The 69087-nt window shown below is 34.1% G+C and overlaps 3 protein-coding genes and 1 non-coding gene across 4 annotated transcripts in view; 1 reads left to right on the top strand and 3 right to left on the bottom strand.

Annotated features, from left to right (window-relative positions):
- Positions 1-20196: 20196 nt before the first annotated feature.
- On the bottom strand, positions 20197-24452 carry LOC104897824 (leucine-rich repeat receptor-like serine/threonine-protein kinase BAM1). Its single transcript, XM_010684771.4, has 2 exons — positions 21587-24452; positions 20197-20964 (listed from the first exon to the last, which is right to left on the bottom strand). The coding sequence occupies exons 1-2, from the start codon at positions 24183-24185 to the stop codon at positions 20534-20536; spliced, it is 3030 nt and encodes a 1009-aa protein (XP_010683073.2). The 5' UTR covers positions 24186-24452; the 3' UTR covers positions 20197-20533.
- A 27664-nt stretch (positions 24453-52116) lies between these two features.
- Positions 52117-57958, bottom strand: LOC104897823 (transcription factor bHLH18). Its single transcript, XM_010684770.4, has 4 exons — positions 57874-57958; positions 57407-57790; positions 55011-55373; positions 52117-52526 (listed from the first exon to the last, which is right to left on the bottom strand). Exons 1-4 carry the CDS (start codon positions 57907-57909, stop codon positions 52437-52439), a joined length of 873 nt encoding a protein of 290 aa, XP_010683072.3. The 5' UTR covers positions 57910-57958; the 3' UTR covers positions 52117-52436.
- Positions 57959-61433: 3475 nt separating this feature from the next.
- On the top strand, positions 61434-61535 carry LOC125499184 (small nucleolar RNA R71). Its single transcript, XR_007275901.1, has one exon. It is a non-coding gene; the product is annotated as a small nucleolar RNA R71 (small nucleolar RNA).
- Positions 61536-67131: 5596 nt separating this feature from the next.
- Positions 67132-69087, bottom strand: part of LOC104897821 (transcription factor bHLH25) — an 11235-nt gene continuing 9279 nt past the window's right edge. The window contains exons 3-5 of the mRNA XM_019250508.3: positions 68299-68628; positions 67495-67878; positions 67132-67381 (exon numbers count right to left, since the gene is read on the bottom strand). Coding sequence (XP_019106053.2) covers positions 67316-67381; positions 67495-67878; positions 68299-68628 — 780 coding nt within the window. The 3' untranslated portion in view covers positions 67132-67315. The remainder of the gene's footprint in view (positions 67382-67494; positions 67879-68298; positions 68629-69087) is intronic.

The raw sequence follows: 69087 nt of genomic DNA, 5'->3' as shown, positions 1-69087 counted from the left end.
TAAGGGAAATTGTCTTTAATAAACTAGATCGTATCTTCTAAAAAAAGTGCACGTGTCAAATCAAATTTTCATTAATGATATTATTTTATTTGTTAATATTATTTTACATGTAAAGATATATTTTTTATAAAATATTATTTTTCTTTCCATAAAATAAATACCATCAAATATAACTTTTTTTAATTACTCAGAAAATCATCACACTATTTTGGTAGATAAAAATAACTAAAAATAATTTGTAGAAAATAATTTTACCAATAGCACTTAACATTAGCCAAGTTAGTTAATTTTACATAAATAACGACATAATTGGGCTGACCACCATAAATTATGGTTTGGGTGCACCCACACCACAAACTTTGAGTAGCAGCCAAAAGACCACAAACTATTGGGTGTAGTGCGCATCATAAAAATATAAAAAAAAGTGACAATAGAGGTACCTTTTCTTACCGGTGACTAGTAGTCAAGCTCAAGCTTTCTCTCTCTAAAACTCCTATTTTTCACGAAGAGATGTGAAAACTGTTAGCTCTTAGAAGGTTCAAGGGTACCGTGAAAATGTATCTCCAGCGTCATTTATGACACGCACCGAACCTAAATTAAACTAATAGGTCGTGGTGTTTTGACTATTAGTAAAATAAATAAAGTTTGGGTTGTTGTTGCACCGTACCTAACCAACACTCATCAAACACCGATCTCCTCTCTCACGCTGTCGCTTGCTCGATGTCCTCTCTCACGTCACCGCTCGCTCGCCGTCCTCTCTTACACATGGACTTGGATGTGCTTGGGTTTCATTCATCTTACCAATTGAGTTTTTTTTTATACTAGTGCATGGTAATGCTAGTTTATCCTAAACTGTCTATTTTTCTTCTTAAGTTTTCATTCACATCCAATACGACGCCTTGTAAGGTGGTAATGAGTGCTAATGAAAATTGGTTCCCCTTGGAAAAAAAAACATACGTTTAGGGGTGAGATTCCTTTCTCATGAAGGAAAAAAACACAACTTGAGGGTTGAAATTGACTCTCCATGGAGATTTTAAAGGTCCTTCTCTTGTAACATTACACTTAAAATTTATTCTCATTACCATTTTGACGACTACAAACGGACCGTGAAGAAAATCTCTGTCTCAATCGGAAACTTGATATTAGCCAACAAGTCCGAATGGTACGAAGAAATTCATTCTCATTCAAATTCAAATTAGAACTATTTTAATTCCCACAATTTATAGCAACCCGATTAGTCTAGAAAAACACACATGACACATATATGCCTAATATCCAGATAAGGTTTAAGATGCATTTACATAGTACATCCCTATGCAATTATCCATACCCTATGGGCTACGGCAGTGCGTCCAAGTTCCAACCTCATGTAGCTATGAATTTGCGATAATACACAAACTTAGGAATATCTTTGGTTACTTACTACTTAGTGAGTGGCTCACACATGTGTTAGACTTGTATCTTGTACGCATATGAAAAAACTTTCGTGCATGCAAATATTAATTGCATAAATAACAAGAATAAGATTCCCTGTACGATGAATTACCAGTGCGTTTTCTTGCGGTTTTTTGGTCGTGATAGCTTGGAGAACCAACAAACTGAAGGGATGTTCTGTTGTGTAGTCAGAATTATAAAACATTAATACTACTCGTAGTACTATATGCTATAAATTTCTAAGGCTATTTTCTTGGTCTCCAATCATAATGACAGAACAGTGTATAATCCACTGTATACAAATATGAGTAAAAATTTTGTTAGAACTTGCGAAACCCGTGAATTTTTTGCGCATGATTGAAGGAGCAATCTTTTCAAATTGCCGATTTCTTTCCATCTCATTACATGTCTTTCTTTATCACTTCCCATCTATCACTCATGTTTTTTTTTTGCCTTTTAGCAATCCCACCCACTTGGCTCTTTCATCTTGCGTCCTACCCCACTTTACAGCCAAGAAATAATTCTGTAAATTTTTTTTATAGACCTCCATTTTGTTATGAATTACTTCCTCCGTTTCTTTTTAAGTGACACATTTGCATAGTATTTACTATTCACAGTTTAAATTTTAATTAGCTTTGGTGATTTACATTTTAGGAAAAACATAGTCATGTGAGATCTTGTTAGATTCGTCTGAATGTGAATTTTTTTAATATCAACTTTTTATAATTTTTACTTATTACTAATTGAAGATATTAATGGCTAAAATAATGCATTGGCAAACGTGAAAACAAAAAATGACTCACTTAAAAAGAAACAGAGGAAGTATTTAGTATAATTGTACAATAATTGACTTTAATAAAGAACATCTATTAGATCTCAACTCAAAAAGAAAACAAATAAGTAGATCCTAAATCAGTATTACTTCTTCTATGAAAAAGTTGGCACAATTACATATCCACACTTAAAATCATGAGACTTTTTAAGAGTATTCAAGAAAATGTTCTTCATGTACCGTAGACACAATGATATATTATTCTGATTTTTTTATATATATTTTTGTTCATCTTTTTCAAAGTTATGATAATTTTGTCAAGTTGATCAGGATCCGATTTCTTGATCTTGAGTTAAAATATTGAATAAAAATAAGTTTTGATCAACTAAATACAAATCTTTATCACAATCAAATCCTTTATATGATGAAAGCATTAGCCAAAAACTTTACAAAGTGAATTTATATTCATAGAGAGAAATGTATTAGCACGAGTTTAGTAAAAAGCGTCAATTAAAATCAAAATGGCAAGGTAAGTTCACTATAAAATATGTACAAGATTTTGATGACTACATGATTTACTCGGTAAGATATATATCTAATGTCGAATATATATTTATTTTACCGCGGACTTATTAGGAGCTGAAATTTTTTCACCCCTTCATTAAAAGTCAGGGCTACAATGAGATTAGAGAGATCCCTATGATATGGCCTCAACCCAATGTCTAATACCTAGAAAACGATTGTTGTACTATATTAAAATTTTTAAACCATCGTAATAATTTTGGGGCCAAATTGATCCTATTTGTAGTGTATTCCAAAAATAAAATGTTGTTGAGCAATAAATAGTGGACAAGTTTGGTCACTCCCAAATTACTAGAGTTATTGAACCAAGAAAATTTTAACCTAATGGTAAAGGTTTGGTCACATGGTTTTGAGTTCAAGGTCATGATATTGGAATCCATGATGGCTATTTGGAGTGAATTTTCCCTTATCAGCATCCCCTTCACTCCCGATGAGTTTGATATCTAAAAAAAATTATAGATCAATTTGATTGTGCTAGTTGTTTTAATTATTGTTATTACGGTATGCGACTTTATGTCTATTCTCTAGTGACAATAACATTTTCTATTTGGTAGGTAAGAATTGTCACTCCTATTTTTTGAGATTTTTATTTTGTTTGTAAATTTAGGAATGAATTCTAATCCATTTTTGTAAGATTATAGCTATGACAAGTAGATGATAATGTGATTGAACAAAAAAAATTGTTCTTTTCTTCTTGTTGTTGCTTATCAAAACTTATAATAAGTTATCTGAAACTATTAGACTTTATCTAAACTTATCTGAACATATTATTAGCATAACTTATATGTGATTGCATGTGTCAAACTTTATTATTTTGCTTGATTATCTACCTGACATAGGAAGGTTGGCGGATAAGTTCGATAAGGAAGCGCGACAAAAAGCCTGAAATGATTTGCACTAATCGGGCCGATGGAGTCCGATTGCTTATTGTGATACCTTTTCGGAAGCGGAACGGCCCAACGAGTCAAACTCACCGCTATGCTGTGATCTATAGGCTTTTTAAGCCATCCGAGTTCGTTTAAGTCTCGAAATCAGCCTTTTAATTATTTCCGAATTTTATTATTTCCTTAATTTCGTATCAGGGTTTTGTTTTACGTATTTAAACATTATTAGGTCAATGTTTGGAGGCAGTTTTTGACTTTTAATAATATCACAGAGTTCATACTCTTTTTTGGTGGATTCCGGAGTTTTTACAGATTTATCGCTTGTAAATCTGTATGTTCTTGATCGAGATTAGCGTTTGCTTTTCTCCATGATTTCCGACTGCGTCACTAACACTAATTAATTGAATATAATTTTTCTTACAAAAATAAAAAAAAATAAGGCGGAATAATACAGACCTAATGTCTCGCGAACTCTTCCGTTAACCTCTACCTTTAAACATAAACTCGCGCAAGATCGATCTCTTGCTTAGGCGCAGGAGGAGGCCATACATACATTTGAATCTAGCATGCTTTACAGACATACTTTACATAATAATAAGTTACGAAAAAGACATGACAATATTTTGTGACCCCTCAAATTTGCTCTTATTTGGCAACATTCATGTATAGACCACGGAATACTACTAGCAATAGAGAGTATAGTCTATATACAATAATTGAAGTTTGGGATGAAACCAAGGATGCGACTGTTTTGATTGGAAGAAAATTGAGGAGAGAGAGAGTGTGATAGATAGAAATATAGAATGATTGATCGTTAGTGGGATGATATTTGTAACGCATGTAAATACTTACTCCATGCTTTAATTTGGCTTTATTTCAAACTTTTGCTCATCACTAAAATTATACTTACGCCCTTCCAAATGAGAGTAATTGCAATATGGTCGGAGGAATTGGGGTTGACTCAAGTGGTGAGCTTTTCCATCTTTCCTAACAACGTCTTTTAAACTTTTGCTCATCGTTAGGGGGATGTGGGCCTTGTGTGAGGGCAGCTTAGAAAAATTCTTCTATCAATTTTTTTAAAAAATTGCAATACTGTTGAAAGGCGTAAATTTTAAACATTGCAGATAAACTCGTTATCAAATAAAGTAATGGTGCAAGTTTGTAACTAATTTGACGATTTTCAAAAGGTAATGTATTGCGACTAATTTAGATTTTAGAATATAATGGAGAAAATATATGAGTATGGCTAAACAATAAATTACTTATTGCCAAATAAGATAGAGGGAATAAGATAGCTACCCAAAACACAATTTATCTAGATATATTTCTCTATTTTTTCTACTAAGCATTTTGTCATTTAGTCTTTCTCAATTCTCATTATATATTACCTACAAAAAGATGATGGAAAATTTTGAGCACCTTTTGTTACACTTTACAGCCTTGTAGTATTTGTTTTGGTTGATTGTGCATTTTGTCCATCACCCCACTTACATAAAATTGGATTTGTCAAAGGTTTGCACATGAGATAGGACCCTTCTTTTGGCTTCTTTTTAAGCCTTTAATCCATCATCCCCACATGTCTCTTTCCTCTTGACAAAGGCATGCTTAAATCTCTATCATCGGATAGGTTACGCTTTAATCTTTTGCTGGTTAATAGTTATAATTAGCGGATCCTGAAGTTTATAAGTCTACTCTACTATTAAGATCATTGCAATCACTTGATTTCATAAATATTTTAATATATTTATGAATTCATTTGTCATAATTTTTTTTGAAAAAAGCTAAATGCAGCCCTAAGGGCTGTATATAAGAAGCTAAAAATGGAAAAAAAAAACAAGCATTAACTGATCATTTATTACATAGATTAATGCAAATTTTTGTCACAAATTTACAACTAAATTCCATTTTAAGCAATGTAAAAATGTCTTATATGTAGCCGTTAGGGCTGCATATAGCATAACCCATTTTTTTTTATATCAATGAAGTTTTATCTCCAATTTGTACGGTATGAACTAAACATATCTTTAACTTTATAATGTTATGTCATTTAGGAGTATGTATAATTAATAGTAATGAACCCATTATTCTTATCTCAGAAGGAACTCAAAATTAAGTTATTGATAAAATATATTGAAAGGTCGCGATTTTAAGGGTCGTTTTATTCATTATTTTTGGCTTTAATTAAGAAATGGAATTGGTTCCCTTTCTTCTTGTTTGGTTCAGCATCTCATCAATCGATTTGTATTATTTGATGGTAATGGATCCTCCCCTTCAATTACCAAAATTCGTTACTTAACGGTAATGCTTACCATACATTTATTTCCATTTCTTAGCTTGAAATAAACAGTCAATAAAAATAACCATTGTTGTTACCATTCCCCTCCTTTATTTATTATATTAATTTCCTTTTTATTTCATATCTTAAACCACACGATTTCGAATGTTAATTAGACTTATGTTTTTGATTACTTTCTAAATTTTAGTAGATAATCTCATCCAACGGATTGATAAGTTTTTCTTGTTTCTTAGTTTAAGCCTTTAAAGCTTTTGAGGGAGCTAATGAATTTTCGAACTACAATATATATGTAAATATTTTTTTTTGGGGTCCCATTGTGGGTCTCGTGATCCCATGGTAAGATGAAGGACCTTGCCAGACTGTAACCTCTCGCTGATTAACCCGGCCTGGGTTTGCGGGTAAATACTTTGAGAGTTGGGGATGATATGGTAAGGGAAACCTCCCTCTCAAAATGCCCTTGGTGAGGATTGAACCCCAACCATTAGGTTGGAAGGTTCTTTGCATGCCACTAGACCAAGTTTAGATTGGTTAGAATATATGTATACATGCTTTGTGCCTGATACTCATAAAATATCCAATGTACTTGTTACATTCAGCTACTCATTAACCAATAAGATAATTTCAAATCATTTTTTATTAAATTTAATTTATCAAAATCCCCTTAACTTTTTTTTTGAAATTCTGGAAAAAAAATTGTGCTACAGTCTAAAATCAATTTCCTTAATTAGAAAAAGAGAGAAGGATTTAGCTTTAGATGAAGTTTGACTTCTTAACTTGAGCTGCACAACCTAACAAGCACTAAAACTTATCTGCCACATTGAATTACAATATACAAATCAGACCTATATTTCATAAGCTAAGGTAATTATTTGCGCTAATCAATCATTGAATCGATACTAGGGTGGTTATGTACCAAACTATAGGCGGCAAATTATGGTTAATGAACTTAAAAGGACAAGAGGAGGTACTTACTGGGACTTGCTAGTTGCTAGGGTGGTTAATCACTAATTCTAGCAAACCGTAGGTGGCAAATTATAGTCTCTTTACCAAAAGAAAGACTTTGGGAAAATGATTAAATTAAATGCCCATATGATCCTGTAGTTAAATTGCAAAAACAAAATCGTAAAAAAAGATGACAAGATCCCTTAAAGAAAAAATTCATCTTATTAGTATAACAATTTTTGAGATTTTTGTAAAATTAGATTGGATCAACAGATAATTCGCTAATGATCAAATTTGAGTTCATTCAAAAAGATATCTAAAGGCGGCTCCTCAATTTGCCAATTGAATTTATAGCGTGTCAACTCATTTGAGCTTCTCCTCAAAGGAGAAGCCTAAAATACCAATTCAAGAGAATATTGAGTCACAAAGCAATGTTACTCTTCCAGGAATCCCGACACAAGAATCCCATGAGACAGAAGGTCTTTGGGATTTGTCCCGTTGCGAGTTCATAATCTCGATGTTACCCCGATTGTGAAATCAGTCCACTCCTTCCATTGCTTTCATCAGGTCTCTGGCGATCGTCATCCTTCAATAGAAGAGCTTCACTACATGCAATTATCTAACAACACAGAGCTCCAGATCGAGCTGAGTAGTGTTATCCAAGTTTAAGTTTTTTATGTTATTGAAATTGTTATGTAAGAGCGAGTGACGCTTGGTTTAGTTTTTGTTTTTGTTTGGTTGTATTAGTGTTAGGTTGTACTTCCGTTTTTACTTAATGTAAAGTTTCTCCGTTGTAAAAAAAAAGAGTTGTGGTTATTGGGTTTGCAATGTGTATGCATAAAATTTATTATTTTTAGTTATGATCATGCTCGCATCGATGAGATCAATTTTTTTATTTTTAAATAAGGTAATAAGGAGAAACCTTGACAAGTTGGGGAAATTAAGGGGATTCAACTTGTCAAGGATGAAAATTGATCCTAAGACCTCCTGTAACCGGGAGCGAAGCTCTAACCATTGGGCTATTCCTCAATCTCATGGATGAGATCAATTAAATGAGAGACATCGTGACAATGACAAATAATTTTGTATATATACAAACTATTTTCAACTTCTTAGCAATATATATACTTTATGTTAATCATGTGAAAGAAAGATTAAAATAATGAGAGACACAAATGATATAAAAAAATCGAGAGTGAGAAATAACAATGAAATGTAATACTCCCTCCGTTCCAAAATATAGTTTCTATTTTCATTCTGGGTGTCCCAAAATATAATTCTCGTTTCTATATTTAGTTTCACATTTTTCCGTACTTTGTCTAGAAAAATTGTGTCCGCGTCATTTATTTGCTTCTTGAATTTTTTCTCTTTGTTTATTCAACCTAAGTGTTGTGATTAATGTTCTTTTACCAATTATTCTCCAATCTCTCTCTTAAAATCATCATTTCCCATACACTATATATTTAAATAAACAAAAAAATCTTTACTATCTCTCTTAGATTCTACTTACTTTCATTCTCGTAAAAAAATAGAAACGAGAACTATATTTTGGGACGGAGGGCGTTGAACAAAATGGAAGATAGAGTAAGAATATATAATAATGAGGTGTTCATAAATATCTGATCCCATAAATCGGATATTCGATCCGATTTTTTATATTTCGGATTGGATACGAATAGGAAATTTACATTTTCGGATATCTAAAAATATACGAAATATTGGAATATTTTCGGATATCTGATCCGAAATATATGTCATCAAGAAAAGATATCCGGTGATCTGATTCGAGACTTATTTTATAAACCTTTTCTTTATAATATTTAATTTATCAGTTTTCGGATATTCGATCCAAAATTTAATTCAATTATCCAATTTTTCGAAACAAGTTCGGATCACATTTTTCTAGATTTGAAATTTCAGATGAGGTTATCCGAGATGAAGACCCAACAATATGTTCAAAATCTCATTTTATTGCACGTGTGTCACGTGCATGGCAAATGGCAAACATCTTTTTCCAAAAGGGTAGTTGTAGATTTGTAGTGAACTAATGATGCAGTCCGTAATTCCACCCTCCGCAACAAAGTTTCTCTTGTTTTTTTTTTCAGCCTTTGCACCTATATAAGACAATGATTATTTATTGTTCAACCATCCATATCAATTAACATTCAAACACTTTAGTCATGTTTTTTTTTCAATTAAACTGAATTAAACTAATAATAATAATAATAATAATAATAATAATAATAATAATAATAATAATAATAATTTATGCCCTTAAGTTTTTGTATACATCAATATTAAACAAATTCATCTAGGTACAAGGCCAGGAGCCCATAAATGGAGCTTAGTTCAATTAGAAGGATTTACATTCTCCGCCGTAGAAGAAAGTTTATTAGAAAAAATAAAAAAAAGGTAAGAACCAGAAATATATAAATCTTTAGAGTTAGAGGAAAGTTAGAGGACGTGTGAAAATCATATTATATTTTAAGATATTATTTAATTCTTTCATACAAATTTACATGTTTGACGTGTTTGATAACAAGTATAAGCAAATGCACTAATATCTTGTAAAGTAAAACCACTTATATATACTATCAAACAATGAACAAAAGATTAACCTTTTTAATGTATAGTCAAAGTTAAATTGAGCATATATATTTCTATTTGAACAATTTCAAACTTTTTACATTGAACTTTTCACAATGCAAGTGCAATTCTTGAAGAGTTGATGTCTTGATGAGATATGCATGTGGACCTCAGTGGGCCAATTGGATACGCCAGCCGAGAGGATTATTGAGAGCTCAATTTTGGCTATAGCTCGTGATCAGGTGGATTACCAAATTTATGGGTACGAGATATAAGACCTCATTAAATTTCCTTGTTCTTATCTTAACAACAAATCCAATAAAGTAATGTGCAAAACAAACTCAATGATTTAAACAGTCATAAAGATTTTGAGACAAGGGAAAGTATTGTCACGACTATTAGATATGATGGATCAATGGTAAAAAAATTCATGATATCGGATAAATGAGACAAAAGGGTACTTGAGGGCATGAGGCTACTCAATGCTAAAGGATTTTCTTTGAAAGTTAATCAACTTGAGCTATATCACCTATGTACTTGAGTGGTAGCATTACTATTTTGCTTTCTCAGTCTATTATGGATGTATAGTGTGGTTCTCAATTTTCTACATACCTCAAAACATCGACATAACGAATCAAATGTTAAAGGATATCCTTGGATTGAACATAATGGGTTACGATTTTAGAGGAGTAATAGAAGTCAAACAACCTTAACAAAAGAAAAACAAAGGTAAGTTGAGTTGGTTGCAACATCGCAAGGGAGATGACATAGTATTGTTGTGAGCCTGTGAATTGTAATGAGAAAGGAGGGAATAAGAAGCTATAAGATATGGAAATTTGCACATGGTCTTTGAAAAAATATGATTAATCAGTTGATCTCCTCTTCTCTTCTCATAAATTTTCTCATACAAATATCAAGAAGTTAGGAAAGAAGATGTGGTTGAATGGGAGGGGGGAAGAAGGTGCTCTAGTTTAGAGTATCGATGGGTATGACTTATGAGTAGGGTTTGGGTTTTGGCCAGTCTCTGGAGCTAAACCCTATATTTTCTATTGGGTGTGGACCCGAATCTTAAGGGTTTAGAAAAGTTGGACCCGGACCAGATCCTTAGAGTCGGCATGACCAAGGGTCCAGATCTAGTATCTAACCTATTTCCTTTATTTTTGCCAAGTTTTTAATACTATTTTGTATTTCTTGATGTGATCGTGCTCATGATCTGTAGGGTATAGGGTTTGGGCCTATGGCTTATGATCCAAATGGCAAAAGTTGGAATTTGAGGACGAATACGAAGGTTTTTCTCTAAAACACAAAAGGCAAAAATAATATTAAAAAATTTAGGATCCAAGTGTAGGGTCCAGGTCTATATTATTAAGACATAGACCCTTAGGGTCTAGAAAAAGTTGTACCCAAACCTTAAAATTAAGATGGGGTCCAATATGATCCAGTTAGGATCATGGACATGATGTCCATCCCTAGTTTAGCGGAATTAAGGAGCGTGTAAAGATGGATATATGTGATGGTAGACGCAGAGGAGAGAATTAAGATCTAATAAGGAAATTAATTCATCTCCGTGTATCAAGAAATTAGTAAAAGAACCAGGTTTATGTCCATAAACTGATAAGCTTACATCACAAAATTGATAAAAAAAATATGGGTTTTCTACAGGGTACCCCTGAGAAATTGATTTTTCTATGTTGTACCACCTATTTTTAAAACTCCTACATAGTACCCCAGGTACAATTAGTAACTATATGATGCCTTTGTCGCTATCTAGACGTTAAATGTTCCGTTAGTTTTTAAAGCCACCAAACCGCCATGATAACCACCTCCAAAACCCAAAACCGTCACAACCATCATCCATAAAATACTAAACCACTCATATCACACCTTAAACCACCATCAAACCACCACTAAACCTCAATACCACAACCACCATCCCTAAATCACGACAACCATCTCCAAAACCAAAATAAATCACTACAACCACCAAAATTTGTTGGGTTGCCCAAGCGGTGGGCTGGGCTTTTTTCGGATGGTGGGGTTTTTCGATGGTGATTGGTGGTTTTCTAGGGGTCGAAAAGAGGGTTGTTAGAGAGGTGGGTTGGGTTTCGGGTGGATGGGACCGAGTTTTCAAGGTTAGGCGAGATAGCAGGAGGTCATTGTGGTGGTTTGAGGGTGTTGGGTTAGGCGAGAGGGTTGTCGGAGAGGTGGGTTGGGTTTTTCGGGTGGGCGAGATGTGAGGAGGTGACATTGGTGGTTTGACAGTTGTTAGAACACAAGGTGACACTCAAGAAGGGGGGGTTGAATTGAGTGACGAAATTTGATCGATTTTCGCAAAACTTTTGTTATCGCACAGTTCCAGACACTGTGTGAAACACTCGAAAATTTATGTTTTGAGTTTTTGCGAAAATTAAAACTAAAACTATATTAATCAATACTCAAACTCAAGATATAACGTGGTTCAATCTCACATCTGAGATCTACGTCCACAAGAAACAAAAACTCTTTTATTTCTTTAAATCCTAAAATATCAACCTCTTGATACAATAAGATTTCCCTCACTACTAACTCTAGTAGCGACCCCCAACACTTAACTCTAAGTGTTGACACTCTCTATAATGGTGAAATTACAGAAAGAACACGACCCTCAATTGTGTGCTTCTTAGTCAAGCAATTTAGAGGACAATTACACTCGTATATTCGTTACTTGAATCTGACTCAAACAGTGCTATACTCTGTGCGAAGGAAATAGTTTTCAGCTCTTAATATCTCCGATTTTTCTCTTGAAAACTTGAGATCTAAAAGTGAATTATAAATCCCTTTTATAAGACTTGGTTTGGACGAAAATCCTTCAAAAATATCTTTATCTTTTAATCCTTAATTTAAGGGATAAAACTCTCTTTTTAGAAAAACAATCTTTATCTTTTTCTATCTTTATCTTTAATCTCAAAAAGATAAGTTTTTTCTTATTAGATTTTCTTTTCAACTAAAATTCTGTTTTTATCAAAAAATATTTTCCAAATCCATTTTGAAAACCAAATTACGTTGTTTACTAAAATTCTTTTCTAAAACTCGTTTTCATAAAATTATTTTCATAAAACACGTTTGTAAAAATATTTTTCTAAAACCACGTTTTTTTATAAAATTCTTTTTCTAAAACATTTTTTATGAAAATCTTTTATCTTATTCTATAAACTAATTTCCTTTTTATATAGACATATAATATTAATACAATTATTTATTTTCTTAACTCTAAGAAAATAATAATTATACTAATTTTATATTTCTATATTTAGCACATAGTATATCACCTAATTCATATTTAGCACATAGTATATCACCTAATTCAAGCCTATTACAGTTTTACACAAAGTAACTATTCTAAGGAACATATAAACTTGACTTCAATCTTGATTCTTCTTTTCTTCAAAGTCTTCATTTATTAATTCCTTTCTTCATGCATCTGTTTCAACTGTTACATACTTTCATACTAAAATATATTATATTAATTTTCATCATCAAAACATAATATGTGCATAAACCATAACATGTACATGCACAACAAATTCCCCCTTTTTGATGATGACAAACCATAATATAATATTGTTAGATAATCACTTGTTCCCCCTCAAAGTATGCATCATTAATCACAACATAATATCATTCACATACGTTTTCATAAGTAACTTCGTAACCAAGATAATTTTCATTCAATAGTCTAAGTATTATACTCACCTTCCCCCTTTTGACATTATTAAAAAGGAGAACATCAACATGTTTAGCAAGTCAAAGTGAGATATAGTCCGTAAAATAATTCAAGTAGCTCAAGCAATAAATACTAAGGATGCTGGTGCTATGTCATAATCCAACTCACAATCCGAAGTCATTAAGCAAAAATATAATCCAACTCACAATCCGAATTTATGAAGCAAGAAATAATCATGAAGGATCATTGTTAATAGCTAAGAATGTAAGATGGAGATAGATAATGCAAGCTTAAAGATTTGAAATGGCAATTGGTCAACAAGTGCTTAAACCCTTTTTCATTTTCAACTTCGCAAATAAACATATAGACTTTCTTCACTGTGGCACTGTGTGTGCCACTGTGCCACTGAACAATCTATTTCCTTTCAAATATAACTAATCTTCGGATATACGGAATCCAAAATAATGATTTTCAAACCTTTGATAATATTTTTTCCATCTAGAAATTGAACTCTAAGATTTATCTAACACAAGTGTCTTACTCTTCTTTTCTTTTCTTCTCTCTCTTTTTTTTTTCTTCTTTTTTTTTTTTTTTTAAGAGAGTCAGACCATACAATATTACTAGAGTCAATCAATAAGATATCAAAGGTGAAATAAGTTAATTGAACCTCATTTTCTTCTAGTACATCTCATGGCACTGTGCCCGCACATATGAAACAGTCTTTCATTCTTTCAAGCATTAGTGTTTCTTCCAACCTTTTCATTTCCCCCTTAACTAATGCGTCTTCTTCTTTCACCATCTTATCAATATGTCTATGCTCCATATACCATGAATCAAGATTAAAAGCACTTGTAGAACTTTGGATGAATGTGTGAAGAAAAGAAGGATAATAATAGGGAAATGAAGATAAGGTGAGATCGATATATGAAATGAAAAAATGATGAGACACAAATGTCAAATTCATGAATAGAAAATCAGAATATTGGGCAAAAAAATCAAGCTCGCTATAGGAGAAAGAATTTGCATTTCATAGCTCAAAAATTCGGCAACTTAGGATCATATAGCTTATTAGTTCGGCAACTTAGGATCATGACATTAGGACAGCATCATTAGACCATTACGAGTCCTTTTATATCAAGTGGACCTTTACTCACAAAGCTTCACCAAGACATGCATCAATAACACTCTAATTAACATATTTAAAGGAGGACAATAGGCATAAAACTCAACTAATTTCCAGAAATTAATCCCAAAGCCACGAGTTATCTTGTAAAAGGTTCATGCATGACATTCAACATAATTACCTTGATCACATAATTACTTTTCAAACCACTTACCACCATCACATTCTCTATGGAGTGTGTTAAAGATTTGCCGACATTTCAAATACCAATTTATCCCTTTTTATTAGTGCCAAATATAACACACCCTCCATGGTAGGCTACTAGTGAGAGGAATTGAGATTTATCACTAGTCATATGTCTTGAGCAGCCTTTGTCAAGATACTATAGGCTGCTTCCTCTCACATTTGCCTGCAAAAGAATCACTTGTTAGTTTTAGGAACCCAGATTTGTTTGGGTCCCTTTTTCTTACGCTGAGCATCAAGTATGTCTTTCCTAACCCAGATTTGAGTAACACGTTTGATATTCTTTGCAATTTGATTTTTCTTTTTGTTGCAGTCGTCAATTAGATGACCATTATTTCCACAAAAATTGCAAATTAGATATTCAGGAGGCCACGTATTTTCTCTTTCGAAATCTCTTTCGTAGGTTCTCGCACAGAGCCTGGCACTGTGCGGCTGATCAGTATATCCTAATCCAGTTTTGTTCATGTTGTTTGTGGTGCTAGTTAAGTAGTTTAGAGCATTCATTCCATTAGTCCATCTTTCGTGCATATTTCGAGCAATAGATAGTTGTGATTCCAAAAATTCGACTGATGCATTTAAATCACTACTTCTTTTCTGGAAATATCTAAGTCTCTTTTAACTTTGTCAAGTTCTTCACTTAACTTAGCATCACTAGGCAACATTAATGGAACAATCCTAGATTTTTGTCTTGAATTCTTAAGTTCAACCAACTCGTGATTTAATGTTTCAATTTGTTTTTCAAGACTCGATTTTTCCGCTTCAAATACAGTGGATGGCACTGTGCGATTTATGATGTTATCAGTCAGGATTGTTTTTTCGTGTTTTAGTGTTTGTATCTCAATGTCTTGCTCATACTCCTTTTCAACAATGTTTTATTTTCTTTCAATAAATCCTTATACTCTAACTCTAATCCAGTCTTTAGTTTGGTCAAATTTTTTATTTCCTTTTTCATGATATCAAAATTATCATTCATGTTTGACAATCATCAATTACATTACCAAGTAGAGTGACAAGTTGACTTTTTGAAAGAAGATGAATTGAAGGTTTTAAGGAAGTTAGGCTTACCTCACTGTCTTCTACCTCTTCAAGAGGGTTCGAACTTTTAGCCATTAAGCATAGATGTGAGTCGTCCTTGCACAGTGTCGTCTTCAGTGTTCTGTACAGCATTTAACATAATTGTCCTCGTGGCACTGTGCCTGGCACTGATCCTCGTCAGAATCCGAGTCTCCCCAGACTGCCGCAATCATAGCTTTCTTGTACTCTTTCTTCGAGCTGCTTCGTTTTTCCTTAGGCTTTTCTTCAATCCATAGAGGACATTCTTTAATCCTTGATCGAACTCACCACACTTGAAACAACCAGAGTTAGTAGCACTTTTCTTAGGGTTAGAAATAGTGCCTTTACCTTTGAAGTTTCCACTTCTCCTGAAGTTGTTGCTCCTGTTCTTTTTTAAGAAATTTTGAAACTTTCTAGTTAGAGATGCTACCTCTTCATCACTTTCACTATCATCCGTTTCTACTTCAGTTTTTAAGGCCAACCCTTTATTCTTTGGTTCATTTGACTTAGAATCTAACACAAGTTCATGAGTCATTAAAGAGCCAATTAGTTGTTCTAGTGAGAGTTCTGTTAGATCTTTAGCCTCTTGAATAGCAGTGATTTTAGGAAGCCATTTATTTGTTAAACTTCTTAACACTTTTCTAACTAAGTCTTCAGAAGAATAGACTTTTCCTAGAGAACGTAGTTCATTAGTTATTAGTGTGAATCTAGTAAACATCTCTTTAATAGATTCATCCTTATTCATAGTGAACAATTCATATTGTTGGACTAGTAAATCTATCCTAGACTGTTTTACCTCGTTTGTACCTTCATGAGCCAACTCCAGTGTGTCCCAAATTTCCTTAGCAGTAGTACATGCCGAGATTCTCGAATATTCATCAGGTCCAATTCCAGATTGGAGAATACTCATAGCTTTGTAATTCGCTTTTCGTTTCAATACAGAATTGTACTCATCCACATCCTTGTCGATCAGCTTTCCTTCAGCATCTTTGACTTGAATAGGGAGAGGTCCAGTCTTTATAATTTTCCAGCATTCAAAATCAGAACCTTGAATGTAAATCCTCATCCTAGTCTTCCACCATCCGTAATCCTTTCCGTTGAAAGTAGGACACTTGGAGTGCCTGTCACGATAGTCATCTTGCGTGTTCATGATTTCTATTCTCTAGATGTGAGTCTTACGAGAATAGCCTGCTCTGATACCACTTGTTAGAAACAAGGTGACACTCAAGAAGGGGGGTTAATTGAGTGACGAAATTTGATCGATTTTCGCAAAAATTTTGTTATCGCACAGTGCCAGACACTGTGTGAAACACTCGAAAATTTATGTTTTGAGTTTTTGCGAAAATTAAAACTAAAACTATATTAATCAATACTCAAACTCAAGATATATCGTGGTTCAATCTCACCTCTGAGATCTACGTCCACAAGAAACAAAAACTCTTTTTTTCTTTAAATCCTAAAATATCAACCTCTTGATACAATAAGATTTCCCTCACTACTAACTCTAGTAGCGACCCCCAACACTTAACTCTAAGTGTTGACACTCTCTATAATGGTGAAATTATAGAAAGAACACGACCCTCAATTGTGTGCTTCTTAGTCAAGCAATTTAGAGGACAATTACACTCGTATATTCGTTACTTGAATCTGACTCAAACAGTGCTATACTCTGTGCGAAGGAAATAGTTTTCAGCTCTTAATATCTCCGATTTTTCTCTCTGAAAACTTGAGATCTAAAAGTGAATTATAAATCCCTTTTATAAGACTTGGTTTGGACGAAAATCCTTCAAAAATATCTTTATCTTTTAATCCTTAATTTAAGGGATAAAACTCTCTTTTTAGAAAAACAATCTTTATCTTTTTCTATCTTTATCTTTAATCTCAAAAAGATAAGTTTTTTCTTATTAGATTTTCTTTTCAACTAAAATTCTGTTTTTATCAAAAAATATTTTCCAAATCCATTTTGAAAACCAAATTACGTTGTTTACTAAAAGTCTTTTCTAAAACTCGTTTTCATAAAATTATTTTCATAAAACACGTTTGTAAAAATATTTTTCTAAAACCACGTTTTTTATAAAATTCTTTTCTAAAACATTTTTTATGAAAATCTTTTATCTTATTCTATAAACTAATTTCCTTTTTATATAGACTATAATATAATACAATTATTTATTTTCTTAACTCTAAGAAAATAATAATTATACTAATTTTATATTTCTATATTTAGCACATAGTATATCACCTAATTCATATTTAGCACATAGTATATCACCTAATTCAAGCATATTACAGTTTTACACAAAGTAACTATTCTAAGGAACATATAAACTTGACTTCAATCTTGATTCTTCTTTTCTTCAAAGTCTTCATTTATTAATTCCTTCTTCATGCATCTGTTTCAACTGTTACATACTTTCATACTAAAATATATTATATTAATTTTCATCATCAAAACATAATATGTGCATAAACCATAACATGTACATGCACAACAACAGTGTTGGTCACAGTGGGGGAAAAGGAAGCGTTCGTTGGTCATTAATCAAGAACAAGGGTACTATGTGGTTACTAATTGCACCTAGGATACTATGAAGAACTTTTAAAAAGAGGAGTACATCGTAGAAAACTCAATTTCTTAGGAGCACTATGTAGAAAAACCCAAAACATATTTATAAAGAGATTGAAAAAAATATTAACTGATAAATATATGGCTTAAATATAAATATGAGAGTGTCTTAAACTATTAGAAAAGTGCCATCAACTGATACAACAAGATCTTAAACTAAACTAACGAACTGAAACGCGTCTCAACCACGACACTTTACTTATTAAATGGCTCAATCTCTACTTATCTCTTTTCACTTTACATGATCTCGTTAAAAACTTTGTCAATCTTCAATGCTGCAAACTTGCAATAAAAAAATATAGTAAAGTAATTCTCCTAATGTGGAACCAGAAACTCTATCAATGTTATGTTGTTCTCACCTTGTAAGATAGGCAAGAGAGTATTGTAGAAGAACAAGCGAGCAACTTTAAATGTAGAGCTACTGCTATGATAATACTCCAAGGCATTAACACCTTTTTTGACTATCTAGCAGTGGTCCTACTGCAAAATTTTAATGACTTTAATAACAACCCCGAAATGTTGAATGTGCCAGAAAAGCAAAGGAGTTATTTTAATTACTTTTTCGTAATCTCCTCCACTCTCTTTTTTTCTTTCTAGGGCACAGAGAGCACCCCACTGTCTCGGTAATGGGTAGGCTCTACTCTCAAGTCTCAATCTTTGAAATCACACCATCCAAGTAGAAAGTAGTAGTACTACTACTATTACCACTTTGATTATACAACTAGTTTTATTTAAAGCTCTAGGCCCTATCCGATCTTTTAACATTATTAGATTAGTGTAATAAGACTTAGCTAAGTATCCGAGTACTCGTGTCCGATACTGATACGTGTTTAAGTTATTTGTTTATGTAGATTATAGAGTGATTAATTTATGTAGAGTAGTTACATAATCAACTACATGAAGATCAAGATTGATCTAGTAATTGTAAAACCTTTCGACAGGGATCGTCTAACTACACTTAAACGGGATTCAACAAGTGTGTTTTGAGGATTTGGATTGAAGGCCACGGGGATTGGTTAGGGTCTTCTTCAGCTAATGCCCCCGCTCGTTTGAAGTTGTTATGAGTCGGAAAGCAAGAAGAATCCCCAAATTTACTCACAAGAAATATAAAATCAAGCCATATTTTCTATGGTTGAGTTAGATTTCATTCAACATTATTTCCAATTCCAAATTTAATAACAATCGTTTGTTTTTATTAATGTACAACTTTAATCATTTATATGTTTTTTATCATTGATTATTATTACTATATACTTCCTCCGTTTCTAAATAAGTGCAACATTTGCATAGTGTTTACTATTCACACTTTAAACTTTAATTAGCCTTGGTGATTTACATTTTAGAAAAAAACATAGTCATGTGAGATCTTGTTAGATTCGTCCGAATGTGAATTTTTTTAATATCAACTTTTTATAATTTTTACTTATTGATAATTGAAGATATTAATGGTTAAAATGATGCATTGGCAAACGTGAAAACAAGAAATGTTGCACTTATTTAGAAACGGAGGAAGTATATTTTACAAAAGGTTAAAATTGGGGAGTGAGAAAACAAGGACTATCTATTTCTAGTGGAGTTTTCTTCATCTCATACTAAAGTATTGTGGATACGACAAGGATAGTTAAAGTAAAACAAAGACTGAAATTGAGTAAGATACTACTACTAGAAATATTAGTATTATAGTACAGCATTAAGCTTATGATTTAACATTAAACAAAGATATAACAAATTCCTATACCCAAAGTACCCAACACAGATGAGCTGCCTAGTGGAGTATCCAACAACTCCACTTAGAAGAAAGGACCAATCTTCATAAACTCAGGGGACAAACCTATTATGATTTTCTCTCCTAGGCACATAATGTTTCACTGACTAAAACTCAGCATCAGAAATAAACTTCACAGAAGCAGCAGAGAAAATTAGCAGCATTATGTGATAGAACAAGGAAGCAATGGCACAAAAACTACAGTAAAAAACAGAACACTTAAATCAGTGAAAATAAAAGTTGTAAAAACTTAACCTTAATGCCCTTTAGTGGCTAAACTCACCAATGCAAAAACTGTACAACCCAGAAAAATCTTAAAGCAAACACATTTAAGACCTTAAAGTTAGCACAAACCAATCTTCCTAACAGGCTAACAGGCTAACACCCCTCCCCCTACCCTTTTTCATTCTTTACCCTCCCAAAAAAACAAGCTAAAAACACAGAAAATCAAGCTAGTGCACTCCCAGTTCATTGATTTCTTGGAGAGACGTAGCGAGGATTCTTCTAGTACCATCTAAAACACACTAAATGCTAAGAAGATCTGGCGGTGGCGATTTTGTCGGAGAGCCTACTATGGCATCGGTAGGTCGTTGAGGTGATTCTAAGGGTGAGGAGTCCCCTTGCTTAGGTGTTGTTCCTGGTGGTTTTGGGATCTCTAAAAGTATTTGAACCACCTCTCGCATAGTTGGTCGTTCCACTGCCTGTTCTTCGACACACAACATGGCGACATAGAACACGTGCATTACCTCATGAAGAGGAACTGAAGGGAGTCTAGGATCCAAGACCTTAAGGACTCCTTCCTTGTTCCCGTCAGTCATTTTTCTCACCCATTGAACAATATCAACTCCATCCCCAAATTCTCCAACCGGCTTCCTGCCAGCTATGAGTTCTAAGAGAACCACCCCGAAACTGTAAACATCGCTTTTCTCATCAACCTTCAATGTGTAGGCATATTCTGCATAACAAGTAAGCCATATAAAACATTGTTGTTAGTTAGCTTAACAATTAGTATTAAATAATTAGGCTCATTGAATAACAAATTACAAGTACATAATAGAATATCGAGAATCTGTGAATCCGTTTCAACAGGATCAAAGGTCGATTAGTGGAGTACTTTAGAGCCTTAATCAAATGCTACATAATCTTGAAATAATCTAGTCACTTGGTAACTGACAAGACCCACAAAACTAAATAGTACAAGCATTAAGGAAGCTTGATCATTTTTGGATTCTCGTTAGGAACTAGAGTGCTCTCAAAAGCCTTAAGAAAGCGACAGAATTGATATGAACTACCATTTGGTAAAGTGGGGAACACCTCATAAATGTATTTCCTTTGTGAATTTAAGTCAAAAAAAAGCTATTGCAACAAACCAGAACTACTCGAGAAAGACATCCAAACAGTCACTATTAAGTATTAACACTCTTAAAACAGTCAAAAATATCAGGTAACACAAATTTAAGCAGTTTGACTAATTAAGTACTAATAGAGTCTAAGAAGTTACCAAATTCAGCTGGCTAATTAATTTGCTATGAAATTGAGATTAATGATCTTGTAGAGTAGATTGCAAGAGACAATACCTGGAGCAATGTATCCATAGGAACCAGCAATAGCAGACATGCACTCTGAAGTGCCCGAATCTTGCAAGAACTTGGCAAGTCCGAAATCAGCAACATGAGCCTCAAAGCTGGTGTCCAGAAGGATATTGTTGGACTTAACATCACGATGAACAATCAACGGCGAGCAGTCATGATGGAGGTAGCAAAGCCCCTTGGCTGCCTCTACCGCGATTTTATACCTCGTATCCCAGTGCAAATGACCGCCTTTCTTCCCATGTAGCACCTCCCCTAAGCTTCCATTAGGCATGTACTCATACACCAATAAATTGGTCTCATGGTTTGAGCAGAATCCCAATAATCTAACAATGTGCCTATGTCTAATCTTCCCTAAAGTCTGAATCTCAGCATTAAATCCATGATCATGGGATGAACCTCTATGCATTGCAGGAAGCCTCTTAACAGCTACTTGATCACCATTCGGCATATTTCCCTTGTAAACAATTCCAGCACCACCTTTCCCAATGATGTTATCTTCCTTTAAGCAATCCAAAACATCATCAGCAGTGAAGTCTAACCGTTGGAAGGCGGTTAGCTTCCAAGCCCGAGACTCACTCGCTTTCTTAAGCGACCGAGCTTTGATAATAGCAGCTATTGCAAATATGATGGAACACAACAAAAGGCCAATCACCAAGAGTAGCTTCAATGAAGCAGAGAGACCTTTAGCATGGGATGGATGTGGAGAACCAACAACCCCATTTTTGCAAGGACCCAAATAAGGTCCACACAAATCAGGATTACCCAAAAACGAAGTATAGTTAAAGTAACTAAACTGTCCACTTTCAGGGATCAAACCAGAGAAATTGTTATATGAAAAATCAACAGATGTTAAACTCTGCATACTAGAAATAGAGCCAGGAATACTCCCACTTAAATGATTCCTTGATATATTCAAGTAATTCAATATCCTCATACCAGTAATCTCCTTAGGAATCTCACCAGAGAACTGATTCCTACTAAGATCAACAAATGTCAGCAACTTACACTTGCTAATCTCCGAAGGAATTTCGCCCGAAAACTTGTTACTACTAAAATCAATCTTAGAAAGCTGTTGCAACCTCCCAATCTCAGGTGGGATACTCCCACTAAACTTATTCCCATCAAGCAACAACTTCTGAACCCCTGAAAAATTACCAATACTCGAAGGTAACTCCCCGGTAAGCTGATTATTCGACAGCGAAATCTGCCCAAGATTAACTGCAATCGAATCCACCGTAACAGGAAATCCCCCAGTAAGAAGATTATCCTGAAGCTCAACTTGAGTAAGTTTAGGTAACCCAAACAAACCCTTAGGAATTGATCCATTTAAGAAATTCTCCCCCATTCTCACTCTACTAAGTGACTTACAACTCCCTAAACTCTCAGGAATTGGACCAAGCAAGAAATTCCCCAATGTAATCAAAGTCTCTAATCTCTCTCCTCTACAAAGACTTGGTGGTAAAGTCCCAGTTAACTTATTAGAAGAAAGATCTAAAAGCTGTAATCTTCCATTAAACCCTAATTTCTCAGGTATACTCCCAGTAAAATTATTCTCCCAAAGTTGAAGAACTTCTAACTGAGGTAAATCTCCTATAAACTCAGGTATACCCCCATGTAACTTATTCCTAAACAAATTCAAAAGTGTTAAATTCTTTAGCAAAGAAAAACTCTCAGGAATTTCACCAGAAAACAAATTATTCGATAAATCCATCGATTTTAAACTACTTAAATACCCAAATTCAGAAGGAAGATACCCAGATAAAGTATTCACTTGAAGAAACAAAGTATCAAGTTTCTTCAACTTCCCTAACTCCGCCGGAATCTCACCGGATAATCCACAGTTTGCACCATCAAATCTAACTAACTCCGACAAATTCCCAATCTCCGGCGGAATCCCACCGGAATATCCATTATAATACCCAATATAAAGCTCTTTAAGTGAACTTAAATTCCCAATTTCCGCCGGAATATTCCCTTCAAGTTCATTTCCAGATACAGCAAGATACTCAATCTTCCTCCATTGTCCATACTCCGCCGGAATCTCGCCGGAAAAGTAGTTACCACCCAGATGAAGATGCCGGAGCTCCGACATGTTGACGACGGAAAGAGGAAGTGGGCCAGTGAGATTATTGTTGTAAACGTCGAGGATTTGTAGGTTTTGAAGAGGAGAGAGAGAGGAAGGAAAAGTTGAGTTGAAGATGTTGTTGGAGAGATTAAGGTGGTAAAGATTTGAGAGGAGAGAGAGTGAAGATGGGATTGGTCCAGAAAATGAGTTTCCTGCAACACTAAGGTTTTGCAAGTTGGTGAGAAAACCTATGTCAGGTGAGAGAATTCCAGTGAGATTTAACCCAGAAATGTTGAGTGAAACTACACTTTGATGATGATTTAATGAAGATGAAGATGAACATTTGATGAAATCCCAAGTACAGTGATGAGTAGAAGTGTTCCAGGAAGAAAGAGATGATTGTGGGTCATCTGTAATGGCGGATTTTATACCAAGTAAAGCTTTTTGTTCTGGTAATGTTCTGCCATTGATGAAATGAAGGTGGAAATTCAGAAGAAACAGAAAAACAAGGATTCGCATTTTTTTTCTTTCTTTTGCAATTTTCGTCGGTAAGATTTTAGAGGACTAAAGACGAAGAAAAACAAGAGATGAAGTAGGAAGGAAGAAGAAGTGAGATGTAAGAGAAGAGTGTTTGTAAATTTATGTCAAGTTAATTTTTTTTTTAATTTTTTTTTGGAATTCAAAATTTGTTATTTTGGGAGATTGTTTTTGTTTTTGGGGTGTTTGTTTGTCGTTTACTTGGTTTGTTCTACCCACATGGAGCATGTATAATTTGCTTCTTACCTAAAAGTTTTTATCTTTTTTCTTGATTTGAAGGAATTGCCTTTATTTTTAATTTTAGTTTGTTTCCCTAGTATTAGGATGTCCCTACCATGGTGATGGTAATTGGTATGTATGATCCATCATTCCATTGATACTATGTCAGTGAGCATATTCAAAGTTGTTTAGAAGTTAGAACTACTCTAGTTATTCAAAGTAGGTGAATAGTTTGATGCTTTTACTAAATATTCAGAAAAAATAAATTTTATTAAAGATGGGAGGAAAAAAGTATGGCATGATTGTTAGTAGGTTTATTAGGATATTGTACGTTGTGTTTATGAAACATTATGCTTTAGAGAACTATAAATTATGTTTCACAAATTATTATAATAGACGGTCTAATTTTAATATAAAATTAGACAATGCAAACCTACGTTCTCCTAAGAAGCCCATTCAATTTCTCTTTAACCTAACACTATTTTTAACCATCCTAGTCGTCCATTCTCTTCTCCTTCTTTTATTTCCCTTCTAAATTTCGAATTAGAGCAAACAATTTTTAAAAATAGTCCGTCAGTCTTACAAAATGGATTAAGCTAGTCACTAAATGGATTAAATCAGTCACTAAATGAATTAAAGAATGTTATTAATGAATAGATTAAACTGGTCACTAAATAGATTAAAATGGTCACTAAATAGATGAAAGTAGTCACTATATTTAGAAATATGATCTATTCTCTCCTTAATATTGGGCTTGGGCCGCGCCTACTTTTAAATTAAAAGTAGACGGTCTCTTACAAGACCAACTGATTATGTTTAGGAAAATAAATAGAGTCATAAGTATATCTTTTAAGGGCGCGGTTGTGTAGACACTCTTTTATTATTTTCTTTTTCTAAAAATCTTTAGTTTTATTCTTTATTTAGAATTTATCATGTCACTCTACTATATAATACAGACTTGATGAATATAATAATTAAAACACTAATATTAAGCATCGCCACTAATATGAACTATAAAGTGATCAAGATATAACTCACATCCTAATGAATATAATAATTAAAATACTAAGATTAAGCATCATCAATAATATGAATACTGCAGGCTGCAGTGGTGGGTGTGGGGGTGTTAGGTGTTAGGGTTAGGGGTAAATTTAGGTTAGTTAATTATGATTAGAGGGGGATTAGGGGATAATGACTAACAAAGTTTAAGGTCGTTAGTCATAAGGGTCAGTGGATGTATTTTTTCAAAGTGAGGGTATATGGTGAATTTCAAAAGTCGAAAGGGTATACGGTGCAAAAAAATTTTATCAAGGGTATATGGTGAAAAACTCGTTTTTTTAATGAGGAGAAATAGTGTGAGTTTATTAACATCCTAAGGGAGATATATATCATGATGAAAGAGAAATCGTGTGGGCCAAGAATGATTAAATTGTTGTATATCAATGGATTAGAACACCCCAATTATGTCTCGTCCGCTTTTAATACCCCCAACTATTGGGAAAGTCCGCCAAAAATTCACCCAGATGATTTGTAACCTATTACCAAAGTATTTTTTTATTATTATTTTCAATTTCTACTCCTACCCACCACAATTTCAGCCACCATCTCCCCCATCCACCACAGCCCTTCCCCCATTCCATCCATTGCCGCAAGCCAACCTCCCTCCCACTCCCACCACCCCAGCTGCCCCCCACTCCCACCACCCCGCAGCAGCCCCCTCCCCACCCCCACCCCCACCCCACCACCCCAGCACCCCCCACTCCCTCCCCCAACAACCCCCAACTCCCCCACCCCCCGCAGCCACCCCTCCCCACTCCCACCTCCCACTCCCCACCTCTCGCACCAGCATCCCTTCACTCCCCTACCCCCCTTCGAAACCCCCTCCCTAACCCCCACCGAAATCCCCCTCTTATCCCCCTCGATTTTCGCAGCAAATGCCTCCCTTCCAACTTTCGCCGAAATTATTGCTTCTTTCCCCCTAAACCGGTTGAATTCTCCCTCCTCAATGCTAGCATGAAAAATTGCAGGGAATTGTTTTTTCTGTTGTTGCTTCTTCCGCCAGACTCTAGCTTCGTTTATCGCAAGGTTTCCGACCTCTTGCTTCGTTGCAGTGCTGGATTTTCTCTCCTCGATGCTTTTTCGGTGGGGGCTGCGGGAAATCGAGAGGGGTGCACATGGGGGAGGGGGATTTCGACGGGGTGGTGGGGGAGGGGGAGGTTGCTAAGGTGGTTAGGGGGCTGCTGGGGGTAGAGGATGGGGCTAGGTGTGGGAAGGGTGGTCGTGGGGGTGAGGGAAGGTGGCAATGGGTAGTGGGTCGGAGTTTTGGTTTACCAGTTCATCCGATCATAACAGGTAAATGAAACATTTTTGACGGACCTCACCAATAGTTTGAGGTATTTAAAAATAACCCATAATTGAGAGTATTAAAAACGGACAACACAAAATTGGGGGTATTATAATCCATTATTCCTAAAATAATCTGAATAGAACTTCACATAACAAACTAAAATGAAAAGTCAGTAAATATATGAATATATGATTAAAATGTTACCATGATCTAGGAGTCTATGTCCCTTTTGAGTTTTGAGTGTAAACAGGCCAACTAAAGTAGCAAAGTATACCCCAACTAATGAGAGCCATAGATTGGTATTTGGTGCACTGTTGATCAAATAACTTTAATCTTATCAAAAGAAAAATTAATCATCTCTTTTGTAAGAAAGACCATAAAAAGACCAAACTAGTGAAAGCAAAGACTTACCACTAATGATGTCTTAGACAATCAAGAGCTAAATTGACACTATAGTACGGAGTTGTTGAAAAATTGACATGGAGGAGATCAGAAGAACGTGAGATACGTCGGAAGAATAAAAACCAATGCAACATATTTATTAATCGAATAAATTTAATTAATTTTTAGATATACTAAAATTTACATTTGGATAAAATATTTGATGAATATAAAAGCTTGTACACTCAAACATGCCATGAGGAAAAGCGGAAAAAGTTTTAGTAAAACTCGGAGCATTGGATACTTTAGGGGATTTCGTTATCTACATGCATATTTTTGTATTTGATTAAGCTTTATTAAAGTGAGAAAAAAAGTGTTTAGAAAGTGAATACTTTTGTCGTAAAATTATGAACACGTCCATGCTTCACTTTGATCAGCGGTACTGGCATTGTCACACCACAATTTCACCAACTATTAGTGATATATATATACTCTTACTTTTTCGGGTATGTTATCATAATCTATAAAAATATATATATATCTAATAAATTCAGATAAAGTTGAAGAAATTCTTATATCTTATAGAATATTACTCAATAAGTTCAAATAACAATAAGTTCATCCGCAAAGATGTTTTAGGTTAACCTCCTGATTGAAGAGGGGGTTTTCCTAAGTTTTCTTTCCTTGTAAAAAAAAAAAAATAACAATAAGTTCAAATAATTATGAGGTACCCTCTTTTTTTAAAATCTTTCTTATCTAAAATCTTAATATTATTCATAATTAATGGAATATTCTAAATTCTTGTTAATATGTAAGATTAAAGTTTTGATTGATTCGTGTTGATGAGTACTTTATTAACATTCAATCATTATAATTTTTCCTAATACGTAATAAAAGATATTTAAGTTATATAAGTGATTTGGCAAACGCGCACAATAAAAGTGGAAAATGTAAAAAAAAAAAAATACATAGGGAGTATATATACGCAAATTAGATCCTGCACCGAGGTGTAGGATGAGCATCCTGCACCTTGCCCATGTGGCTGACTTTTGGCAATATTTTTGAAAGTGGGCCAACTCTTTCTCTCTCATCACGTGAAACAATTTTTTTAATGTACAAATGCATATGGTTTGGTGTACAATAATCTACGAGTGTACATTTAGGGATTTTCAGTGATCAAAGCAATGACCATCAATGTACATTGTGATTTTATTGAATTTCGGTATGAGAATGTAATTGTACATATTGAATTTCATTAGTGAACAAACATCAAACACACCAGTGTACAAAGAATGGAAATTACTCACTTGACATATTTCGGTATGGGACTGTAATTGTACATATTGAATTTCATTACTGAACAAACATCAACACACCCAGTGTACAAAGATTGCAAATTACTCACTTGACATCAACTTCATGAATTGGGTTACTTTCAGCTGGGGGATTGTCTTGTACATTTTGATTTTATTAATGAACAACCATGAAGCCAAGGATGTACAAGGAGGTTGAGTGTGGAAAAGAGAGAAGTGGTGAATTTCGGTATGAGACTGTAATTGTACATATTGAATTTCATTAGTGAACAAACATCAACACACCTAGTGTACAAAGATTGCAAATTACTCACTTGACATCAGCTTCAGGAATTGGGTTACTTTCAGCTGGGGGGCTGTCATTGTACATTTTGATTTGTTAATGAACAACCACGAAGCCAAGAATGTACAAGGAGGTTGAGTGTGGAAAGAGAGAAGTGGTGAACAGAATATGGGGGGACATCAAATCAGTTATTAAATGGTGAACAGTAAATGTCAAATCATTTACTTTTTGAAATTTCGATTTTGTACATTGGATGTAAGGGGAATGTACATTGGCTGTCAAATCAATTACTTTTTGCATGTTGAATTGTGCGTTTTATTCTTTTTGCCTTGCGTTTTGGACAAGGTGCAGGATGCTCATCCTGCACCTTGGTGCACCATCTACGCATTGGTATATATATAATAACCTAGAAGTATCACATCATAAAAGAACTAAATGAATAATAAAGTATATGGCTTATATAATGATGAGAGAAAATGACATAAACAACAACCAAAAACAATATTGTTGCAACAAATTTGAAGCTTTAAAAACTTGAAATGAAACTTTAAAAACTTGAAATGAAATAGAGGAAATACATTAATTGGAAATTAATGAATAATTGGAATACGTTGTTGTCAAGAGTATCTCATAATCTATAAAAGGAATCATGTCTAATAAATTTAAATAAATTCTTATGTCTTATAGAATCCTGTTCAATACGTTCCAACAATTATGAAATATATAATAATCTAGGAAAACCACTTCATAAAAGAATTATAATAAAAAAATATGGCTTATATAATGACGAGAGAAAAGACATAAACAACAACCAAAAATAATCGAAATTAAAATAAAGGAAATATATTAATGAGTTTTTTGCGGGGATATACCAGGATAATAGGGCATTTTGTGGGGATATACCTCACTAAAAAAATTTTGTGGGGATATACCAACCTAAATTTAAGTTTTGTTAAAAGGTATCAAAAACACTATTTTTGGCGAATAATTCAAATTTTCGGCCTTTGATTTGGTAGGAACTCGTGAGTGAGCCACAAAATGACAGTGAGGAAGTTGAGAAAAATGAATTTAATAGAAGCAATTGAATATCACACACTACACAAAGAGTAATTAAGCAAGTCATCAAAGGTTGAAAATTTGACTCTCGCCGAAAATAGTGTTTTGGGTACCTTTTAACAAAACTTAAATTTAGGTTGGTATATCCCCACAAAAAAATTTAGCGAGGTATATCCCCACAAAATGCCCTATTACCCTCGTATATCCCCGCAAAAAACTCTATATTAATAGGAATTTGATGTATGAACAATCGAAATTCGTTGTTATTGGGTGTATTCTCGTAATCTATAAAAATATTAGGTCTAATAAATTTGAAGAATTTCTCATATATTATACAATACTATTTTATAAGTTCCAATAATTATGAAATATATAATAATTTAGGAGAGCCACGTTATAAAAGAACTAAAGAGAATAAGAATAATAAAAAATATTGAATTTTTTCTGCTATAGATTTAGATATAATATTAGTTAAATTTGGATATATGGAGCACCAAATTCAGAGTTTTACAAATATTAAGAAAATGATGAAAGTATTGTTCTCAACTCTTTAAAATCATCTTTGAAGCTTGTTGGGAAATTATCCGATTGAGGATTATGTTGAAAGATCCTAATTTAGGACGAAAGTGAGACAATTAACACGGTAGGATGTGCATGTGACTGTTAATCTGGTATAGTTATTGATGTGTTATGTGCATGATAAATTGGTAGTTCATCTACTTTTTATTTTATTTTGGGACCTCTATCAGGTAATCAATTGATAAGAAGAAGGATGTTATTGGACCAACACCTCTCACAGATCAGTCAGTTCAGCTACATAAGTAGGTAGTGAGGTTCGAACTTTTTACCTCAAAACTCAAGTCACAAGATGCTACTTTTTATTTTCATTTTTTTGATTCGATAATTAACTGGCCAAGTAGGCTTAGCTCTCATGAGTTAGGGGGTAACAAGAGGATCCCAACCCATAGGGAAACTTCCAGAGGCTAAAAAGTGGAGATTTATAACCACAAGCAAATATCCACACAAACACTCCAAATTTTGGGATTAATAAGAATCGAACTCCCGACCATGAGGTTGGGAGGTGGGAGCTCCAACCATTGGGCTCCCATGTGATTCTCCTTCATCTACTCTTTATGAAACACACTAAACATTGTCGTATTAGAGTGAGCCTAACTATATACAAAAAAAATCATAAGAAATAATATGATCATGATAGAGTAGAGCCTATCTATATACAAGTTAGAAAGTTACCAAAAAAAATATATTACGTTGATTAGATTCAGGTTGATTTGTTGGTTCTAATTTAAGCTCCACCTCTAATAAGATTATTTAAATTAGATTTTAATAGTCAAATTCAAATCAAATTTTTTTTCCATGTCGAATCAGTTTGAACTCGGATCAAATTCAAATTCAAATTCGATTATCATTTACATAATAATTATTGACATTAGTACCTACAATATAAATTATTGTGCATAACTATAAAATGAAAAAATGCTTTTTATTTATTTAGCATATAATACTAATTTTTACAAAAAAAAGTAACTTAAGCATGATTATAACTTATAAGGAAAATGTAATTAAAACAAACCATAAATTCAAAATTTAGGCCCTCTTAAATGAAAACTTCGTGCTCTAGATGTAGCAATAACCCCGGACGTAGAGTTACACTAGGTCTCTTTGCACATGAATAAACGACCCATTGTCAAAAAAAAAATAAAAAAATGAACGACCATGTCTGTCCAATTGGTTTGGTGCCATTTCCTTTGATGTAAACATTGAGAAACAAATGTTGATTAGAAAAATAATCTTGTCTAGTTATACCTATCTAGTGCTTTTACAAAATCTGTCTTCTTATACATTACTTACTACTAACACAGTACGTAATAACTTTAATCGAGCAGCAGGTGATAACCTAGTAATGTTGGCATCACCTTTGATCCTAGAGATTCTGGGATCGAGTCTCACCCCTTACAAGGAGGGATCCCCAATTTTCCTCACTCCTTGTAAGAGACTTCATCTACCTTAAAAAAGAACGTAATAACTTTAATCTATAGACAATATGTGAGAGGAAAGGAGTATTGGAGTAAAATTGTACAACTGAAGGATTAAGAACTAAGAAGTACTAATTAATACTTAAGATCGGAGCATTTATAGTTGGACATCACTATATATTATGAGCTAGCTACAATCTGCAAAATGGGTCTCTTGATGTAGGATAAGGATAGTGACCCAAGTGATGGGATGAACTTAAGAAATGAGAAATAAGGCAATAAGCCTGCCCTTAGTTTGAGAAGAAGTGAGGGGTGATGTTAGCATCAATATCATCATCATAATAAGTGAAACCGGTGAATTGGTTAACAGGGCAGCTATCAGCTATGTGTGGGTGTTAGTACTGTTAATAATTTGTGCCCACTTGCCAGTGATAAATATGTATAGGAACTCTGAAATCATAGCCTATAGATTTGTATCGTATATGATCAAATATGACTAGTCTACCTCAACAAATAAATGCCCAAGAGCTTGAAGTAAGCTCAATTTTTATAAAGGAAACAAATAATATAGGAGATGTTTAATTTATTATTGGTTCTTGTGATTGAGGAACCTAATTTATCACTTTGGATAATATATAACAATATATTATTAAAAGAAGCAAACTAGTAGAGTATAGAGGGTCGAGTATGATTGTATTTGACCATAAAATATGTCGCTTGATTTGTCTTTTTAAGTAACGGAGAAAGGGAAAATGTACAAAACACACTTTGAATTTTGCAGGATTTTCTTTTTAGATGTCCATCCTAAATCCTAGCCTCTATAAAGGTTAGGTTTGTTAGGATTATGTTCTCCTATTCTCTCCAATCCCATTACAATTATGTGAAGCACATGATCTTTGTAATTTAATGTATCATCATCTCATAATGAAAGTTCTAGTGCATTGTTTTTTCTTGGATCTCAGATTTAAACAATAATCTTATGTTTTCTTTTGCTTATTCTTCTAAATTGTAGTATATCGATTTTCATACATTACACTTTGATTGCATGATATAATAGCACCTGTCGTCAGTGCCCTTCCTTACATTTTATGGGCCCTAGGCAAAAAAAAATGGCCCCAATCTAAAATAATTCTAATTTTTTTTGGAAAGTATTCGATATTTTTCATGAGAAATAATGGTGAAATCAATTGGAATACGGAAAGAATTGAATGAGATTTGGAGAAAAGTAGTAGATGGAAATGAAAGGCCATAGAAAATTGGAAATAGGAGGAAATAAGTTATCACGTAGCTTAAGTATCATTTTTTTTTTGGCAACACTTAAGTATCAGTTATCACGTAGTTTATGGGCAGATTATTTTTTTGGTTTGGGCCCCTTTGGCTGATGGGCCCTAGGCCACGGCACTTGTTGCCTACCCTCAAATCCGGATATGCCTGTCGTGTTTGTTCGTTGCAATTTTATGTTTCATAAGTTTTGATAATTAAGTTCCTTTTATAGCTAATACGTCAAATTAAATTTTATTGAAAAATTATCAGTTTCTATAACTTTAAATTAAGGCCAATAATTTAACTTAAGTTAGACCAATTCAAATTAATGTAAAAAACATCAGAGTAATTCAAAGCCAATAATTTTGGATTACTATTAAAAACTTTCAAATGGATGAACATGAAGTCAAAAAAAGAAAAGAAAAAAAGAAAAAAATTTTGGATTACTATTACTACTAGGTTCCTTTGAATTATGTAAGGTGAAATTTAGTAAGCATGTAGGCTATGATTCATCTTTTATTATTCCATAAACTTATACTTATTTGTCTTAGAATTAGAGCTAGCAACATCACATTTTTTAAAATAGTGAAAGTTGTTCAAACAATCAATTCATGAATCATGATAGATTTCCTAAGTGGCGTCATGACAAATTTAAGTAAAATCAATATGTTGGAGTAGCCACAAATTTGAGGTAAAAAGTTCATTGATAGGTAAAAAAAAGGTTGAGTAATAGCTAGCCACGAACTAGAGGAGAAAGTATTTGCCCATATCCGATATGTGCACACTTTGTACACATCGGATCTTGATATGATTAGATGTAGTTCAGATATGATTTAATAGCTAGCTGATATGATATAAGATTTCAACTAACAAGCTCCAAAAAAAAAAAAAAAAAACTAAAAAATTATAATTTTTTAACATTATTTTTGTCATAAAAATTACATAAATGCCATGATATTGGCCCCATATCAGATATGGGCATATCATTGCTCCGAACTAAAGTGATGTCCTCGAATAAGAATTGGTGGTTAAATTTTATCTAATATGTTATCACTATTTAAAACATATGACCAAAAAATTTTGGCTATTATAAATTTAAACTGGGGAACAAGAATTTGCATTCCTACATCTTACCACTTAACTACATCGTCAAAACAATACAAAGTAGAATAGACGAAACTAGTCCCTGTTAACTGGGGATTACTACTGAACTTCTTTTTTTTATTGGACCATCTCATAAGCTGACTACTTCAAATATCATAATTTTTACTACCAAGCTAATCACTCATAATTTGTAACCAAGTGGAAAAAAATGTAGTAGTATTAAGCTATTAACTGTCAAGTACCCATACAAATTGAGCATATTCAGTTGTAATAACTGCTCATGAGGCCCAGACACAGCCCATCTGACAAAAAAGCTTTATCCAAGGCTTGTTTCATCGTCACACAATTTTGAGCTACACTGTTATGCACTTATGTGTTGTTTGAATATTTGTGGTCCAGCTGAATCAGTAGTTACTATGTATTATGGGCTGTAGAGGGACCAGCCCAGTCGTCTAGATCTTTAAGAGTTTGGATTTACATTTGTCTCATTCATCTCAACTCACATATCTCACACAATTAATTTTCTTTTTGGCAGTAGACACAAATTTAATTTCAGTTGGTGAAAATGAGGATCCAAGATTTATTATTATGCACCATGTACGTTTAGGATATGTACGTTGTGTCGTTGCACTTGCACATATGTGAAGCCTAGGTACATGTGGACATGCACTTACAAATGTGACACACATGGCTAGGTTTTTTTTTTTTCCTCGTTTTCTTAATTGTTTTCATCATCCAATAAAATATATGGTTTTCATGATTTTTAAGAACCTTCCATCAAAGAAAATGTGCAAATAAACATTCATAATTTTTTTTCATGCTAAAATGAGTTTTTTTTAGTGAAAAATAACAATTTGAAATTGATTATTTCATTTTAAAAATATAAAATGGATTTGTTATTATAAGACGAAGAGAGTATATATTTCACTTTGAAAAAAAATAGATTTGTTATTATAAGACGAAGAGAGTATACATTTTTCTAATTAAGATAAGTAATTTTATTAAAACAAAAGAAATGAAGGCGTGTTTAAAGTGACGGGATCCAGAAAACATATGTAGTGAGGTCACTCTTAAATAAATCAGTAATGAAATACTATTTAAACAAAAATTAGTACTAAAAGAAAATTAACGAAATTCGAAAAATATATATGCTTGTGAAAGTCTTACCGGTCTGTAAACTATAAATTTACACAACCTCTTCACGCTTTTTTATTTTGCCAAGTGGGTTCACATGTCTCCACCCATTTACACATACATCCGCCATTACGTATTTACGAGGCGATAGCCCAAATAGATAGCCATCCTTTAAATATTGTTAGCTTGCAAGATATTAATTATAAATGAATAAGATTGATTTGATTAAAATTAATCGTGCAAAAAATCGAATATTAAATTTATGGCACTGTAACATGTACGGTGTTTCAACTGAAATTGAGATTTCGAAATTGAGTTGAAACACACTGCATAAGCAAATAATAAAAAACAATAGGGACACACAAGAGTTTTAACGTGGTTCAATCTCTCTGAGATCTACGTCCACAAAATCCACTTATAGCGAATTCTCCTAATACCTCACTCAAGGTACAAGTCCCACTACTAACTCTAATAGTGCTCCCCAACACTTAACTATATATATAAGTGTTGCTACGTTGAATCAAATACAAACTCATGTACCCAACCCAACACTCTCTATAATTATGAAAATTACACAAATATTCTCCTCAAAAGAACGCTTCTTAATCAAGCAGGTAGATGATAAATTTTTCCTAAGTAATTCACTTGGCAATGTTTGTAATATTGTGCTATGCTATGTGCTACTGATTTTGCGGTTTTCTCTTGTAAAGCTCCGATTTTAGAATGGAAAACCGTGTTTATAAAAACTGAAGAGATGACATTATATAGTCATGAATCTTCCTTGTTTTGAGATTGATAATGTCAATCAAGATAATAGCATATCTTTTAACAACAGAAGTAATATTTTTATTAAACAAGATATTATCTTCTAAAATCTATCCTTTTTTAGGAGATTAGATTTTGTGCAAGATATTATTTTGAGATATTTTTTCTTTTAAAATATTTTTCAAAACTCTTTTTCTTTTATGTAAAATTAATTTGCAAAGAACTGCCAAATTAAAACGAATGTATATCCAAACTTCAAAAGCTGTGATGCATCATTTCAGGTTAAATTTTGGACCAACTTATCGTCAATCCTGAACCATACTTTGTTGTTTTCTTGATATAGCGATAACTCGGAGAATTCCTTCTGTAAACAATTTAGTAATTGCCAGCCCTCATAATATTGTTGCCGCATCTATACTTATATATAGTCTCCATCACCTGGTAACAAAAAGAACAATAATTGGCTTATTCTTCAGACATTATTGTAAATCACGTAGTATTAAATTTATATAAAATGTGACAAACATATGGCATATATGTAAGCTTATGTCAGTTTCAGAATCCGTCTTATTAGCTGTATGATTTTTGGGGTGTTGTTTGTGAAGGATTTATGTCCTCGACTTAAATGCAATTACTAATATATATTGGATCGTATTATAGAGATAATAAGTTCGTTATATTGGGTCGTCTATACGTCTTGCTAGAGAAAGCTATAGAACTTCGGATTAGTAAATAAATAAACCCGAAGCCCAATGTAACGGATCCTACAAGGTCACACATTAAACTTGGATCAACAAAAGAAACCTAGAGCCCAAAAGGGCCCTAGGGTGGCCGGCCAAGAGATAGGAAAAGGGGAGAGAAATCTGACCTAAATACTTTTATATATTTGGGTTAGGCAGAAAAGAAAACAGTTAGTTTATTCTCTTATTATTTTCTCTCTCCTATTCTCTCTCTTAAAAAGTCACGTTATACTCCAAGAAACCAAAGAAGAAGTTTTCTTCCTTTCCAACTAGCATTGGTGGAGTGTTGATGGAGTGTTGATCTGGATTGGTGGACTAAGTAGAGGAATCACATCTGAGATTCTCAATCCGGGTTCTTCAAGCTTTGTGGAAATCACGCTACAAAGGTTATTTCTAAACTTGTATGTGATCCTTAATTGTATATGCATGTGATCCTGTTTTAAGTGCTTATGAATTTGATTCATGAAATTCCGCTTTATAGTACTTATATATTCCTGCAGTGGTATCAGTTTTAGCCTCTTGCATATAGAATTTTGGTCATAAAGTTTAGTTTATGTATGATTAATTTTAATTTGATTAAGGGGAGGAATTAAATTATGGATTGAATAATTAATTGAAATTTGTTAAAAGGAGTTTTAATTACTTGCTTTCTCAATATAAGCCGAAATTTTTTCACCTCATAAACCCTAATTTTCGAAATTCATAAACCCTAAAATTCTGATTTTAGATCTCTAAATTTCGAAAATAAGTTCATATTATTAATCTAATCTTCATGCTTAAAATTGTTTATGTATGAAAATAAATTCATGTAAAAGGTGTTTTATATGAATTAGTGATTAATTATATGAATAATCTGAAAATTAATTAAAATACAGATTTTAAATTTAATTTTCTGTATTAAACATAAATAGTTATGTTTAATTTAATCAAGATCACCTAATTAAAATTTACAATAGGTTGTAATTTTAATATCCCTCAAGAAAAGAAAAGAAAAGAAAATTGAAAGGGAGAAGAGGAGCAGCCACCGTGGCTGCTCCGGTGGTCTGCCGGCCAGAAGCCGGGGTAAGGGCGACGCAAGGCTGCCGGCGAGCAGTCGCGTCGGAAACAGGAGAGGTGGCGCAGCCACACTCAACGCACGTTCGACGTGCGGAGTGGCTGTTTTGCTGCCGCAGGTGAAGCGCCGGCGTCCGACGTTGGCTCTCGAAAGAAACAACCGGCGAGTTGCCGGTGAGAGGGATCGAAAAGGTCGCCGAAAATTTTTGGTTTCACGTCCTTCTGGGCATGATGCGTGAAAGCAGCCTTGTTGCTGCTGGGTTCACGGTTTTCAAAAGATTAAAAAAAAAAAAATTTTCAAGGAAAACTGCCTAAACAAAATCTGGGCAGCAGAATTTTTTATTTTATCATTTTGGAAGTTTTAATTTTGAAAACAGAATTTTGAGAAAGATAAGTAAATTTCAATTATATTGACTTGGTCATAGATTTCAATCCATAATCTGATTTTTTAATCTAATTAAAATTAATTAGGCTAGTTTTAAGGGATAGAATCTTTAGGTGATTAGATATTACTTAAAATTTTATCTTCTTGCTTTAATTAAGAATATTTGATATTTTAATTGATTGGCAAGTATAATATATGATATTATTATGTGGCTTTTATATATGATATATTTGCTATGTATGACTAGTATGGCCCAAATTAAGATAGAAAATACGATCTGCGTATCGTGATGTATTCTTGTAATTTTAAATACGATCTGCGTATCGTTAAGTATTTTTGTAATTTATTTAATTTAGTTATTATTAAATTATTTTTGATACTTATGTAATCCAAAGAAGAGTCCATCAAGAGAAGGCCCATGGAAAAGGTGGATGGAGATCCATGAAGAGTCCAAGAAGGAGCCATTGATGCTTAGTTCTTAGGATTAGGGGCCATACTAGATCATTTTATTTTCGCATTTTATTATTTTTAAAATGCTTATAAGTTTATTGTATGTTGTTTATTGATGCGCTAGAGTTCACTAATTCATAACAACATAATAAACTTAGGCCCCGTAAATATTAAGGTTTGCTTTTCCAAACATAAAGTACTTATAAAACCCTTAATTAATAGTAATAGGTCATGCCTCCGCAGGGTATATCATTAATTTTGGGATATAAGGTAAAATTGCGAATTTTACAACTTAGTTTGGTTGTCCTTAACAAAATTATCAAAAGCGTTTTGAATTTTGAAGCAAGAGATAGTTAAACATGCGATGTTTATCCATCTAAACAAGAGTTATAAAGTGTTATAATTAGTAAAAGAGTTTACTTACCTTGATAATGTAACGTTAGATAAGGCCTCCGTCTGCTTAGTGTTACATGTTGATAGGATCTTGTAAAACACTTATTCATAGGGGACTTTAATTTTGAATAGGTGGTCAACCTAGAAACCTTTACATGTTTTAGGTTGCTTTATAAACATAAAATTGAACTTTGCCTTATTTTTCTGTCTGTAGATATCATGTCTAATAACAACAACAACAACTCCGGTTTCAACATTCGTCCTTTTCTGGAAAAGGACAGACTGAATGGTGAAAATTTCCTTAATTGGGAAAGGACCTTAAGACTCGTTCTGAGGTTTGAGGGTCGAGAGGACGTCTTAGATACCCCGCTTCCTGTAATAACTGATGAATCAACTGACGCTGAAAAACGTCGTGCAAAACAGGCTAGTGATAAGTCTATACCAATCACTTGTTTGATGGTAGCAGCCATGGAGCCGAACCTCCAAAAGAGGTTCGAAACCAAGGATGCCTACACGATCATGCAAGAGCTGCGGGCCATGTTTAAAACTCAGGCCCGAGTTGAGCGGTATGAGACTAACAGGGAGATCCTTGAATGTCACTTGAAGCCGGGTCAAGCTGTTGGCCCCCATGTGTTCGAAATGATGGGTCTTTTTTGAAAACATGGAAAGACTTGGGTTCCCTTATAGGCTCGAGTTGGCTACTGACATCATTCTCCACTCACTACCTGAAAGTTTTAATCAGTTCAGAATGACCTACAATATGAATGAGTCTGAAAAGACTTTGCAAGAGCTGCATGGATTGTTGGTCAATGCTGAAAGGAACATCCCTAAGGTTGAACCAAAGAAAGAGGTTCTGTTGGTTCAAAAGGGAAAGGGTTTCAAAAAAAATGGGCAGGAAAGAAGGACAAAGGCAAGCAAGTTGCCACTGTCGCTGAAAAACCTAAGCCAACCGCCAAGCCCAAGGTTGCTGCGGAAAGCAAGTGCTTCCACTGTCACAAGATTGGACACTGGAAGAGGAACTGCCCGATATACTTGGAGGAAATAAAGAAGTCTGGGGCTTCTACTTCAGGTATATATGTTATAGAAATCAATTTACTTCTACTTCTTTATGGGTATTTGATACCGGTTGTGGTTCTCACATAGTTAATGATGTGCAGGGACTAAAAAGAAGTAGGAAGTTGGCAAAAGGCGAGGTAGAGCTACGCGTTGGAAATGGAGCACGAGTTGCTGCACTTGCCGTCGGGAGCTATAGTCTACACTTGCCATCTGGGCTTATTTTAGAATTAAATAATTGTTATTTCGTTCCTACAATAACTAAGAACATAATTTCGGTTTCAGTTTTGGATTCTGAAGGTTTTTGCTTTGAAATAAAGAACAAATGTTGTTCCATTTCTTACAATAATATGTTCTATGCCAGAGCTAATTTGATAAATGGTTTATATGTGCTTGATAAATCATTACAAGTCTATAACATAGATAGCAAGAAAAAGAAATCAAATGATTCTAACCTAACCTATATTTGGCATTGCCGAATGGGTCATATAAACCAAAAGCGCATTCACAAGTTACAAAAGGACGGTATAATTCCATCATTTGATTTCGAATCATTTGATGTATGTGAATCATGCTTAATGGGTAAGATGACAAAATCACCATTTACTGGAAAAGGTGAAAGGGCCAGCGATCTTTTAGGACTCATACATACAGATGTATGTGGTCCTATGAGCACAAAGGCAAGGGGAGGGTTTAATTACTTCATCACCTTCACTGATGATTTGAGTAGATATGGCTATATTTACTTAATGAAACATAAGTCGGAATCTTTTGATAGATTCAAAGAGTTCCAAAATGAAGTACAGAATCAACTTGGTAAGACAATAAAAGCACTACGATCCGATCGTGGTGGTGAATATTTGAGCCAAGAGTTTGATGATCATCTAAAGGATTGTGGAATTCTTTCACAATTAACTCCACCAGGAACACCACAGTTAAATGGTGTATCTGAAAGGAGGAATCGAACCTACTAGATATGGTTCGATCTATGATGAGTCTTGCTGATCTACCGATTTCTTTTTGGGGATACGCTCTCGAAACTGCTGCACACACACTAAATAAGTGCCCGTCAAAGGCTGTAGAAAAGACTCCATATGAGTTATGGAATGGAAAACCTCCAAACTTGTCTTTTCTAAAAATCTGGGGATGCGAGGTCTATGTAAAGCGGTTACTATCAGACAAACTCGCACCCAAGTCAGATAAATGTCTCTTTGTGGGATATCCAAAAGAGACAAGGGGTTATTACTTCTATAACCGTCAAGAGAACAAAGTGTTTGTTGCTCGTGATGGTGTCTTTCTTGAAAAGGAATTTGTTTCTAGAAAGACAAGTGGGAGTAAAATAACACTCGAAGAAATTCGAGATGAGCAACAACTGGACGTGGCTCACACCATGTCAGAGACGGCCCAACAAGACGAAAGTCATGTTGAGGAGATAACGTATTCAACGCATGAACCTCCTACCGTCCCATTCGAAGTTGAATCAAGCGAAAATCTTCAAACTGTTGAAGAGAACGTTTCTCTTGATGCTCAGACCCCGCGTAGGTCTAGTAGACCAAGGATTCCAAACAAAAGGTTGGTTGATTTCCTAATGACTGAGAATTCTGAAATTATGATTTTGGAAAATTCAGAACCTACTACCTACAAACAAGCTTTGACGAGCCCAGACTCTGAGAAATGGCTTGAGGCCATGAAATCCGAGTTAGACTCCATGTCTGAGAATAAAGTTTGGACACTAGTTGACTTGCCTGCTGGGGTTAACCCTATTGGATGCAAGTGGGTGTTCAAATTGAAAACAGACAAAGATGGAAATGTCTATGTCTACAAAGCAAGACTGGTTGCAAAAGGATTCAGACAAGTTCATGGTATAGACTATGATGAGACCTTTTCTCCAGTAGCAATGCTTAAATCAATTCGGATACTTTTAGCGATTGCTGCATTTTTCGATTACGAAATTTGGCAGATGGATGTCAAAACCGCATTCTTGAATGGGTTCTTGAATGAGGATGTGTACATGACACAACCTGAAGGTTTTGAAGATCCAGAAAATCCTAAAAGGGTTTGCAAGCTTCAGAGATCCATTTATGGATTGAAGCAGCATCTCGGAGCTGGAATCTTCGGTTTGATGAGGCAATCAAACAATTTGGTTTCATCAAAAGCGAAGAAGAGTCTTGTGTTTACAAGAAGTTTAGTGGGAGCAGCTTAGTCTTCTTGGTTCTGTATGTAGATGACATACTAATCATGGGAAACGACATACCAATGCTTGAGTCAGTCAAGGAATGGTTAAGAGTTGTTTCTCTATGAAGGACCTTGGAGAAGCTGAGTACATACTGGGAATTAAAATCCATAGAGATAGGTCTCGAAGGATGATTGGGCTGAGTCAAGAAACTTATATTGATAAGGTTCTTACAAGGTTCAACATGGAAAACTCGAAGAGAGGTTTCGTTCCCATGTCACATGGCATATCGCTTAGCAAGAGTCAGTGCCCGACTGAGCCTGATGAGTTAAAGCGAATGAGTAGCATTCCTTATGCTTCGGCTATAGGGTCTATTATGTATGCCATGATAAGTACTCGACCTGATGTTGCATATGCCTTGAGCATATGCAGCAGGTTCCAAGCAAATCCAGGAGAAGCACACTGGACTGCAGCTAAGAGCATCCTTAAGTACTTAAGGAGGACTAAAGGCATGTTCTTAGTATATGGGGGACAAAGTGAGTTGGTGTTGAAGGTTATATTGATGCAAACTTCCAATACGACAAAGATGATTACCGCTCTCAGTAGGTATTTCTGTTGTCTAAATGGAGTAGTAGTGAGCTGGAAGAGCTCAAAGCAAAGTTCATACGGATGAGAACGTGGCTGATCCGCTAACTAAACCACTACCTCAACCCAAGCATGAGTGTCACGCTAGGGCTATAGGCTTGAAGCAAATGTTAGAGTGGCTTTAGATTGTACTAGGTTTAGAGAAACTTATTACAATGTAAAGACATGGTTTTGCTATTTATGTTTATGATAATAAATTTTGTCTTATTTAATTTTGGTTTGGTATTAAATAAAATGTCCAAAATATATCTTGAATTCTATGGTTTTGTCAAATATGTGATTTGATGAATGAAACACCATAAGTGAACAGAATTCATAGAATATTAAAGTTCCTAATCTAAGTCATTAAACTGGACATAAATGACTTATTAAAGGGATTAGCATATAAGATTGATTGATAGCGCCGTTTCATGGGCTATGGAAACATAGAGATGTTTAATCAATCATATGGATATGTATAGTTGATACATAGTCGAACTTGACCTACTTAGAAGTTTAAACTTCGAAATTATATTAGTAGATTCCTGAGACATGAGTAGAACATTACTTTGCCCAATGATTAGTATAGCTTTGATACTGTCAAACGTCATGCCGTAAAAGGGGACTATAAAGGCAGCATTCAGGTTGTGCTAAAAGTTGAGTGGGAGTATTGGTTACTACAAGTTTGGAAAAGCCTCCTATATGAGATAGGATAGGTGTCTTGGCCCCTTGAAGAGTGAAAAATTGAAAATGCATGGCCGTGCTCAAATGATCATTCGATGATCATTTGTTGGACAATTTGAACTCGGATTCAAGGAATAATTTGAAAGCTAGTATGGATGACATAGAAATATGATCATACTATCACATAAAGACATTAAGAGATTAGAGGAATTAAAACATTGCACACTCGTCTCGGACAAGTGGGAGATTGAAGGATTTATGTCCTCGACTTAAATGCAATTACTAATATATATTGGATCGTATTATAGAGATAATAAGTTCGTTATATTGGGTCGTCTATACGTCTTGCTAGAGAAAGCTATAGAACTTCGGATTAGTAAATAAATAACCCGAAGCCCAATGTAACGGATCCTACAAGGTCACACATTAAACTTGGATCAACAAAAGAAACCTAGAGCCCAAAGGGCCCTAGGGTGGCCGGCCAAGAGATAGGAAAAGGGGAGAGAAATCTGACCTAAATACTTTTATATATTTGGGTTAGGCAGAAAAGAAAACAGTTAGTTTATTCTCTTATTATTTTCTCTCTCCTATTCTCTCTCTTAAAAAGTCACGTTATACTCCAAGAAACCAAAGAAGAAGTTTTTTCCTTTCCAACTAGCATTGGTGAGTGGATCTGTGTTGGTACTAAGTAGAGAATCACATCTGAGATTCTCAATCCGGTTCTTAAGTTTTGAAATCACCTACAAAGTTATTTCTAAATTGTATGTGATCCTTAATTGTATATGCATGTGATCCTGTTTTAAGTGCTTATGAATTTGATTCATGAAATTCCGCTTTATAGTACTTATATATTCCTGCAGTTTGTTTAAGAACTGGGTTTGTTCATGCTTCATTGTCATGAGCCTTTGCTTTTAGAATTGGTGCATCCATATTTGGGATGTAGGACAATAGTAATTAGTAAGGTAGTCACTCTTTAACCAAGTGATTGTGCAGTTTTGAGTAGCGGAGAAATTAGACTATTGGAGTACGCTTAAAGTGCATATTCCAATCTTACATAATGCACAATTAATATATTATGAATTATGAGAAAAGGTGGTCAATTAATCGCTGGGATTTGAGAATAGTACGGACAATACAACATTTATCCGGTGGTTAGTTAACCTATTAGAAATAGAAAATTAAAAACTTATTAAAATTGATGAGTTGGATTCCACTATACTTCCTCCGTTCCAAAATAAGTGAAACACTTGTCTCAAAAAGCTCTCACATAAATGAGAGAAGTGTTTCACTTATTTTGGAACGGAAGAAGTATTTATTTATTTCTATTTGTAGTGGGTTATTGACCCACTGGGTAGATGAAGTTTTTTCTCGAATAATACTGTATCCAATCAAATTTAATGTAATTATAATACTATATTCACAAAAGTTCTTAGATGCAATGATTAGACCATAACTAGTATTTGAGCTCGAGCATTACTCCGGGTTGGTATCGTTTTCCGAGTTTGATATGCATTTTTTTCCATTCCTATTAAAATATATTAAGGAAAATTAAACATTGAAAAGGTACAAATATAATAATATGGATGCTTAAAGCATGCATGATTAAAATTGGTTGAGATGGTAATTGTGTCATGTATAATATCAAGATCAGATCACGAGTTCAAATCTTGTTGCAAGGTAATTTTACTTTTGTTAATTGACATGACTTATGTACATATTGGACAATTCTAGTATAGTAACAGAGGTGCTACGTGACGTGTATACATTGTCTCGCACGCCTTTTAATATATTTCTATAGATTTATAGTGCAATAACTCATAAACTATTGCTTATTTTGTAAAAAAATTCAAATGACGCGAAAAAAAACAAAATGGCACCAAATTCATTTTTTATTTCATTATTTAGATAATTGATGTCATTTTTGTTGGAATTTATACCGGATTTGTGAGGTTTTCTTTACCTAATTATACCAATTAGGCAAGAACTCTTATATACTTCCTCCATTCTATAATAAGTGAAACATTTCTCTAAAAAAGCTCTCACATAAAAGAGAGAAGTGTTTCATTTATTATGAAACGAAGGAAGTATATTATATACATGCCTGATTCATAATGGTCTTCCGGAGAGGTGTAGAAGAAAATTCTTATAGATTTTTTTTAGACGTGGATTTACTGTTTTTTTTTAATCCATATGAGCCACGAAGGCGGTACACTGTTTATAAATCCTAGTGATTAGCATATTTTAGAAGATATATGGGATGTGATATCTACTTTGTCTTATTCCCAGTGAGTTAAGATGTGATATATATACTTCTTAATTTGGCAGTTGAAATTAAATTTCAACCAACTTTCTTGTACTATTCTTTGGAATTTGGGTACAATAATTCGAGGGAAAACTTGTGCTATACTACTATTTTTTTTTTTTTTGGCAGCAAGAACAAACAAAGAAATTACACAATATTATCCTTCCTAGTTTGAGTAGCTAATACATGACTTTCTCTTACTAAAACTCTATCTGCTTTGATAATTTCACAGCACCTAAATTTCTTACGAAAGAGCTCCATAATATCATGATTCATGACATATACTGACGAGCTGGAAGGGGACTACATTCTTTGCCAAAGCCTGCACTAGCACCAAAGAGTCAGTTAGAACCTTTATGTGCTCTATTCCACGAACATGCGCCTCATGTATGCCTCTTAACACAGCTAGGCCTTCACATTGCAATACTGAATTCGCTTTGACTCTATCACTACCTTTGAAGATCACTTCATTACCCCTCCTTGCCATCCAACCTATACCCACAGATGGGCAATCTTTCCTTACATCCTTTTTCCACGCCCCATCCACTGTGCTATACTACTATTGAACGACAATATATCCATGAGTATGCAAATAAAAGAGATAGGTTGGTACCGTTGGTTCATTAATGTGTGACAGTGTGAGTTCACTCGTTAATTTTGTACATAATGGTATTTATGTAAGCATTTTCTCCTATCACGAGCAAATTTCATAAAGTTTGGAAGGATGACTATATTGACTTAGAAGTGCCCTAGGTTTAGGAGCATCAACAATTCAACACCAAAGTTTTATGGGACCTAGGTAAAACGACAGAATAGGCCCTCTCGATTATTAGATGATCGAAAACTTATATTGTATATTTTGTTGGAACGTTTATAGTTAAATAGGCTTTAGGTTGTTTGGAATGGTCTTATGGAGGTTGGACAAAAGAAAGAAAACATGAGAAAGAGAAAGAGGGCTTGAGAAGCCCACGTCACGGGGTGCGACCCTACTGGTTGCGAGGTGCGATCTGTGCACCGTGTGATTTGCTTTTGTCTTTTTTGCTGCGAGTTTGATTTTGACGGTTTAAATCCATTGCTTTGAGATTGTTCGTTTTTGTCCGGTTTTAAGCGATTGAATAAGTATATTCTCACTCACTTAAGATAGAGACACATCATCATTAACCTCTCTAAGTTAATATAAGAAGATTAACTTCTTTTCAAATGGTGTGAATTCAAGAAATCAGTTTTTCATTTAATTTCCACAAAACAAACTTGCTTCCTTTCAGAGAAAATCTTGTACTTTTTCTTTCAAGTGTTCTTCAAAAACATGAAATTTTAATTGAAGAAATGAACTTTGTGGCTATGATTTATAAAATTATGATTATGCAGATTGATAACTCTTTCTAGATAGATTCGGGGGCCTCTGGACATGTGTGCAATAATAGGCACTTCTTCAAGTCTTTGGAAGAATTGGATGATGTCCCAATCTTATAATGGGGAATGATTATACGGTGAAGGCAAAAGGCATAGGCCAAGTAGAATTGTTGCTAACCCCATAAAAGATTTTAACTCTCCGTGATGTTGTTTATATACCGAAAGTTAGGAAGAATTATTTAGTGTCGGGGGGTCTCTTGAATAAGTTTAGTTTTAAAGTTGTATTTAAATTAGACAAGTTTATTATTTTTAATGGTGGTATTTATGTAGGACAAAAATATTATTATAATGGTATGTTTAAATATAGTATTAATGCAAATGATATTAGTTCTATTTACATGTTTGATGTTTCTTTTCTATGGCACAATCGATTATGTCATGTAAACTATCGTAGATTATATGATATGTCTAAGCTAGATTTGATACCTCCTTTCGATTTAAAGTTACAGAAGTGTAATACATGCATGTTAAATAAAATTAAAAAGAATCCTTGTCCTATTGTGACTAGACAATCGGTATTGCTAGAATTGGTGCTTAATGACTTGTGTGACTTTCATAGTTCACCTTCTTTAGGAAATAAAAAATATATAGTGACTTTTATTAATGATTATTCAAGATTTTTTTACATATATTTATTATTTAATAAAGATGAAGCACTAGAAGAGTTCAAGATCTTTAAGATCGAAGTGGAACTTCAACTTAATGAAAAGGTTAAAAGACTTTGGACGGATAGGGGAGGTGAATACTATAATCTTAGCTATTTTAGTTCTATTGGTGTAATTCATGAAACAACTGCACCATACTCACTCAAAGTAATGGTATAGTGGACAAAAAAATAGGGTTCTAAAAGAAATGGTTAATACCATGCTTTCTAATTCAGGTCTTAGTGACGGTTTTTGAGGTGATGCAATTCTAACTGCATGTTATATATGAAATCGAGTTCCTAATAAAAATAATAAGAGTACCCCTTATGAACTTTGGTGTAATAAAAAGCCCAATCTCAATTACCTTAACGTATGTAGTAGGGCAATCGTCAAATTGAAAACAATAGGTGAAAAAGGAATTGATTGCATTTTTATAGGCTACGCGGAACATAGCATGCATAGCTTATAGAAGTAAGGTTTTATGTCATTGAGCCCAATGATTTTGTCTCTATCCATACCGTGATAGAGTCAAGGGATGCAATATTTAATGAGACTCGATTTTCATCGATTCCAAGACCAAATGATATGATACCAAGTACTAGTTCCAATGTTGTGGATGAAATCAACAATGATCATAATACTACAATACTAGAAATTAAATAAAAGTAAAAAAATTAGAAAAGAGAAATCTTTTGGATCGGATTGTCAACTATATTTAGTTGAAGGGTCAAAAGAGTCAATAGTGACTCAAATTTCATATTGTTACAATATGGAGGAGGATCCTAGGATCTTTGATGAGGCTATGAAGTCTCATGATTCCGCCTCTTGGAAAGAGGCAATGAATGATGAAATGGATTCAGTAATAGGAAATCATACATGTGTTTTAGCTAATTTACCTTCCGGTTTTAAAACACTAGGTTGTAAGTGGACTTTTGTAAGGAAAAGGAAGATTGATGGAACCACACTAAAACATAAGTCCCGGTTAGTCGTCGATGGTTTTAGGCATATATAGTATCGATTACTTTGACACTTATGCTTCAGTTGCTAGAATAGCTACCATTAGCCTTTTAATAGCATTGGCTGCGGTTCATGGTCTAGTAATTCGCCAAATGGATGTCAAAACTGCCTTCCTTGATGGTGAATTAGAGGAGGAAGTGTTACATGAATCAACCTGAAGGTTTTGTAGTCAAAGGGACAAGAGACTAATGTTTGCAAACTAGTTAGATCTTTATTTGTATGATCTTAAGTAAGCACCTAAGCAATGGCATCAAAATTTGATGAAGTCATTTTGTCTAGTGGGTTCAAAATAAATCAGTCTGATAAGTCTGTACATAGTAAATTTGATTATAATGATGATGGAGTTATAATTTGCTTATATGTTGATGATATGCTTATCTTTGGGATTGATTTGGAACAAGTGGAAAGACCAAAGCCTTTATCTCTACTAGCTTCTCAATGAAAGATTTGGGTGAAGCAGATGTTATTCTAGGTATTAGAATAATGGGAGGTAAAAGGTCAATTTCTTTATTGCAATCTCATTACATTAAGAAAGTGATCAAGAGGTTTAATGAATCAAGCTTGATTTAAACTAACGGGTTACCTTGGCAAAGGAGGAAAAGAAATATCTATGAACTTCGGTTTTATTTCTCAACAAATAAACCCATACAACACGAGAATAATTATCAACAAGAGTCAAGAAATAAATAGCTCCACAAGAGGAAGGTACACTATATGGTCCCCACAAATCACAATGAATAAGTTCAAACAAACGACTAGCATTATGATCACTAACAGGAAAAACTATCACGTGTTTGTTTAGCAATAGGACAAACATCATATACTTTATTCAACTTCTTTCTATCATGACTAGAACAAATTTCAGGAATCATCTTCACAACCCTTTATGATGGATGGCCTAACCTTTAATGCCATAGATCAAATGTACTCAGAACGGGAACTCTCACTGCTTGCACCATAGCCACCTTGCGGAAGTAGTACATAAAGAAGGAGTGAATTAAATAGAACATTCATTGTTAGACAATAAATGAGATACATAAATCAGATGACACTGAAACTTAGGAACAAATAAAACATTACGCAAATAAGATGACCAGTGAGATGAATTTCTCCTTGCATAGTTGCAAATGTCGAGTAACCATTTGGAAGGCCAACTGAGCATGCCTCAATACTCTGGATATTTGTTAAATAAGTCATATCTCCAGTCATATGACGGGAAACCCCCATATCAATGATCCACTCCATACATGCCATGCATTCAGTACTTGTTGTTCATTGTTAATCATGTTCATGAGCACCTCCATCTGTACGAGTGTAAGACTAGCGAGAGGTGTGCCCCCTGCTTCGGAAGTTCCAAAACCACCATCACGCGCTACATTTTCGTGAGCCCCTGCACCACGTCTTGCCCCAATAGCAAGTGAAGGACCAGCAGCCCCGGTGTGGGACGAGCCAGCAACCCTACCACCAACATTGCTGATGCGTGATTACCTGCGTTACGTGCGGTAACAAATCATCATACCGAGTAGGTCTATCATGGATCTTGAAGCATCCACTCACCTCATTCCCACGTTGCTTGCAATGTGTGCACACAAGCTTAGACTTGTCAACTCGTTTGAAACGAGACTTTCCACGCTCAGATTGAGCGAGAAAAGTCTGAACACTCTCATGTGTTCGAGTGTCACACGAAGAAGCACGCGACTGTTCTTCTTGAACCAAAGTCTGATAAGCACGATTAATGTCTCTCACGGAATGCTGTGAAAGCTGCAGATTAGTCCGCACAACTCTATACTTCTTAACACCAAGGCTGATAAAAATTTGGTGAAATATTTTTTAGCCATGATCATAATGCAATCCCACACTCACACTTGCACTCACACGATGGAACTGATTTTAAACGAGCCAATTCATCATACAACCCCATATGTTTGGAGTAATATTCATCAATCTTCATAGTCTGGGTTTGCTTACAATCCGAAATCGCAGCCTGAATTTGTTGGATGCGAGGTCCATTTGCAACACAAAATCTCCGTTCAAGATACACCCACAATTCACGTGCATCATCATGTAAACGTATCGTTCCCCCGATCTTTGAGTTCATATGCCGCAACATCCAGGACACAATCATGGAATGAACGGTGTCCCAATCAAGTATTCCCATAGGTTTAGTGGGTTTGAGGACTGTTTCCTCAACAAACCCGAATTTTCTCCGCGCACAAAGCGAGAGTGTGATAGATCTCGCCCATGCCACATATTTGTCACCGGTGAAAGTGACGTGGGTAATTTGATTCCCCGGTTGATCACCAAAGCCTAAGTAAAAAGGAGAAGAAGGAGTGAAAGTCCACTCGACCATGGTTTCGGTGCTCCTTGCTTATCAAGCTGGTGAGGCTAAAATTGGCAGCACATGTCGATGACAACGTTTAGTCAAGAACACGGCTTTGGCAAAGTTATTAAAATCGCGATTCAAATCTTAAAATCTTACGATTTTACGATTCAAAATATGGTAGACGATTCGATTCGCGATTCTAGACGATTCTATACATTTCTGTTGACTAGCGAAAACCTCGCAAGTTTAAATCATGCTAACAAAGAAAATAAGAGATATATATTATTAGTTATTGCCAATATAGTGGGTAAACAACTATTTTTTCCAATTTTTAGGTCTTTTAACTTATAATTTTAGCATATTCAATGAAGATTGAGTGCAATATCTTGATTATACATTTTTGTAGAATCTTACGATTCTACGATTCGATTTTACGATTCGATTCTAAAAGTTGTTTTCGATTCAAAGTAGAATCTCGATTTTAACAACATTGGGCTTTGGTACCATGTCACAACTTGAGTTGAAGTTAGGGTTTAATGATTGTGTGTGTTGTCATTAATTATCATTAAAGAAGTATATATACAACCATAAATGTACACAACATACTAATACGACCAACTTAACTTAACAATACAAGGACCCATAATACAATATATAATACACAGTCCAACAAATTCCCCATCTTCGACAAAAAAAGCTAGTTTCGGTGTTATTTATGACACTCGCTGCATTCAAAATAATTCAGATATTTTGACTACTAGTGAAAATTGGTGGTGTTAGATGCGCCCGCGTCATATTTTGTGACGGTCTATGCAAATAATGTAATAAAGCTAAATAAAAAGGATACACATACACTTACACAGACTAGAGAGGTTTGAAAAGTCAAATAACACTTTTTTTAATCTATTACGGGTTTCATAATTTTGGCACGTGGTTATTTGAAAATAATTAAATTAACAAGCACTTTAACAACAAACAAAAAGTCGTACTTCTTTCCGCCATCTTTCAAGCAAAGATCCACCCTTGGATTGTAGAGCATTTGTGAGTGGGAAACAGTGAAATAAGAATTGACAAAGAAGAGATTTTGAACGGCAAGGATTTTCATATTCATTACTTTATTTTAAACATGTAGTGAAACTATATGTTGCTGGAGAACCTTTCCTATGTTTTTCACCAAATCATCCGTTGTCATGCAAGAATCATCACTCGCCTGCAATTTAAGTGAGGCATTTATTATGAAGAGCTATATATATAAAGGTAAAAATTGAATGAAAATATTGAGTAATATAGGTTATGAATAACAATTTTGAACATGTTACTTTGTTACGAGTTTATAAAAGAATACCATTTCAAGAATACTTATTATTAGGACTACATAAAATAGAAAAGTAATATTTCATCCGTCCCATAATATAGTGCTTGTTTGCTTTTTGTACGGTCTCCAAGATATAACTTTGACCTTCAATATCTTCAATTTCGTATTAATTAAAAATATAAAAAGTTGATATTATGAAAGTACACGTTGAGGCGAACCTAACAAGATCATACATGATTATGTTTTTTTTTTGTCTATATTAATGAGAATATTTGGTCAATGATTTTAAAGTTTGACCTTAAAAAGAGAGAAACAAACATTATATTATAAGATGGAAAAAGTATTATAACTAATTAATCAAAAGCTCTTACTTTGAGCAAAGAGCATCTTCCATCTATTATGATATTCCCCACTAGAAGAGGGAAAGACACATTTCGCAGTTTTTTTTAGGTGAAGTTACAAAACTGAAATTCAGCTTCCATTATCTTTAGGAAAATTTGTCGAAAATAATCTTTTAAATACTATTTTTTGCGAGAAACAACCTTTTAAAAAAAATATGGCAAAAGAAGACCTTAAGAAGAAAATATTTAGCAAGGAATAACCTCGACCCATTTTCTGACATTGACCAAGCATTTTTCAGTGTTGACTCGTTAAAACAAAACATGTGGTGCGCACGTAAACTGTATCTCTTATGTTTCAACCCTGTTTGACTCCATTTTTCAACATTGAGCAACTATTGTCCATGTTGACTTCATCAGTATATGAAGAGAAATCGAGTTAAGAAATGTGGTTTACGTGCCTTGCCATGTTTGATTTTAATGAATCAAAGCCCCAAAATACTTGATCAATGCCCAGAAAAATGAGTCAAGGTTGTTCCTCGCAAAAAATATATTTTTAAGGTCCTATTTTGTCAGACTTTTTTTAAAAGGTTGTTTTTCCAAAAACTTGTATTTAAAAGGTTGTTTCTGACAAATTTTCCTCATCTTTAATATAATATTACTTTCTCCGTGTTAAATTAGTTGTGACACTTTTCACGCACGTCAATACAAAACTTTGATGACATATATCTCTAATTTTGTATTTGTAAAAATTATTAAAGCTATATATTAAAAAATATATATATTAAGAAGAATCTAACAAGATCCCACATGACTATATTTCATTCACATATAAATCACAAACAATGGTCAAAGTGAAATTTATGAATAGTGTAAAATGTCAAAGTGTCAAATTTAATTTAAAACGAAAGGAGTAACATCATCTAGTATGTTTAGAAATTGTGGTATCTTACTGGCCTATCTTGTATAAGCAGTTGTAATAATGGTGATGACAACAGTAAATTTACATGTATTTTAATAATGATATTAATATAATTTTGTGTTTGTCTTCTTAAATTTTCATCAAATTTATATATGCCGATTATCGCCAACTTAGATTTGAAGAAACATAAACATAGACATTGCCATGAGACTTTCTATGCAAAAAATCATATAAATCTGTTACCATTATCATAAAATATCGCCCTTGTAAAACTTCTAGATAATTTTATCATATTTATAAAAGAGAAATTTGACAAATTATATGGCAGAAGAGCGAAATATATTTACGCTTTCATTTTCAAATTATACGCCACAGGTGAATTTTCAGGTCAAATTAATTAGACCATATTTTAATGTTATTGTGAACACTACTTCTATGTTTTTTTTTTTTTTTGTGTTTAAAGAGTCACAAGGACAAGTGATGAGAATTGATCTCAGAACCAGGAATGAAGCTTTAACCAACTGAGCTATCTCTCACTCTCAACACTAACTCTATGTACAAATTATAAAATAATTATTATGGAGTATACTTGTTGGGATAGATTATCTACAACAATTGCACCAAAAATATTGGAGAAATCATATCACAGTAAAAATTAATAAAAAGAAAAGAGGTTTTGGGGAAAGAATATTATTTTAAAAAATAATTAGTGGTGAATATTTACCATACAATTTCACAGCAATTGCATAAGAAAATTTGAAAAATTAGTGTAAAAGTATGTGTTTGAGAATGTAATGGCTAATGGGACAAGCTAGGTTTCACCCCCTTTTTTTTTTTTTGTTATTTCTACACTCTCATTCTAATGCACATTCCTTGTCCAATAACATCTTTATTTGTTTGTAGAAATCATATCATAAAAATACAAATTGACATATTTTTACAAATCAACATATTGTTTCTTATATATTGATGATCATCTTTATGGCAAAGTTTCGACTCTATAAACAGCGTATTCCTTTTTAGAAATATAAAAAAAAGAGCGAATTAACAAATATGAATTATCTACATGCAAATAAAAAGATGATGGTGAAAGTGATAAACTCATAAAAGTAAGCATACCTGAGCAACAATTGTGATATCAACGGCATAGCTCCCAAATGGCACTGTTTGAAAGTTTAAAGTTGTTAAATTAAGCTTCCTTATTTCCTCTACAATTTTGCGAATGAGACCATCTTTTTTTAATGAGTGAATTCTGATGAGGAAATTGTTGCTCAAAATCCTGGCTTCAATATCAAAAAGATCATTAGGATTGATAGTTTTACTGAAGCATTTATCTTCTCTAGGTTGTTGGTTTTGCATCTTATTAACAAGATAAACTGACTCTACTGTTCTCTTTGTTGTCTGCTGCTCCAACAATTTAGCTCGCTCTTCAAGTTGTTTTAAGTATTCAGCTGCATCAGATAGGATAGAGGCCTTGTCCATCTGCAATGTTCAACAATAATTATATACTGCCTCCGTTTCTTCTTAATAGTTACACTTTACTTTTCACGTTTGGTAATGTAAATATTTGAATGTTAATATCTCTAAATTTGTGTTTGTAAAAATTATAAAAAGTTGATATTTTAAAAGTATATATCGAGATGACTGTATATTAACGTTCAAACATAAATTTGTGAATAGCGTCAATACGAATTAGTATTGTGCAAGTTTTAGACTATGTTAAGAATCAAGGTTGATGACCTAATTTGCTGGAGGCTCCCATTCCACCCTTGCGACGAGGGTTCAATCCTTGCCCCTTTCAAAGCGGGATCCCCAATTTCTCCCTACTTGTGCAGGCGACGTTCATCATACCTTAAAAAAAAGTCTCAGACTATGTTGGTGGTGAGTTGTTGAATAAGAAGTGTGTGGCTATCAATTATCAGTCAAGCTGGAATTGCTGATCATGTGAATAAAGGGTATGGGATGTTTTCAGCAGTTCTAAATGTTCAGGCTAACATCTTCCCGGATCTAGCTCAGCTCATTTCTCTCAAACAGTATCACAACCTGATCTTCAGACTGGAACGATTATTACATGGTACTCAGACGTCTTAATTACCATCAGCCTACCTTATGTAAGCCAGCAGCCTATTTGATGCAAACCTGCTGCCTGCTTAGCATGCATCAATACTGCAGCATCTACATGGACTTATGTCAAAGTTCAAAACTATAGCACATTTTGAAGTCTTGAAATAGCTTATGTCCTTGATACACATGCTTCTGAAACCTTTTTCAAGCACGAGAAGAAAATCTCATGGGATTCATCCAGGGGTCGTAGGATACAATTGGAAAGCATACTCATGAAAATGGAATTGGAATATGGTGGGAAATGAAAGACTTTGGAGCTATTTTGGGTTGAGCCTGAAATATACTTCTTCCATTTAGAAATAGTTGCACTGTTTGCATAGTATTTACTATTTACATTGTTACACTTTGACTGTCTTTGGTGATTTATATTGTACAAGAAATATGGTGATGTAGAATCTTGTTAGATGCGTCTCAACATATATTTTTTTAATATCAACTTTTAATAATTTTTATTATTGATAATCAAATATATGAATGGTTGAAAACATACATCGACAAGTATGTGAAAACATGAAAAGGTGCAATTATTTCTAAACGGAGGAAGTATATATAAAACAATTTGTAGTAGACATTTTAAGCCAGTGTAGAGAGTCCTGAATAAATCATTTGTAGTTGGCATATTGTAGAAAAAGGGAGCATTTAGAGTTATTTGAGTGTTGAATAAGCAAAGTTATATAAAACAAAATTTAGTATTAGGTCATAGTAGAGGATCCCAACCAATCATAAGCTAGTCATCTCAAGGTTGCCCGAAATCCTTGTCAATGTCTTTGATAGAAATTGTTTCTGGGTTTAAAAAAGTCCCTAAAGAATAGATAGCAGGTTATAATACATGTTTTGGGCTCTTCTCATGTCCAAAGAAGAAAACCGCATGAAATTAATTCTAGGATTGTCATAGCAGACCGACCATTTGAAAGCATATCCATACGGAGTCCGATCCATAGTCTTAGCTTTTACTTACTTGGAATCTGCAAGTTCTCTGATACATATTTTTCACCTTTTATATCTTTATGATTTCACATTAAAAAAGATATGAATTAAACCCTAAGCGTCGATTACAAAAAGTTAAAAAGGGAAACAATAAGCAATTACGAAGTGTAATAACACGTATCGATGCATAATATTGTCATAATTAAGTTAGTAACCATTTAAATAAATATATAGTTAGCCTTAGGGCTTAAAAATTTGTGTAGATTTAATATGTTAAATATATACTTTAAATAATCAAATCTAATAACATCTCATATGAATATAAATTTTGTGTATGTAAGTTAATAAATATGGTCAATATTCTCTAATTCTTTGATCAAAAACAGGAAAAAATTAGTAGAATTTACAAAAACAAAGAAAGTATGATAGAAATACCTACCTAATAAGAAGCTTAAGATGTATACCTTTTTCATACCAGCAGGAATTAGGGAAGAGAGAGCAAGAAACCCTTGAGACATTTTCTCCCTACGCCTTCTCTCTGCAACAACATGTTCAGTAGGAGTACAAGTTGATCCAACTCTTTTGCTCCGATTTTTGACTTTCTTCTTAGATATAACTTCAGACTTTGCTTCAAATTCAGAGCTCTCAAATGATATAAGCTTCCCAGAAGAACTCCAATTACTACTATTAATACTTGATTTCTTGGCTTCAGAAACTGACTTATTTGTAGCAAAGATGCTATAATCTGTGAAGGGTTGAAAGATTTCATCGTTGAATCCATCATCGTTGTTATGAGAATTCATCATCATATGACAATGATGCATTAGAGTTTCTGGATCTTCATTTGCCTACAAAGTTAGAAATTTTCATATTTAATCTTTGTTGTCATTTAATTTAGAATTTTTAGGAAAAATTAGGTTAGAAAACTTACTAGATCAGCTAACCATTCTCCTGAAGACATTTCCATGAATTTGCTAAAAACTAAACTGCATCAACTAAAAAAAGTTAGAAATTGTCTTCTCTCAAGGTGCACATGTAATAGAATAAACAATACATTTAAATCATTTTAACTTTTGAGTATTGAAAACTTACGTTAAGAGGATCTCGAGGCTTGATTTAGGGCGTGTTTGACAATTAGAGTTTTGGAGCAAAAAGAGAAGTTTGGACCACTTTTAGAGTTTTGGCTAGTCAAAAACTTTAAAAATGTTTGGTAAAAGAGAGTACGTTTTAGAGAGAGTTTTGGAATGAAAACTCTCAAAATAAAAAAGCTCATATTAGGAGCTTTTTCTTTAGAGCCTAGAGGATTAGGTATAAATATATTTAATGACTTTTTTGCCTCTAATAATAACACTATATATATGTATTAAAATGTCTATAAATGTCATTTTACATAAACAAATAACAATAAGCTTTTAGTAATCAGTTAATTTTTACCAAACACATTAGTAAAAAGAGTTGTCAAATCAGCAGTCAAATATGCTGAACAAAAAGTTAAAACTCTAACAACAAACTCTAAACTCTAACCGCTAAACTCTAAACTCTATTTGCCAAACAGGCCTAACCATTTTCCTACCTTTTTTTGGTTCAAAAAAATGATTTCGAGGTTGTAGCAATAGAATAAAAAGGGTGAGGTGTGAATGTTTAGGCGTACCTTTGAAACATATGTCAAGTTTAGTTCATTACTTGTTGGGTTGTTGAAGGAAATAGTGCATGTTATATTATAATCTTATCTACAATCTGGAATTTTATATACTATTGGAGATACTTTAAATAAAACATGTGGGTTACTCGGTTGTTATGCCTACTAATTAAGCGTGTTTTGAGAAAAGTCGTCGTATTGCTTGATCATTCAAAGCGGAGATTATCAAATATTTCGAAGTGGAGAACAGTAGTTCTTCAGATATACTTACATGGGTCGTAAAAAACTTCTAGCTATAAATTTTTTGCTTCTGTTTTCCTTTCTGCATGAACAATTTAGCTAATAGAGTTGACTGTTGATTTTAGTGGTGAAGGTCTACCACGTTTTGTTTCTGTGTAGAGACGTTTTATTATTGTAGATATGGGAACGTCTTATTATATTTATGGCTGACATATATAGCGCTGTCATAAGGCCCATAACCAGACTATGAGACCAATGATAAACATCTATATGCTATTCTGCTAGATGCTGATAAATATTATTATTATTATTGTACTTTATCATTATAATATTAATAATAATAACAATAATAAGAGTAATATTAATAACAAAAATAATAATTAAAACATTAAATTGAATTGAATCGAGAAGCGAGTTGAACCGATGAACTGAAAATAAGTCCAAAAGAACAAGACGACACTAGATGTTTTATTTAGGAATATTAGCTTTTCAAATTAGTAATACCTATTTAAAGAAACGATCAAACAAGTATAATGTTTTGTTCTCGATTTTCAATACATACTTATACTTTTGTTGGAAGTGAACTTCACTTCAAAATGTAAACATTAAGAATCAAGAGTTTAATGAAATCTATTAGCATTCATGAGTCTAAGAGAAGAAAGTTTGAGTTGAGGTAGGTAGCTCAAATGGCGGCTCCTCCTTATATTTTCATTTGTAAATGTGTTTGTTAGCTATTACAAGCTGATCTACGTAGCTTTTTAAGGGTAAAATGAGGGCATCACTAATTTCTAAAAGGGTCCTCACATGATCCAAGACACCTTAATACTAAACATGTGCAACTCACATGTTAGTCTAGTGACACTGCTTATACACAGCTATTGGTGATTTACACAAAAAGAACAAAATTAAAATTACACACACATGAAATTATAGTGGTGGTTTATAATCCACCTCTTCTTTTATTATTAAAAAAAAAAATTTATAAATGTTTTCCTTTCTATCAATTGCATAAATATACCTCGCTATTTTACCTTTTTATTTATAGAACTTACAAGATCTCTTAGTATTACTAAAATATTTAAATTATTACAAGACTTTTATAATAATTAATTAGGATACAATATGATAATAGAATAATTAAGTTACTACCTAAACTTTTAAACATAATATATTCTAATATTATTAAACTTGTTTAAACACAAAGACTTCTTATTACATAATACTTCTCTACTAATGATATTGACTTCTACATTCTAATTAATATTGCTGGACTTTTTGGATTGCAACCCAAGAACTAGGGGTGTAAACGAGACAAAACAATTTGCGAGTTACTCAACATCGACTCACTCAGGATTCAACTCGAATGAGATCGTAACTAGATCTCGGCAAGTTTATTTGAGCAACTTGGAACTCGACATAAAAACTTGTGAAAAATTAAAATACCTTCAAACACTATCAAAAAGCAAGATGCTTATGTACAACATATCTTTTACCTTAAGGGTGCTTATAAAAACAAGATATTGTGAGCTACTCCAAATCGACTCAGTAAAAAATCGATCAAAAATATATCCGAGTGAGCTCGACTCAAAATGCTAATAAAGAATCGAATTGAGCTATCTCCAAACTTCATTCACACCATTGAATTTACATCCTTACCAACAACTTTTATTTACAAACTAACTAAAAGGAATAAGGTGGATGATGATGGTGATATATGGGATAAAATTAGAGTGGAGTAGTTATTGCTAATTATAAGGGGCTCGTCGTTTCTCAAACCACTCATGAGAGTGATTGCATTAACACTTTCTCTGGGATGGACAGACTGGCTAGACAAAGAACCAGACTATCTAGTAGAGGGCAAACTTGCCAACTGAGCTATTTATGACTCTAACAACTTATTATGAGCACACAATTTCTCAAACTGAGACCTAGTATCTGCTTGAAAGAATACCCTTCTACATCTCCAACATGAGACTTTTGAGTTCGCAATAGCTAGGTGTGAATGTTGCTGTTGAAACTGATTTCTCTTAAATCTAGCAGGAGCTTGTTGTTGTGTTTGATACTGCTGAAACTGAGGTTGTGGTATGTACTGTTGTTGCTGCTGAAGCTGCGGATAATGTTGTTGTTGCAGATTCAAAATATTATTGCTCCTATATGACAGATTTGGATTATCTCACATCCCAAGATTGTATGTATATGTCTGCACTATCTGACTAGAAGGTAGGAGAGCAGGTAACTCATGAGAGTTGTGTCCAGCTATCCCACAAGCGTCACATATGATAGCATTGTATCCAGAAGCACTAACCATAGCATTTGACAATTACACTCATGTGGGAGGAGGGTTCATTATCACCAAATTTGAAAGAATCGATCTTCTGAATTAAAGCATCTAATTGTTCTGAATTAGGGAGTAGGTCTCAAAATCATGATTGCCTCCTTTCTTCACAGAAGAGCGAATAATGGACGCTTGATTAGAAGTAAGTTTCTTTAGAAGAATATACCATTCATCAATGCCTTTATCGATGAAAAACCCACAAGAGGCTTCATCAATTACCCATCGCGTGTCTGCATCAACTCTGATGTAGAAGATCTGACACAAACACTACTTGTCAAAATCGTGATGAGGACAAAGGATTTGGAGTTGAATCTTTCCCAAGCTTCATAGAATGACTCTCCAGGATCTTGGGTGAAAGCCACGATCTCATGACGCATATCTGCTTGTGCTTCTTTGTGTCTTCAGAAGGTAACCCAACAATTGATTGTTTTGAACCATGTTTAGCACAATAGACTTGATTTTAAAAATTACAGCAGAGATAGTAGGCACCCGAATATCAGTGGGTACATTATCAGGGGATGATTGTGCATAATCCGTGAAGGTTCGGACATCAATCACACCCATTGTGAGAGAAATAGGGGTGCAGGGAACTCTTGCTGCGGTGATGATGGTGGAGTAGGTGACTTTTGAGAAGGTGTCCATGCAGACAACTTTGCTTAGCTTGCTTAGTTTTCTTTCTGAGTGTACTAGCAGTCTTTTCAATCTCATGATAAAATATATGGAATTAGATTTGGGGATTTTAGTTTCATGCATCTCATACACTAAAAACACTAAAACAGACGTGAGATGCTCAGAAGAACAAGTGTTCTTCAGAGTAAGTTAGTGTAATACTATAATTCAGATAGAGTAGAAATAATAAGCCTCCCCTGCAACGGCCCCAAAATTTGACATGCTAAAGTCGTATTAATTACCTAATTGAAAAATAACTTATGGTCCACTAAATAATATTCAGGGAAGTCAGGATCGAATCCTCAGGGAGATACATATATCATAATGTCTGAACTCTAATATTTATTAACTAAATCAGATGAAAATGGAGTTGGTTTACTAAACTAATTGAAAATAATGAAGGAAAAATTGATTTAATCAGTCCCAACTTTGGATGTCCTGACAAAAAAAGTCCCAACTTATGTTTTTTATTGTTCAGTCCCAACTTTTGGGGATACTTTAATTTACATATGTTGTTCAGATTCACAAGTTACCTGCTAAGCCTGTTAAAAAAATTAACCCCTTATTTTCTTTTTTCTTTTTGAATTTTTATACTTAACTACTCTTTCTGTATCTCTCACCTCCCTCCTCATTGCCCCCTCCACTGCCATTACCGTCCACACTCTCTCCCCTACCATTACCGTCCCCACTCTCTCCCCTGCCAGACTGCCACCCCCTCCTCTTGCCACTTCATTTCTCTGGTTCACATCTCACAAACCCAGCAAAATAGAAAGAGAGAGAAAGAGAAAACAAAGAAAAAAAACCAGTACCAACGAACAAGATTCTCATCAAACATTAAGAACAAATTGAACAACAAGTACAACAACAATAAATTGAACAACAAGAACAACAACAACAACAACAACAAATTGAACAATAAGAACAACAACAAAAGGAGGAAGAAGAAGTTATTCTATGGCAACAAAAAGTCCAAAATCGAGAAAGAAGAAGTCATTAGCAGTAATAATTTGGTGAAGTTAACTTCTTGTTTTCTCTCTCCTCGTTTAGTCCTTCCTTTGCTTCAACAAATTACACAAAACTTGTTATTGCTTCAACAAATTACACAAACTTGTTATTGCTTCATACAAATCAAAAATTTCCAGACCCATTTGATTCATACGCCCAAACTCTAAAACTCTTTTCCATTCCCTCATTTTTCAATCATTTAAAACCGATTTCAGCAAAGAAATCGCAGGAGAAGGCAATCAAGCCAACATCTTTGCGTTGTATTAATATAGGGGAGACCTGAATTCAGTTGAACTGTGTGAGCTTGTTTCCAAAAGTAGCAAGTAAATACTGTGGTTTTCAGTAAATTTCAATCATTGACTTACTGTACGAAAATTGTAAAAAAGGGAGGTAAAAGATGAAAGCTTTGAAGTGAAGAGAGAGAATGCATTTCAACAAGTGGAGAGTGGAGTAACGAGTGAGGGCGGGTTTTACAGTGAAGGTGATTTGGTGGGGAGTGAATGTGGGAGTGCGTGAAAACTGGGTTAATTAGAGGGAGTAATTTGGTGGCGGGGGAGTGGTGACAGTTAGGGGAGGCGGGTAGAGGACTGGAAGGTTAGAAGGGGAGTCGGGTAGCGAGGTGGAAGGCTAGAAGGGGAGGAGGAAGGAGCACTAAAGGAAGGAAGGAAGGAGAGAGGAAAGCATAGAAATAAATTAGAAAATAAAAAGAACAAAAATTAGTAATATTTACCTGCTACAGCAACCTGCTGGGACTACCATTGTAAAATATCCCCCAAAATTGAGATTGAATAATAAAAACGAATATTGGGACTATTTTTGTCAGAACGTCCAAAGTTGGGACTGATTAAATCAATTTTTCCAGTAATCAAAGCAATATATCAAAAATGGAGAGATTAGGGAAAAGGTTCATTATTATGCATGCAATTCAGGATATCAAGAATGACTCAAGAAACTCAATAAATCAATCTAACTAGGGCGCATGTAATTTCTCCCAAACATTACCTCCCTCGAAGCTCACTAAGCCGCTCTTGTCATAGATCACTAAGCCTACTATTGAGAGCCTATACAAAATTCTACCTGTCGGTTATAACTTTGTATTGCAACAATAATCAACAAAGTTGGCCAAACTTGTAGATTAACACAATTAATTCAATAGCAATAATTTAACAAATCAACGAATTAAATAATCATTCAATAAATCCCTCATATGCATACATAGACCCCCCCCCAAAAAAAAAAAAAATAGAAAGTAGACTACTCACTCATAATTTGGAAAACCATAATCATAATTAAATTTACAGACATGATGGCACGATTATTAAGGAAGAAAATAGAGAATATTAAAGGATGAGAGACAACTAAAAATTGAAGAACAAATCTTGAAAAAATAATACTCTATTGAAATCTTCAATGTGCTTGCAAAGTAGAATAACTTAAGGTTCTTGAGAGAATAAAAGTGTTTAGAAAACTTATAAACTGAATAATAAGGTCAAAACATGGTTTTTGTGTACTTAAAAGGGAAGTGTTTATATTAAAATCACAACATGCGTAACACGTGCTTCAAAACGCATAAAAATCTCACTGCCTGGGAATCCAGGGCGGATTGGCGGTTGTCATGTCATTTTTTGTAGAAGTGAAACAGCGCCCCGACAGATTCGCCCGACCGGGGCCGCAACAAGATATTTATTTTCTTCCAATATTCTCCAAAGATGAAATTTGGCTAAGTAAAGGCGCTCGGGCTGCCGGGGCGGATTCCCCCCGGTAGGGCGGTCATCGGCCTGCACAATTCTTATCTTCAAAACACCATAACTTCTTCGTTATTAATCAGAATTAGGCAAGTAATCATTAGTTGGAAAGCTCTTGAAGTGTATAACCCAATTGAAACAACTGCATTTGGATTTTTAGAAATCGAGTTTTCATTAAAAGAGCTGACAAGAGTCATTTTTCTACTTCTTTCACTATTCGTTTTGCTTCAAAAATCTTCCAACTCAATGCGCGTGCTCTCAAAAGTACATCATCTCATGTAGTGGTATAAATGAGTAGGAAATGCACCCAAATATGCTAATACCTACAATAGTAAACCTGAAACTACGAACACACTACAAGGAGCAAATTAGTACTAAAAGTGGTTCCAAAGTGCGCAATAAAGACCAATAATCCATCTGGCACATGGTAAAAACTCTATATAATATTGGCACATCATTACATCATCCTCAATCTTCGAATTACTTCAATCCTTACCATTGATTTTCAGTATTTCTTTTCTTTTCCTTACTTAATCTCGATTATTGATTCATGGCATTTGGCGGCAATCTCTGATCAACAATTAATGACCACCCCACGTGCTGCCACGTTACATCTATGCAGGTTTTCAGAGATCCCGCTCCAAGGTCACTCATGACCCATTCATAGTTACTGAAACTTTTTGTTTGTGGTGAATTGGAACGGAGCGTCCAATCCTGTTACCAGGATGGATGTATGAATTGAGCGATATTGATGTGGAAAGTTGGTTAAGAAAGGAGTGACAGTGGTGTTGCACTGAAGCAAGGTGGTTGCATGAATCTTCTTTCTTGATGCAGGGTCTTCCTGGTGTTGGGGTGTGGTTGAGGCAAAACTGGAGTTAAATAGTAGTGTGGTTTTAGTTAAGGATGCAGTGTTGTATAGGATAAGCTTCCATGATAACTCCAACTCTCGCTCACCTACAAGGAAACCAAGAGGGGAGAAGCGAGGCATATAAAATGAAAATAATATGAAAGAAGTAATATAAATAAAAGTAACTATAAGGAAATAAAAATACAAATTATTTCTGAAAGCTAGACTAACCTATCTTTAAAATTACTAGATTAAAGAAAATAAAATTAATCAAATTAATTCGAATATGATTGTTTTGGTACTGATAATGATATTGACTTAGTACATACAATATAGAAATCACTCGATCCATCAATGACCCGACTTGGACTTTAGACCATTATCGATAATTACTCAACCCAAACATGACCTAGCCCAAACATACCTGATCTAAGATTTGTCAACACAAATCCACCCGTTGACTCATTTTAATACCTTTAATCCACTTTAAACTCAATCAGACCCGAACGTAACCTGATATGAGGCTAATCAGATTACAGGTTGACCTAACCTAATACCTATGTGATCCGAGGCCAACCTGACCAAATATCGACATGACTTGAACGAGATTAGAGTTGAATGACACTGAACCGAGACCGTTCGGGCTTTAGCCCGATCCAATAATAATGAAAGTCTTAAATGACCTGATTGAAAACACGACTACACGACCCGACAATGACCCGAACCTTTTAACTGAACTTGACATAACCCTCGGTAACATGCTTCGTACCCGATGTGAATCAAGCCGAACACTAATTGACCCGATCCATCCTCGAAAGCGTGACGACCCATGTTGACATGACTTGAAATTGAATCAAATCCATATCTGACCTGATTTTTTCAACACACAACCCGGACTTCTAGTTGACCCGACTCTAACGACATTCAACCTGATCATACGACCTCACCCACACTTCGGAGCTGACAGCTCTAACTAAGCATGACCCACTAAGTTGGTTTCTGACCAAACAAAGGGAAAAGGATAAACTCCTTAAATCCCAAACATATTAGATTTGTTGGCATAATATTAACACAACCTTCTTCCCACCTAACGTGAGCCAAAATTTTCATGTCATCATGTGACGACCCATTCCCAACCAATCAAACTTTAGTCACAATAAGTCAATAACTCCTCCACAAGCTTCAAAACCCTGTTGCACCACCATAACGTATACAAACACAACCCACAACACAATCACAACTCATATAGTCACATCATCATTGCACGATCCATCATAGATAGTCTAAGGGGTCAAAATTGACAATAAAACCTCTAGATACAGACTGTTTCATCATGGACTTTAACCATTCCAAAGTCATAATTAATCATGGGGTGTTTGAAAATGAATGATTTATGTCTGTCTATAGATCCTGTCTTACAATGATCAAAACCATATTCGTCAATACTAGGAACTTTTAATTCGATTGATACTTCTTGGGAACTTCCGCCTCATATGAATATAAATTGCAACCAAATAGCCATTAAGGGGAAGATTTAGATTGAAAATCCCTCTTAAAAAAAAGTGAGAAGCGAACCCCTCTTCTGAAATAAGAGGGCCTCTAAGCACTAAAATAGTCTTGATTCTATTTAAAGTGTATAAAGATTCCACATACACCTTGTGCACGCATATGTATACTATCAGGGATATCTCTTCCCAAATTAGCCACAATTAGTAAAAGAAAATAAAGCTTCTTGCATCAAGAAAATTTATTGCAAGATATCAAACCAGGAGATTACAAATATTATTGAATGTAAACAACACTATTGATAGAAAACTGCCTAATTGTATATTTGTATTAACCTTTATATGTTAAAAGAAAATTGATCAATTTAAACTAAACAAAACATGGAACTTATTGAAAGATTGAACGTAGGTTTTGAACAACATCTTGTGGTCTCATATTGAAATCTTCTTCCATCTGCAAATTAAATAGGTTGAAACATTATGTCAAAGTACTGCGAATCAAAGGCAATAATCAGAAAAAAGAATAGCTAATGATATGATATCATGATTAAAAGTGCTATACAGTACCTGGGTCATAATGGTTATATCTAGTGTTCTACCATTGAAGGGCATAGCATTAGTTGTAGTAACTAATAGTTGAAGCTTTTCAAGCTCACTCATAATTTTGATGAGAATACCCTTTTGCATCTCGCAGTGAACCTTAATAAGGACATTATCATTGGAAAATCGTGCTTCGATATCCGGGAGTTGTTCATCACTGAATTTGCTTGAGAGATTATGGTTGCACGTTGAAGAGTTGCACTCACTATTCTCAAGAATGATGTGTGGTTGCTTGAGGACGACAATGGATTCCATTTGTTTTTTAGCATTTCCTTCTTCTAAGATCTTTATTCTTTCTTTTAGCTGTTGCATGTGGATGATAGCTGCACCAAGTACAGATGTTTTATCGATCTGCATTCATTGAGACAATCATTAGCTATGCAAAACTATGTTTAATACGTTAATGTATAGACTGTTATAATGTAAAACTATGCAAATTGAGAAGAAACAGAGGTAGTATATAATATAACACACACCACCCTACCACAATATTTGATTGTATAGTCATCTCATTGTTTCTTCTCTTTTTCTTTAGGTCTAATTAATGTTCACTAATTATCTCCCATCTCATTTTTTTTAATCCATACGAGTCACGAAGGCAGTACAAAGTACAAAGAAGGGGAAGGGGATTCGAACCTATGACCTATCAGTTCACAACACCTCAATCTTAACTACTAGGTCAAGACATCCTTGGTATCTCCTATCTCATTAAGATGATGCTAATGCGATTATATGGAGAAAAATATATTGGGCTTCGGGTGCGGTAAATACCTTTTTGAGGCCGGGAATGAGGGCGGACAAAGCAATGAAACGCTCGCTAAGGGTTTGACGACGTTGTCTCTCCGCTATGATGTGATTATGGCATTGTTCAGGGAGCCTCCTTGGCCTCTTTCGAAGCGCTACCGTCGTATTTCCTCCATGCTTCATACCTTGATCTTCAACACTCGAACATATTGTTGTTGTTGATGATGATGAGTTGTGGTCTGAGCCGGAAGAGGATAGAGTGTTGATTTCGTGCAATATGGCTTCCATGTCTTCTGGAGGATTATCAACCAAACAGTCTGCTACGAATTCGTGTAAGAACATCGGATCTTCTATATCCTAATAAGACAAGTTTGAAGATATAACAAAGCTTCTATTTATGAACATCCAAATATGAAAGAGCAATTAAAGGGTTTGTGCAAAACCTCGAGCTTCTATTTATGAACATCCAAATATGAAAGAGCAATTAAAAACACATAGTGAATATATCTTAAACAGATTTTATTTTAAAGTACTTTTTAAACCAAGTATACTTTTTATACATAAAAATTATGAAAAGAAATGTATCATAAAATTGATGAAAACTACTTGTATATCACAAAGATACTATAGAGAAATTTCCGGTCACTAGCATATACAATATTCCCAAATCAAACTGCATGGTATAGTTGGTTGGGAATTAACTTTGTAAAATTAAGATCATAAGGTGGAATTCTTCCAATTACAGTACTTGGGAGTAGGAATTTCCTTTACCTCTCCCCCTACTCTCAAGTGCCTAGCTCGCAAATGTTAGACCAA

This window comes from Beta vulgaris, chromosome 6 (assembly GCF_026745355.1).
Source record: "Beta vulgaris subsp. vulgaris cultivar EL10 chromosome 6, EL10.2, whole genome shotgun sequence".
Taxonomy (NCBI): domain Eukaryota; kingdom Viridiplantae; phylum Streptophyta; class Magnoliopsida; order Caryophyllales; family Amaranthaceae; genus Beta; species Beta vulgaris.
The sequence above is the reverse complement of the archived record's forward strand: the minus strand, read 5'-3'. Positions and strand labels throughout refer to the sequence as shown.

Coding starts and splice junctions, on each gene's coding strand:
- LOC104897824 (XM_010684771.4), bottom strand. CDS start 24,185: ATGCGAATCCTTGTTTTTCTGTTTCTTCTGAATTTCCACCTTCATTTC. Junction 20,965..21,586: donor CTATGGATACATTGCTCCAG/GTATTGTCTCTT, acceptor CTTGTTATGCAG/AATATGCCTACACATTGAAG.
- LOC104897823 (XM_010684770.4), bottom strand. CDS start 57,909: ATGGAAATGTCTTCAGGAGAATGGTTAGCTGATCTA. Junction 55,374..57,406: donor TTCCTGCTGGTATGAAAAAG/GTATACATCTTA, acceptor TGAACATTGCAG/ATGGACAAGGCCTCTATCCT. Junction 52,527..55,010: donor ATATCACAATTGTTGCTCAG/GTATGCTTACTT, acceptor CTTAAATTGCAG/GCGAGTGATGATTCTTGCAT.